At 40.1% G+C, this 72089-nt stretch overlaps 3 protein-coding genes across 3 annotated transcripts; 1 reads left to right on the top strand and 2 right to left on the bottom strand.

The window, feature by feature from the left end:
* The first annotated feature begins 15419 nt into the window (after positions 1-15419).
* Positions 15420-16839, top strand: LOC133815387 (uncharacterized). Its single transcript, XM_062248235.1, has 3 exons — positions 15420-15640; positions 15801-16315; positions 16556-16839. Exons 1-3 carry the CDS (start codon positions 15420-15422, stop codon positions 16837-16839), a joined length of 1020 nt encoding a protein of 339 aa, XP_062104219.1.
* Positions 16840-18052: 1213 nt separating this feature from the next.
* Positions 18053-19504, bottom strand: LOC133819225 (2-hydroxyisoflavanone dehydratase-like). Its single transcript, XM_062252416.1, has one exon. The coding sequence runs from the start codon at positions 19424-19426 to the stop codon at positions 18416-18418; it is 1011 nt and encodes a 336-aa protein (XP_062108400.1). The 5' UTR covers positions 19427-19504; the 3' UTR covers positions 18053-18415.
* A 10887-nt stretch (positions 19505-30391) lies between these two features.
* LOC133815388 (uncharacterized) lies at positions 30392-59095 on the bottom strand. The gene is made up of 6 exons (XM_062248236.1): positions 58838-59095; positions 52870-52953; positions 31875-32120; positions 31390-31754; positions 30952-31076; positions 30392-30624 (listed from the first exon to the last, which is right to left on the bottom strand). The coding sequence occupies exons 1-6, from the start codon at positions 59093-59095 to the stop codon at positions 30392-30394; spliced, it is 1311 nt and encodes a 436-aa protein (XP_062104220.1).
* Positions 59096-72089: the final 12994 nt, after the last annotated feature.

The following is a 72089-nucleotide window of genomic DNA, read 5'->3' on the forward strand; positions in this document are numbered from 1 at the left end:
TAAGCACTTGTCTGCATTATTGTGTCTAAACCCATCCGAAATTATGGCATATCAAATTTCTCATGCCATTTTCTTGGTGCTTGCTTTAAACCATATAATTATCTAACAAGCCTACACATTTTATGTTCATTCCCCCTTAGAACAAAACCCTCCAGTTTTTCCATATAAATCTCCTCATCGAGATCTCCATTTAGGAATGTTATTTTGACTTCCATTTGATGAACATAAATGTTATATATTGATGATAAGGCAAATAGTACTCTTATAGTGGTTGTCCTGGCAACCGGTGGATACGTGTCAAATTAATTGACTCCTTCCTTTTCTTTAAACCCTTTGGCTACTAGTCTTGCCTTGAAGGTTTGTAATGTGCCATCGGTGTGATATTTCTTCTGAAATACCCACTTGCACCCAACCGGTGCATACGTGTCAAATCAATTGACTCCTTCCTTTTGTTTAAACCCTTTGGCTATGAGTCTTGCCTTGAAGGTTTGTAATGTGCCATCGGTGTGATATTTCCTTTGAATTACCCACTTACACCCAATTGATTTTGAACCTTGTGGAAGGTCTACCAATTCCCATGTGTAGTTTGAAATAATCGAATCAATCTCATCATTTATTGCCTACTTCCAAAAAGCGGAGTCTCTCGAAGACATTGCTTCTTGGATTGTTTTGGGATCATCCTCAACTTGAAGAGCCATAAGTAATTTCCATGTGACTTCTTCAAGGTTTCCATCTACTAGATAGAGTGTCTCCACTTGAGAACATGTCTCATTTGATCCCAATTCTTTAAGCCTTTGGCTTCTCCAAGGCAATATAGGTTGCTCATCAACCTTTGGATCTTTCTCTTTAAGAGATTCTCCAACACTTGTGGGTTCTTGAGAATTGCTATCACAATATAACATATTATCAAAGAACTCCACTTCTCTTGATTCAATTATCACATTAGACTCCAAGTATAATAGCCTATAGGCCTTGCTATTTAAGGCATAGCCAACAAATGCACACTTTACAACCCTTGGACCCAACTTGGTACTTTTAGGCTCTGTGTTCTTGCAATAAGCAAGGCACCCCCACACTTTAAGATAGCCCAAGTTAGGCTTCTTTCCACTCCATAACTCATATGGAGACACTTTTTTCTTTTTCATGGGAATTCGATTCAATATATGACAAGCAGCAAGCAAGGCTTCACCCCACAAATTATAACACAATTTAGCATATAAAAGCATAGAGTTAATCATCTCAAGATAAGTCTTATTCTTTCTTCCAGCTATTCCATTTTGTTGTGGAGAGTATGGTGTAGTGCATTCATGTATAATGTCATGTTGTTCATAAAACACACTGAAATCATTTGAAAAGTATTCACCACCTCTATCACTTCTAAGAGTCTTTATTTTCCTTTCCAAATGATTTTCTACTTCAGCTTTATTGATTTTAAATGCATTAAAAAGGATCATCCTTACTCTTAAGTAAATACACATAAGTATACCTAGAGCAATAATCTATAAAAGTTATGAAGTATCTATTTCCTCCTCTAGTCAACATGACATTCAATTCACATAAATCACTATGTATTAAATCTAGAAAGTTTGAACATCTATCAACACTTGGAAAATGTTTCTTTACCATTTTATATTTAACACATAATTCACATTTATCATGCTCATTCACATCACAATTAATTAATCCACATTTAACAACTCTTTTAATTGTGCTATTACCTATATGAGCAAGTCTATTATGCCACAAAGTAATATAATTATAATTAATCACATTGCAAGATTTAGATGCCCTATCTTTATTGTCACTATCAACAACACAAAGTTTGATCATTCCATCACATGTATAACCCTTTCCCACAAAAGCTCTCAATTTAGTCAAAGTGAGTTTAGTGAATTCAAACTCCATTTTAATACTGGATTTACTCAATAGACTTCCATTCATAATGTTTCTAGTCATATCGGGAACACATAAAACATTAATTAAGGTCACTTTCTTTCAATTAGTGAAGAACACATCAATGTAGCCCATTCCAAGTGCCTTAGATCTCTTTTTTATTTCTCAATTGGACTTCAAGTCCCACCTTTGCACTTTCAAAGTTATTGAAAAGAGCTTTATCATAGGTTTCATGAATGGTGGCACAAGTATCATACCACCATCATTGCACCTTTCCTTGGGTTGCATTAACTTCACTCAAGGTTGCAATGAACTCTACATCAAATACATTGGCATTGGTATCTTTACTTAGGTTTGCAATGATCTCAACATCAAATGCATTGACCTTAGCATCTTCACTTTCTTTTGCAATGATCTCATCATCAATTGCATTGACATGTTCACCTTCTCTTAAGGTTGCATTAGTCTCGTCACTACATGCATGAGTCATATCAATTTTCTTTAGGGTTATCATACATTCCTCATAAAATGCATTAAATTTAATTAAGGTCACAAAGATCTCATCATCAATTGTATTGACCCCAATCTCATTATGGTTAATTTTACAATTACTATATCTCATATGATGATCAATAACTTTACAAACAAAACAAGTACAACAATAACCCTTGAATTGTTTATTAACATTCACCATTGTACTCTTAATATAAACAATGATCTTAAACTCACAAAAATATGGTAGCAAACACATTTAATTCAAATTCTTGAAATCTACACATTTAGAAATAAGGAACTTGATGATCCTAATCTCCTTAAGCATGTAATCCCATTGAGTTGTCTCGTCCTTCGTTGATGAAGACTTTGAATCCATATCCAAATTCATGTAGAGCATTTCCAAATAGAACTTTCTTTGATCTTTCATGGTTATGTGTCCAACACAAACTAAATCTTGAAACAAGGATTTGAAGGTTGTAGAAGATGAACCAATTTCCCTCATTGTTGATAATACAAAACACAAAATTGAAAGTATTTAGGATAGAGATTTTGATTCTTCAGAATATATGGCTTTACTCTTTGAAAATCAACAATGAATAATGATAATAATGCAATATTCCAAACCCTAGATGTTAATCAAAATTCAAATTTAAAGTATGAGTGCAATTCATGATAATCAAATAAACATGTTCATGATATGAATGTTAATCATGAATATAAGAAACTAAAAGATTAAATGATTATAAGATAAACTTAGATGCATTTAATCGTCTATACCCATAATGAAAAACATAATAGAATGACAAAATACAATATTAGGGTTAGAGAGATACAACCTTTGTATTAAGCAACTTAAATCTTCAAATTTGGAGAACTTCTAAGGCTTATACGCAATATAATTATTGTTGTCCAAAATCTCTATTCCAAGACTTCCCAATTGCTTGAAGCTTCAACTAAGTAGAATGAGATTTTGGATTGAACAAGTCTTGAACTCATGCAAGTCAAGCAAGCTTGATGAGTTTATCGGAGAAAACTTTGGTATTAGAAAGCTAGAGAGAGAATGAGGTTAGAGAGAGATTTGGAAAGTGTGATCAGCACTTTTCAACTCTAATAACCCATATATATAGTGTAGGCATTATCATTAGTCTAACTAATACGATTATAACATTTAAAACACATCATTTGGAGCATTTTACGTAAACTGTACTACCCTAAAAGACCGCCCAAGCGATACGTCGCCTACAAGCAGGCGATGCATCACCTACTAGGGCTTTTGAAGCCCTTCACATTTCGTCAATGCTACGCCACTTAGGGGGCGATGTATCGCCACCGTCTCTAAATTTGGACACCTCCAATGGCCCTAAAATTGATCCAAATGCTACCAAACTTTTTGGGAATGTTTGGATACCTGATTGTATCACTTTAGACCCATAAAAGTCACTTTTAGATGTATTCTATAGAATCTCATGCTTTCACTTCTCTTTTAGTGAAAATCGTTAAGTATTTTGCACCTCAATGTGTAAACATCTTAACCATTATATTTAACCAATCTCAACAATCCCCCACTTGGTTAAATATAATCCCATCTTCTTAGCTTAACAGTTTTGGTGCATAAAATTATGTATCTTTCGATTTGAACTTTATCTTAGTGAAAGTATTACAAAGCCTTATCGAAGTCATTTTTGTCTTAAAGATTGAACCAAGGACTCCTTAATGATAAAACTAGTAACAACACACACACCTCCACTTGACCATTAATTTTCCCACTTTTCTTGCTTAGCACTCATATGGCCATATGCTCATCCATTTCATTAACTTTTGGGGGGGGGGGGGGGGGGGGGGACTCCAACTCCCATGAGAGGCTGCACCACCTCTAATTTCACATAGGTGAAGTTCTTATGGCATCTTTGCTACCTTTAGAGATTCTTGTTCACACGACTGAACTTCATTAAAATCCTTAGGCTTAACCCTCACTCGACATCAGCCAACACTAACCATCCTTGGATAGGTTCTCCCAAAATTTTAGAATTATTGAAGATATCAATTTACCAAACGGGGAGATGGGTGAAAGAGTACACCAATTAGTAAATAATCTCAGGGAAGGATTTCTTAGTAATTTTCCTTTCACTTCAAGATTTATCTACACCCAAGATGATTATGAAGACTTTGCTCAGGACATGTTAGAAGAGGGGTTCAATGTGGAAGATTAGGAAAAAAAAAATAAGTGCATGATCATTAGTTTATTATTATTATTTTTAACTCTACTAGTTTGTAAATAATTTTTATATTCAATAAAGTTTGTTAATTATTTTATTTTATTATTTGAATGATATTGTTTAGTAAATATTAAGATATTTTGGGTTTAATTGAAAGTGTACAGTTTAAATTCCTCTCTTATGAGTTAGCCCATTTGTGAAGATCCATTTGCTTTGCATTATTAAATTGAACCTAATTAAATGAATAACAATTAAAAAAAAATCAAGGGTTTAAATTCCTGTCTTTTTGGTTCAAGTGGATTAGGGGGCCTAAGTCGTGGGTACAACATACTGAACCTAGCCCTCCTCCGTGGAAAATTCGATTGTTAAGGCTCATTTACCCGAGTTGGACTTAATTGTATTAGGGTAAAGTAACGCCCTGGTAAGCCAAGACTGTTACACTGTGTGTTTAAAATAGTGCTTAACTTGCAAAGCGAATCATTTGGACATAAATGTGTAATTAAAGACTAAATAAATGTTAGGTATTAAAAAAATTTGATCAACGAAGTAATTATTTTTCATTAAAATATTAAGTTTATACACGGGATCCCAAAAAGTTGTTACATGCTGATAAAAGACAAATTGAATACAAATTAGCCATCCTAAGTGGCAAAATAAGGTTCAACCCTAGTTCTTCCTAGGCTATCTTGACTGTGGTGGTCGAGTAGGCTGCATATGTACACACACCTCCCATGAAGCTCTCCAACTCATGGTTGGTCCGGCTTTCCCTTTCCCTTAACTGCACCACATAGCACTCGTGAGCCAAGGCTCAACAAGAAAGCTTAAATCAACACGTATAAATGAGCAATAGTATATAAATAATAGACTTAAAACAATCAACTCAATCAACAACATGATATAACCAATAAGCTTAGCAGTAATACTCTACTCAATCAAACACATAATCCAATATCAACAATCAATATAGCTAGTTAAGTGCAATCATCACTTTTGTTTATTTGTATAATGTTTAGGCTCGGCGCCCTTAGGCCGAGTCCTTTGGTTTTATAGACGACCCCGACACACTTAGGCTGGGCTGCGTTCTGCACGCTTGCTATCGACCCCGGCGCCTTTAGGCCGACCTTCAGAATAGATATAATTACATATATATTGCACAACACGCAATTAGATGCATCATATACAAGAATACACTACTGGATATTCTCAAATACAGTTATAGCATATTCTCACATATAGTCATAGTCATACTCATATTTATTAACAGGTTTTCGATCCCCGATCACAACCCAGGTGCAGTTTTCTTACCTTGAGTCCTGAGCTGAAAGTAAGCGATCTCAAGCACGATCCCTAAACTCGAGCCTTAGCGGTGTAACCTAGTCAATACGCAATAACGAATAACCATCAAAACATAAACCAATTAAAAGCTTTGGAATAATATACTAGCTCCCAGGACATAGAATTCTACTAAACCGGGTAGTAGAATCCTTCCCGATCCCTTAGGTTTGAGTTCTCGAGCTAAAAAAATGTTTAGGCTATTTTTCTCAATTAGAGTCGCAGCTCAGGCCTAGGGGTCGCGACACACTATAAGTTAGAGAGCTCGGGGCTCTCTCTCTCTCCTGGGAGACACAGACCGTGGCGCACCCCAATCAACACCATGGCGCTTAGGCGATTTCAGAGAACTGCCAAGCCATAACATGTACACGGGCCACGATACTTAAAGAACAGCCCCGCGGCTCGAATCCGAAACCCAGATTTTCCAGTATTTTCCCTGCATTTTCCCCGAGCCAAACTTATCAAAATCCATCCTAAACAAGAACCCAAGCTACAATTGAGTCCCAAAACCTCAGTAATACTCTTATGACAACACAAATAAAGCAAGAGCTATGCTACTCTACTCCAATCCATAACTCAATCACAAACCTAAATACTCAAGAAATGCTTAACTCATCAAAAATTCAGCAAAACAAAGTAAGTAAATCTTACCTTAGCTGGACAAATTCGAACCTCTAGCTGTACTCCTTTAGTTACTAGCTTTAAGAACACTTCCAAGCCCTCAACTCCAAGATTTCTTCTTCAAAATCTCAAAGAAACTCCAAAGTGCCTCAAGGGAGAGGGAGAGATTCGAAAATAGAGAGAGAGAGAGAGAGAGAAAGAGAGATGACTGAGTGTTTATTTTGTTCTTCTTAGTTCTGAAAGTTTCCTAAAGTCTCTAAGTAGCTAAGTTACTCCAAGGTTGAGTCTATCCCTTGGCATAAAAGACCAAAATGTCCCTTGATCAAAACTTACTCCCTAATGCTCCCAAGGGCAAAATCCTCTTCAAACCACATTTCCCGCTAATCCTCTAGTAGCCCTATAAATTCCCGAATAATACCAACATACCCAAATAATCATCAAATACATTTCCATTACCCAATAGACCCCGTAAATGTACTAAATTACAAAAATACCCCTAGGCTCACCTTGAGCCGAGTATTTAACTCCGTTGTGACTATTCCGCTAATCCGCTCACTAGAATCGCCTTGGATCACACGTATCAAATATATCCCCAAAACACTGGGGTCTCACTCATAACGCATACATAATACAAATATACCCTCAACGGGTCAAAAATTACAATTATGCCCAAATTTACAAGAACGGACCCACATGCATATTTAATACACATAAACATGCATAAATATTCACATTACCATATAAACCATTTATATCGCATAATCACACATACATCCAATTAATTCTACATATAAATTCGATTATGCCCTCCTGGCACAGTAATCAAGGCACTCAGCCTTAATAGCAAATTCAGGACGTTACAACTATCCCCTCCTTATCAAAATTTCATCCTCGAAATTTATTCAAACGTCTCAGGATACTAATCCCACAAATTCAACTATAAATTTAGAGTCAAGTCCTTTACCTTGATATCTCTTGTAACACCTTCACTAGAGTGATAATCTTATTATGTAAGACTTTATCTCTTTTATCTAGGATTTCCACTGGCTTTTCCTTACTCAATAAGTTCCACTGAAATTTCAGGGTCGCTTCATCCAATCAGGGGTAGTACTCGACACCTCTTTCTATGACATTGGCACCAGTAACACCTTATGAGCCTCTACCCATGCTGGGGTAAGGATAATCTATAGGCCCCTGGCCTAATCCTTACTAGGATCTCATAAGTCTAGTCATTCTAGAGTGAAAACTCCTCCTTCTTTCCCAAACTATCTTATTCTTTTTAGTCCACAATACTCGGAGAAGAACTAAGGGTCCAATCCTGGAACTCCACGTTCCCATATTTAAATTTGCGAACTCTTATGTCTTTTCAATAAAGCAGACACTCCTTCTCTAACAATCCTAAATAACTTCATTGATCCTCCAAACTAATTCTGAACCAGAATACTTCTTGTCTTTCATCTCATTTCCCCATAATAAATAATTCTTACTTCCTATCTCACAATGTCTTATTCAGAGTCACTCTAGCCATCGACCGTCATTCATCATCGTGACAATCCAATCCAGGGACCGTACTTGCCTCAATGTCCCAAAAATTTACATATTTGAATTGAAATACTTAGAGTCTGAGTTGTTCCTTCAGGTTGTCAGTCAGTCTGAAGGTAACCAATAATTCTATATCCCAATCTTATACTCATCGCCCTCTATGACCCTTTTCAGGATTTGGGAAATAAAAGATCTCAATTTGACATTATCGACTTCGGTGTCCCACGGAGATGTACAGTCTCCCTTTGCATATACTTATTCCTATGATAACTCGCTCACACAAACCAGAGTGTGCTAATCTATTATGTCAAGTCGCCACTTCTCATATCCACTCATCCCACTTGCAATCTTAGGTGATCTACCCTTACAATCCATAAATGTAACACCCTGGATAACCAAGACTGTTAAACTGTGTATTTTAAAAATAGTGCAAGACTTGCTAATCAAGTTGTTTGAACATAAATGTGATTCTAAAGTCAACTAATAAGGTAGGGCTAAAAGATTTTGATCATAAATGGTAAATTTTCATTCAAACAAATGTTTGATACATGAGATCCCAAAAACAGGGTTTATGTGTGATTAATGTTCAAAAGTATCATTTTATTAGTCTTAAAAGTTTAAAATTAATTGAGTTTTAATTAATATTTTCATGGATTTATTTCCATATGTTTTATATTTGAAAATATTAATTTTGATTTAATTTGTGCTTAATTTTCAGGAAATAAAATGTACTTTTGACACAAACAAAAAGAAAGAAGAAAGAAAGAAATATAATTGAAAAGAATGATGATAAAGTGGTATTTTTGACAAGACTAGGCCCAAAATGGAGCCCAAACCCAAGTTTCAGCTGAGGCCACGTGTCCTTCCAGCCTCCAGCCGAGCCGCGCCGAAGCCGAGCCGCACGGAGCCAAGCCGAGCTGCCTAACAGCCGCCTGACGCGCTGCCGCCTGTCAGCCTGCCGCACTTGACGAGCCAACCAAGAGACGCCACGTGTCCCACCTCCTGGCGGCTGTCCCCCATGTTCCTGCCGTGCCAGCTGCCGAGCCAATCAGCCTCTGCCACGTGGCCTCATTGTCCCCCACGACCCAACACCATTTGCTCTACTTCCATCAGTTTTTGTAGCCATTTTCCCACTCTTTTGTACACGATTTACACATTTTTGAGTCCTATTTACACTATAAATAGAGGACCAAATGGAGTAAAAACGTATCAGATTGTGGAAGGAAGTGTAGGGAGTATTGTTGGAGAGAAAAATACTTATTTCTTAATTTTCCTATTTTTCTTTTACATTTCTTTGAGTGAAAACAATGCCTATTTTAGGCTAAATTCTCTTGTGGAAATGCTAGAATGAAGTTCATGTTTTACATTATATTTTTAATATATTGATTCTTTATTTTGTTCTTCATTTCTATATCTTTGTTACAATTAAATTTATTTTCTTCTAATTTTTATTCTAAATTTATTAGTGTCTTTTACATAAGTCTAGTCATGCTCTTCTTATGTAATTTAGGCTTTTAATTTAATTTAGGATAATTGTTATATTATATACTTTTTACTGCATTCTGCCATTGATATTTTGTCGCTCTAAGGTATATAATATGATAAGTTTTTAAAATTAGAAGTTAGTATAATTTAATTAAAGAACATATTTTAAGGTGAGCTTTATTATATATATTTTCCAACTATAACTAATGGTGTAGAATTATAGTTGAGTAGAATAAATCAATTTTATTAAAATATATATATGTTTGCATGAATGAAACTTATGCCTTCCATATTTTCTTTCTGATTCTAATTCCTCGATTTTGTTTATTTAATATTAAAAACATATATATTCTTTTTCAAAGTTACATTATTTCTAATTTACTAATCTTTCTTTTTATTTGTATTTTACCTCTCTGTGGATACGACATAGCCTGATTACTACTGCGACCGCTTAGGAGTTATTGGGCGATATCAATGTGGTAAATACAACTCTCAAAAGATGATACAACAAAAGCCAGTCTAACAGCAAAACACAATTTAGAGCTTTATTCTTGTAACTTTCCCTCGGCCGTGGTAGTCGAGCAGCTGACAATGTACACCCCGCCCCCAGAGCTCTCCAACTCACGGTTGGTTCAGTTTCCCTTTGCATTTACTTGCACCACGTAGCACCCGTGAGCCAAGGCCCGACAAGAAAACCATAAACAACAAACACATATAACAGTTGCAGCATTCAATCAACTTTAATCCAATTAATTCAATTATTTAGCAGAGTACATGCATTAAGCTATACAATGGTAAACATGTATTTTCAAGCATACATCTCAATCAGTAATACAATTGTTCAGGTGTCGACGCCCTTAGGCCGAGCTGCATTTAGTACGCTTATCATCAGCCCCGACACCCTTAGGCCGTACTTTCATATAACACATAACAACCATATAATCACAGAATACATATGTTCAATTACAGGGAAACTCAGTCCTTTTCACAACCACATGGGTGCAGTATTCTTACCTGGAATCCCGAGCGATAAATAAAGAGTGGTCCCATGCACGATCCTCAGTCCTGAGCCTTAACGATAATCCTAGTCATTAATAACCATGGATAATTATCAATCTCTAATTCAAATAAATGTTTTGAAAACAAATACTAGTTTCTGGGACCTTGAATTCTACTAAACCGGGTAGTAGAATTTTTCCTGAGCGCTTAGGTTTGAATCCCCGAGCCTAAAACCTTGGTTGCTCTTTATTTTCCATTTAGGGTCTCGATTTGCCCCTAAGGGTCGTGGCCTGCCCCTTAGACAGAGACCCAACCCTCCCTACTAGAGGACACGGGTCGCGACTAGCAACCCCTGGGCCGCGACGCGCCTGGCGATACAGAGGAACCCCAGCCTCTTCAAGCACGCAGGTCGTGGTGCCTGAAGAACAGGGTCGTGGCCCAAGCCCCCAAACCTAGAAAATCCTTCCTTTCCAGCATTTTTCCTTGAGCCTAACCTCAAATTCATACCCCAAATCAGTAGCCAAACTCAGATTGAAGCCCAGAATTCCCATCCTTATAGCCTAAACATCATATGTAGCCTATAAATAATTCTTTACTCTCCTTAAACACCCAAAAACAGATTTGATAACCATGTTCATGCAAGCTCTAAGTCTCAACATTATTCCAACAGAAATCAGTAATCAAAGTGTAGATTTTTACCTTAATTGATAGCCTAGTCTCCCCAGAACTCTTGTATGACCTTAGCTTTGATTTTCCCCAGCTCCAACCAGCCTAAATCCTTCAGTTCTTTCCTTCAAATTTCCTTAGCTCCAAGCCTAAGAGAGGGAGTGAGAGTGAACGTGATTGAGAGAGTGAGAAGGCTGAGGGGTTCCTCTAGTTTCCTATTAGTTCTTGTATAATCCTAAAGTGTCTAAGGTAAACATAATCCCAAAAGACAGAAAGAACCCTCTAAAAACTCAATCTTCTTTAATTGTTCCAAGGGTAAAATGGTATTTTCTCGAAATCTCGCTAATTCCTCAAGTCATATTATCAATTCTCAATTAATCCTGACATGTCCAAATAATTACCAAATACTTACTCATTACTCAATAAACCCCAAATTATATTCCAAGTTCCCAAAATACCCCTAAGCTCACCACGAGCCGGGTATTATTCCCTGCTGTGACTATTCCGCTAATTCGCTCACTAGGATCACCTCAAGCCATATACTACAAAAATATCCACATAATAATGTGGTCTCAGCCATTTATCACATATAATCACATTTATGCCCTTAACGAGCCATAATTACAAATATGCCCTTATAAGTAGTAAAAGGCCTACATACATATTTAATACTCATAAACATGCATATAATATATTCACATAATCATATAAATCATGCATGCCACATAGTCACGTATTTAACTAATTAAAGACGCATATATCCAATTATGCCCTCCTGGCACACTAATCAAGGCACTAAACCCTATTAGCATTTTTGGGTTGTTACAATAACTATATCCCTCTATACTAACTCTAGGATGCCTTAGAGTCGCAATAGCCTTTCTGGCTTCTGATTATCTTCGTTCACTTGCTAAAAGGTTAGGCAGTGCGCCTCTTGGTACACAAATTTTAGGTCTTAACACCCATTCAAACTTTCTGGGTACAACAATTATAAGGGGTAGTATAAAACTCATCCAGAAACCCCATCTCGATGCTATCATCCATCAGATCACTCGTCTGATCCTCATATCTTAACCTATCCATGCTAAAATGGTAGGATTCTTAGCCATTTCTACAAGATTTTCTTTCTATATTTCATTGTTCGTAGAGGTATATCTGCCAATTATCAATCATAAGTTCTATAGTTATCCAGGTCATTACCTCCTATGACTTTACTGTAATCCATCGTGAATCATACCACTGGCACAGACCTTTCTAACTCAAGATGTCCACCTCCACGTTGGTTTTCTCTAAGCAATAAAGGGTTTCAATGTGAGTCCTTCACTAGTTCCCCCTAGTGCCTTTGTCTCATGGTCAACCCCCTTTGATTGAAAAAACGCTTTAACTTTCATGCTAGTGTGCGTACTTCTTTTCCATAAGTGTTGTCACCTTAACCTAACCGTGGCTATCCGACATTACTATCAACTCTAGGTTCCCTGTAAAGCATCTTTGTTCTTATTCCTTTATCCATCTTGAAGCATGAACAATCACCTTTTCAGTCTACAGACGAGCGCATCCTAGTCCTTGACGCACCGCACTATTAACTCTTCATTTTAAGCAAGGAAAGTGTCCACCGTACCGTCCCCCTGTATCAATCCATCACCAGTATATTCTAACATCATGGCGTGCTAATTAACCTTTAATTAAACTTCTAAAATTCCCGTACGCGACTATCCATTCAGACAAACTTTAGGTTCTTATGTTACTTCAGTCAAGGGTATGACAATCCTCGAAGATGCTTCAAGTAAAAGCCAATGTGTCTTACCGGTTCCACAGTGCTTCTAACCTCTAAAACGTTCTTTTATCTAATTATTTATTGTTTCTATCTTAATTAAATCATACTCAATCACATCACTTCCCATAATGTGACCTTGAGTATCATCTGGAGAAATCGAAACCTATCTCTTCTGGAACCTTACCTGTACTCCCCGCTTCCTTAGCCTCGGTAGTATTAGCAAAAATGTTACTTGTGCTCTGTTTCTAACCTGAAGTAGTCCAAAACATTCTCGATCGATCTAGATATGACTTGTCCAAATCATCCATGTACTCTACTTATTGAATTTACGTGGGCCGTTGGAGCATTGGTCAGTTCAAGAGCCTTCACTAAAAACCCATCATATCATAATTGGTGCGAGAGGTAATTCTTGAAATGTCTCTTTTCTTGATCCTCAGCTGGTAATAACCAGATCAAGGGTCAATTATTGAGAGCAATGTCCTACCCTACAACTAGACAAATAAATCATCCATCCTTGGCAATGGACACCTATTCCTGGCAATTACTTTATTTGGCTATCCATATGCGGTACGCATTCTCCCAGACTTGGCCTTCTTCTTAACAAATGGTGTTGACATGTTCCATGATAAGATGCTCTGTCTGATCAACCGTCAAGTCAAATAACCCCTTCAACTGAACCTTTAATTCTTTCTGCTCAGCTAGTGCCATTCTTCATGATGTCTCTGATGTCGGTTCTATCCCTGCCTTAATCCCATAGCACACTCAATTCCTTGATGAGATAACGATCCCAGCGAATCCTTATAAACCCATATGAAACCTCACTGGCCGATCCAATTTTCATCTGGTCTAACTGATATAACCTTAGTGGTACCTACCACAATAGATAGACATCCTGTAAATGCAACTGGGTCATATCCTTTCAAACTCAAAAGTCACCATCCTTTCTTACAGTCCATGGTTGTCCCTTATTTGGCAAACTAATCCATACTCAGGATCATACCAAAATTCTCATATAACCAGCTCAATCAATTATTACTGCTAACTTTCTACTAGTAATACTCTAACCCATCTCTTGGAAATTACCAATTTCCCCCAGCAGACGCTAAAATCTCAAGCCTCTTAACGTAACAATCATATAGCATGTGCCACATATCTATGTCTCCTCTAAGAGATACGTAGTACTAGACTCATTCAGCATACTATAAAAGAACGAGAACTAGAAAGCTGAACTACCGCCTCCGAGGAAGCAGCCTCAGGATCTGACTGTGTCGAGACGGACACTCGCGTTGGGATCGATCCATCTTCACTCCTTGGTTCTCCCTTCTTTGATCTCGAGCAATCCTTCTTGAAGTGCCTAACCATTCCACATGGAAAACATGCCTTTGCTCAGCATTCTCCCAGATGGCATCTCCTGCATCTGGTACATACTGGATAGCTTCTCCAGACCTCGGTGACGCCCTGGCGGCTATCCTGAATACTATGACCCCTCTTGTCAGGACCGCGAGTAGTAGAACTGCCAGGGGACTTTCTTTTCTGATTACTAGGGCCTCTACCCCTACTTGATCCCGCACATGGGGGTACCATTGTCTGAGCTTCATGCCCTACAACACTCTCACTCCATATCTCATCTCCTGCGTTCTCTATAGAAAGGGCCCTCCCTACCGCCTGAGCGTAGGTAGAAATCTCATGTACTGGAGAGATCCTAACTCTTTGGGGTACCCCAGAGTTCAACCCTTGAATGAAACGTTCCTTCCGGGCTACATCCGTTGGTACCAAATCAAAAGCGAATTTGGCCCACCCATCAAATTCATTGACATACTCTTCCACTGTCTTACTACCTTGAACCAAGTTCATAAACTCATTGGTCTTCGTAATTCGAACTGTGTCATAGTAGTACCTCTCGTTGAACAATTGTCTGAATTTCTCCTAACCCATCATGACAACATTCCGGGTCTGGGATACCACTTCCCACCATGTTCGGGCATCCTCCCACAGCATATATATGGTGCAAGCCACTCTATCATTGCCTACCACTCCCATATAGTAAATGATGGAGCTAATCATGGCCATCCACTATTCAGGTCTGAACGGATCCAAGCCTCCTTCGAAAACTGGAGGATAATGCTTCTAGAATCTTTCATACAATAATTCCCATATGTTTCCACCCTTTGGTTGAACTGAAACTGGTGCCATTGTTGTCAAAACCTGTTATTGCTAGAGCAATTGTGCTCATGCTCTCAACCGCTACTTTGGATCACAACTTGTTATTGCTAGACACGTTGGGGGATTGTCTCTGTCAAAAGAAGTTATTTTGGTATGAAAAAATGTGGATTTGGGACCCAAATTGTGTATAAGTAGTTAAGAGATCTTGGGATTACTGCCATCATACCAACCCAATGAACAACTTTAGGAGAAAGCAGGAGGAAACAAAAATAGCTCTAGCAAAGTGGAACCAATTACACTTTAAAGCTCTTCAAGTTAAGATTTCTCTAGCGAAGGAGAAATTAACCAAGGCGGATACATCCCAAGCAAATGACTATGACAAGGAATGTACTGCTAGAAGGAAGCTAAATGAGGCACTCCAAAGAGAGGAAATTCACCGAAACAGAAATCAAGGGTGAGTTGGCTTAGGGAGGGAGACTGAAGCACCAAGTTTTTTCATGCCTCCACCATCATTCACAAAACAAGGAATAATATTCAAGCTCTAAGAAATGAGACATGAGAATGGTTATATGATAGAGACCATATTGGAAAGTGTCTCATGGATAAATTCAAAGATTTACTAGCCCATTCGACAGCCTTTCCCCTGGCTTGGAAGGGGTACTACAAAACATCATTACGGAAGAGCAAAATGAGATTCTTGCTAGTATACCCGATGAAGAGGAAATAAAGGCAGTGCTAGAACAAATCAACCCGGATAAGGCTCCGGGCCCAGATGGACTTCTGGGTTCTTTCTATCGTCATCATTGGAAAGTGGTCAGGAACGGTGTTTTGAAGATGGTGAAGTCTTTCTTTGAAGAGTCACTCATGCCGCCGTTCCTGAACATAGCAAACTTAGTGCTCATTCTGAAGAAAGAGAATGCTTCCTCTGCTATTGAGCTCAGAGCGATAGCTCTTTGCAACGTGGCGTATAAGATCATATCTAAGATACTGGCCAACGGACTAAGACCTATCCTCCCGGACATTGTCTCTCAATTGCAATTTGTATTCGTCAAAGGGGGAGTGATCCAAGACAACACGATGATTGTAAACGAGGTTATCCACACAATGAACAAGAGTCAAGGGAAACAAGGTTTTATGCTCCTAAAAATCGATATGGAAAAGGCATATGATAGACTGGATTGGGGCTTCCTGGGAGTGGTACTTCAATGCCTCGTATTCAATACAACTTTCCTCACCTAGATAATGCAATGTGTAACCACTTCTCGGATGCCTCTTTTACTCAACGGCGCCTCTTTTGCATCCTTCCATCCAACTAGATGTCTTAGGCAGGGGGACACTCTATCACTTGCTCTGTTTATCATTGTTGCAGATGTTTTATCTCGCTTACTCTCTATCAGTGAGAATCAGGGGATGTTGAAAGGAATCAAAGTAGCGAGGGAGGCTCCTGCCATTTCCCACTTGGTCTTCGCAGATGACATCATCCTATTTGGTAAGGCTACACAAAGGGAGGCTAAGGGTCTAATGGACTGCCTCAATAAATATTGTGATTGGTTAGGGGAGAAGATAAACATGAACAAGTTAGAGTTCCATTTTTCCAACAAAGTTAATGGGTCTAATGCTATCAAGCTGGCTGATTACCTTCGAATGAACTGAATGAAAAGCGATGTGAAACATTTGGGCTTATCCTTGATCTGCTCACAGGTCGAGACAAGAGACTTTTCGTATATCCTCGACAAAGTGGCCTCCAGAATTCAAGGGTGGAAGGCCAAACTCTTATCCAAAACGGGAAGGGCAACGCTTGTCCAAACAGTTGGCTCATCCATTGTCTCGTACGCGGTAGCTGCTGGCCCCTTTCCTAGGACCACGGCTGATAAAGTTGACAAAATGATGAGATCCTTTTGGTGGGGAGATTGGGAAGATAGGAAGACGTGGCACACAATGGCTTGGGAAAGACTGTGCAATCCTAAGTCATTATTAGGTGGTCTGGGATTCAGGCCTACTTCCAAGTTGAATGAAGCTTTCATGGCCAAGAGAGGTTGGATGCTCATCACTAGAAAACAAGGGCTCTGGCATAAGCTGGTAACTGTAAAGTATCTAAAGAGAGGTAACTTCCTCAACATCCATCCCAATGCCTCTGACTCCGCTCTTTGGAAGGTCATTCTTCGAGGAAGAGATCTCCTCAACAAGGGACTTTGCAAGAGGAGAAGAGATGGAAGAACGACATCCATCTGGTTTGGAGGGGCATTCTTCGAGGAATACATTTTAAAATTAGTCATTTGTTGTTATCTCTTCTATTTTAATCATTGTGTTTATATTGATGTTCTGATTAGTTTTTATGGCTTCAAGATTGTAAATTGTTAAAAATTTAGAAAAGAAAAGCTTGTTGGACGAATGAATCTACACATTTAAATATTGCTTTTTTTTATGTTGTTTTTGTTGTAATTATATTTAGAATATATGACATTTAATTTTTTTTTAAATATGTTTAATGATATATTTATGTTTAAAAACTTATATGTTTTTTTCTTATAATAAAAAGTCTCATTTTAAAGTTTGGCCCTAGGCCTCTCGTAAGCTTGAGACAACCCTGTATAAGTAGATTTTAACTACTAAACTACGTAAAAAATCTAAGTTCGTTTTCTTTTTTTCTTAATCTTTGAAATAAGCTTAATTGCTCTATTAATTTTTTGGTTAAGGAAAAACGTCATCAACAAATATTAATATTAAAAGTTATAAAAAAAATTGTCCACAAATATGATGGGACATCGTAGTTCATCACCAAAATGAGAAAGGAAATTTGGAATAATATATGTTGTGAAATTTGAACCATTTTGGATTTTTGTAGTCCATTATTGATGTAAGATGATTTTGCTGTAAAACAAATATAATAAAATACTTAACTATTGAAGTGCAACTTTTACAATTTTTTCCGTAAATATATCTAATTTAAATCTACAAGTAAAGATAAATTACATATTTCCTTAAACCATAAAGTTCATTATCCAACACTATTGTAGTTTGGGTTGTAAGTAAAACATGTTTATTTATTTTTTCTTAAAGTTTATTCATCGGCTGTCAATAATGATCGAGCAAATTATCTGAGTGGTGGACATGGGTCATTAACTCTGTTAATGTCCTTTTAAGTCTGAAAATTCCACCATGACTTGGTTCATGATAATACACACATATGTATACATATTATTTTTTTACTTACTATTATAGGATCGATTCATTTGAGTAGAAACCGAGCCAAACGTTTGACGAGATTCTTGGAGTTGTAAGTATCCCCATGCAAAATCTGAAACGCATGATCTTCACCCTCAACATCAACCAGCTCAATCTCTCCATTCCATCCACTCTCTCTCACAGCCTCATAATATCTTATCCCTCTTTCTCTCAGAACATCTTTCTCAGCCACACTAACAAGCAGCCTCGAACACCCTATTCCGGCCAAGCTCGGCGATTCCGGTCCCTCCGGATTCATCATCGGATTATCTATACCACACGGTGCAGAAGGGTACACAAAGTTCCAAACCACATTAATCAAACTCATCGTCTTCTCATCTCGGTCTTCTTCGGAGCTACCCCAGAAGAGAGGATGAGTAAGAAAAGCTCCTAACACCTTCACCCCATTTTGCAACCCTTCTTTGCCAACTCTCATAGCAATGTTATGAGCAATATTAGCTCCCGCACTGTCCCCTCCAAGAAAAATGCGTCCAAAGTCGCCATGATCAGTCAACCAAGGCTCCTCAAAGATATCATTATTCTTATGTTGTGTAGACGAAAGAGAAGCCACTCTTTGGAGGGCAATCCAGCAATCTTCATAGGCGATTGGAAGATGGTGTTCTGGTGCTAGCCGGTACTCGACCGAGACAGCGATGACTTTGGCTTCAGAGACTAAGCTGTTGAGAAACTGGTGGTGGTCAGCGGAGAAGGCTGACTCGAAGAAGAAGCCTCCGCCGTGAAAGTAGACCAAGATGGGGAGCTTCTCCTTCGTAGTTTGGTTGTGGTTTGGAGGGAGGTTTGGGAGGAACAAGCGAGCTCCAATGGTGGGTTCGCGAGAGATTAAAATGTCCTTCGAGGAGACTGGAACTCCGGTCTCTGGGTCGTGTTGATTGTAAGGCGACGGTGGCACGAACGGAGATTCAGTCAGGCGTTCTACGGTGCCGTCTTTGTAGACCCTAACGAATGGAAGGATCTCTGTGACTATTTCTTTATTAGAGGTAACAGTGGAAGCCATTAGAGATGTATTTGGTAGTACCAATTCAAAAGAAATCTATAAATGTATGGGCAGTTTAATGAGTCTGAAAAGCTATTGCGTAAACTCTATAATTGAAGTGCTACAATAATGATATATTTTTTTATTAAAATAAATTACACATACTAAATAAATTACATTGTATCTATTTAAATATATGTTAAAATTAAAATATACTTTTGAGAAGACACTATTAAAGTGATCATCAAAAAAAAAAAAGGTTATATTATATGAAATTCAGTATTTTAATATTACAAACTTTATATTAAATTAAATTAATTAATTAAATGCGGAATAAAATATTAGTACTGGAACAGATATTCTGTAGTTACAGACAGAAATTTTGTAACTACAAATACACAACAAAAGGATAAAACAGAAAAATAAAAACACAGGTTTTTTATGTGGTGTTACTAGTCCACGGGGCCACGCCCCGAGATAAGATACATTAATAAAGTTTCTCAAAAATACAAAGTATTTGACTTAAGCAAATATTAGACTCCCTCTAATTTTATGCCGCAAGCTTGATGTATTTTCCACTTGATGGATGAACCTTGCTGAAACTTCAAGAACTCGAACTCCCTTCAATTTGCTTGAGAGTGCTTGCTTCGTCCTGAGGCAAGACTAAGATGAACCTTCTCCCGAAGGTTTGCTCTTGTTTTTCTCTTTGTTGAATTGTTTCAATACACAAAACACATACAAAGACACAAAATAACAAATGTATAGTCGAACTACTAACCTCTACAAAATAAACACTCTTTTTCTAAAGATGTATACATAAAAAATAGACCAAAAAGAGTTAATCTAGACAAGGCTATTATGGTAAGTATTTATACACAAATATACTCACATAAGATAACATTTACTAGGTCTGAACACACATAGCTCACTAGGAAATGTTTCCTTAAATAATCAATCAATTATATTAAATAATTAGAGATGTGAGGAAACCGACAGACTGTCTATAGCTACAGATCAGTTCGTATCTAAGCTGACATTGCAAGATCCTATTTTCGGTTTTAATAAGGATTAATATGATCCTATCTGTTGAAATCTGGTCATAAGAATCAGATTGTCAAATGAAATCAGCCAGATATAAAATAAATCAGTATTTATTATTTGATTCATATGTTAAAAGCTAAGTATATTGTCAAACCTTCTATAAATAAAATAGATTGATATAATCATCTTTTTATATGATCAGAATATAAATGTGAACAGAATAAAAATGAAATAATCTTCAATTGAATGCCGAGATTACAATAAATAAATCAAAAAAGTATTTTGTCAAATATATTTTGCCAAAAATGAAATTTACCTTATATAATACACAAGTATATAATTGTATATATATATATTATAACTAGTCACTTTAGTGAAAATTCTAATTATAATAATCGTAATATAATAATCTAGTCATGATATAATCACAAATATGTAAAAATTAAGTTGTGCAAAACTCTCACTTTTTATATTTCTAATTATTTTTTGCTAAAGCATGAAATTAATATGGGTTTGATAAATTATAATTTAAAAATATTATAAGATACAAAAATAATATTATAGTGTATTATAATTTCTATATTAAACATTTTTTTTAAATCTTTATATTAGTGTGGCTTGTTAATATAAAATTACCAACATAAAAATGTTTTAAAATATCTAATAAATATAAAAATATTTTTAGAACAAAATAAAATTATTTAAGATTCAAATATTGTTTATGCTATTATCATATTAATTTATTTTCAATATTTTAATTTGGGTTAATATATAATAAATAAGTATATATATTTAGGGGAATTCTCCTATAGGAGCTTCACTTTAAGCTCTATCGGTGGGGCTCTCAGTGTTCTCGACCCGTGAACAGTTTTCAGCGCGATTTTTTTTATTATCGTGTATATTGTAGCTATTTAGAACATCTTGCAAATTTTCAAAAAATTCTAAATAGTTTACAGTACCGAAAACTAAGTTCATATATGTAGTTGCACGCATGACTAATTTTTTTATGAGTGTGGAAAACAATATGTTTGAACTAGTTTTCGGTACTGTAAACTATTCAGAATTTTCTGAAAATTTGCAGGATGCTCTAAATAGCTACAATTTACACGGTCATAAAAAAATCGCTCCGAAAACTGTTCACGGGTCGAGAAACACTGAGAGCCCCATCGATAGGGCTTAAAGTGAAGCCCCTATAGAAGAATTGTCCTATATATTTAAATGGAAAACATATTTATAGTAGAATTTTTTCAAAAAATAGCTTTTAAAAATGTTAAAAGTTAGGTTGTGCCAACTTTAACTTTTAGCTATAACTTCTGAATAAATTTTTGAATAAGTTGTTTTCTGAGTGTTAACCAAATACATTTATTGCACAATTTTTAAGTGGATAAACCCTATGTATGGTTGAGAATGTGTGTATTTATGTATATTTATTTTATGTCAAATATATTGGTGTTAGGTAGATATGGTCTTCAAAGGTGGCCTTATTTAACTCCATTAAAGGTGCAAGAATAAATGCTTAATAGTGAAGTCGCCAATTAGATTTATTGAAGAAAACATTGTCTTACGAATTATTACTAGTTGATGTATATCTTGACAAAAAAAAGTTGGTCCATGTATATATTTGGCAGATGGTGACATACATATTGTCTTATAGCTAGCCGACCAAGAGTAGATTAGAATTAATTAATATTTAATTATTCACGACTCTTCATAAAACTATAAACAGTATTTGTGATAGAATCAACAATATTTGGTCATAGTACTTATTTACCAATTAAAAAAAATTTGATAATAAAAATATCTTTAGTCAATAAAAGGGTACACAGCAAGGAAATCCCACGGGACCCGTCTGTAATGGGGTGAGGACCGGGTGATTTAGCATCAGGCACAAAGGCATAAACTTTTTTCGAGGGGAGCAAAGTATAAAAAAAATATTGAAGGAGGGGCCAAATATATAATTTTCTAAAAAACTAAGAATAATAATTAAAAAACAATATAGAAATTTATCTCCAATTTTGAGGGAGCATTGTGTGGCGTGCTGCTTCTTTGGCACACCCACATGGGGCCATTTTGTAAGTGAGCATGCTTTGGTGCTTGATTATAAGTCAAGTCTTACACTAAGCAATCTCATGGGATAGGGTAGTGACAGTTTTGTAATATTGCATATGTCTTTCAGACAAAAATCATATATGTTCCTAGGAAGACTTTATTTCCCTAGAAGGCTCCTTAGGGGGAGGTGACCTGGTGACTTAGGGAAGCACCATGGCCATCAGCAGATATGGGCCAAAACTGTGTACTCCCTTGTCCTATCAAGGCTATATATATTAATAAAATAACATTTATCCATACTTGCCCCTGTGTGCTTCCTTGTTGCTTATGTGTTACTTGTTTGTTATCTTCGTTGGGCCATTGCGTGCCACTTGCCTTGTTGTGTGCTTTGTGTTGTGTGGACGTTCCTAGGAATGACTTGCTTTGTGCTTGCTCATACTTCATTATTGCCCGTTGCATGTCCGAGATGTGTATGTGGTTAAATGCTGAGTTTGTTTGCCTGTAGGTGTGTGTTGTAGGCTGACTTGCTAGCTTGAAGAGTCTGCAAGTACCGCACGTTCCGTCTAGTTGGAGTACCCAAATAGCCGGCCCGTGACAGTTGGTATCAGAGCCAAGTTAGAAAGCGCTTGGTAAAACACACTATGGTGAGCAACACTCAGAGGATCGAAGCTCTTGAGAAGCGGTTAGGGGAACTAGATGGCCTGGACGAAAGGGTCAGGGATCTTTCCTCTGCGAGTCATGACTCGGGATCGTCTGATGCAAACAATCGCATAGCTGCGCTGGAAAAGGAGAATGATGTTCTCCTATCCAGAATAATCGCGTTGGAGAAAAGAAACACTCCAACAAGTATTTCGGTTCCCCCTCGGTGGGAAGAGCGCATCGCGGCAGTGGAGCACATGCTGAAGGAATAAGAAGTTTCCATAAATGACACTACGGAAGACTGCAGGGAGGCAGTTGGCATGCTCAGAGAAGAAATGGCTAAGCTATCTGCCAAGGTAAACCTGACCATGCGAGCGGTTGGGAATGCCCCTGCAACAGGGCCGATAGGTATGGAGTATGGCCGAGCTAAAGTACCCGAGCTGAGGCCCTATAACGGGGCCAGACATGCAAAGGATTTGGAGAATTTCCTCTTCGACATGGAACATTATTTTAGAGCCGTGCGGGCTGATTCGGAAGAAGGAAAGATCGCCATGGCTATCATGTATTTGTTTGGGGATGCCAAGGTGTGGTGGAGGACCACGTATGATGACATAGAGAATGGCAGGTGCACCATCACATCTTGGGCAGACCTGAAGAGAGAATTAAAGACGCAATTTCTGCCAGAAAATGTTGCTTACATAGCTCTTCGCCAGTTAAGAGAGCTCAAACAAGTCGGGACAGTCCGAGAATATGTAAAGAGATTTTCGGGACTGATGCTCGATATAAAGGACATGTTCGAAGTAGACAGGCTCTTCTTCTTCCTCGAGGGATTGGAACCGTGGGCCAAATAAGAACTTCAAAGACAGCGTGTGTCTGATCTTGCCACCGCTCAAGATGCTGCCGAACGCTTAACAGATTACACTCCGGAGAGCAGCCTGCCGAAAAGGGCTACTCCTTTAACCAGCTCAAGTAGCGCTGGGAGTAAGAAGTCTGGGAAGTCCTGGCAGGGCAAGAGTGGTGGAGAGAAGAGGATAGCTGAGTCCAATTCTTCCAGTGGGACAGATGTTGCTGCAGGGAGGAAGTCGCTAGCTTGTTGGCTTTGAAAAGGCCCACATAAGTCGGCAGTTTGCCCTTACAGGGGCAAGCTGAATGCCTTCATTGGCCAAGAACAACAGGGCGAAGGAGAAGAGGAAGACGAAGAGTACGTGCACATGGGCGCTGTTCGCCTGTTGAATGCTCTCAAGAAACATGGCGAGAAAGGGAAGAAGACCCTGGGGAAGGGGCTAATGTTCGTGGATGCCACTATCAATGACAAGCCCGCCAAAAGCGTGATGATTGATACTGGCGCCACCCACAAGTTCATTTATGAACTTGAAGCAAAGCGACTGGGACTGAAGCTGGAGAAAGATGCAGGCCACATGAAAGCGGTCAACTCCAAGGCCTTGGCCACAACTGGCATGGCTAAAGGGGTAAAAGTGAGAATCGACATGTGGGAGGGGCAGATTGACTTGGTGGTCGTCCATATGGACGACTTCGATGTAGTTTTGGGAATGGACTTTCTAACCGAGAAAGGTGCCATTCCAATTCCTGCCACTGGAAGCTTACTCATAATGGTAGAGACTCCTTCAATGGTGCCTGCAAAGGTGAAACCACCCCCTGGTGTGAAGCTTCTATCAGCTTTACAGTTCAAGAAGGGTGTGAAGAAGCAGGAGCCCACTTATGTAGCTGTACCCACCGTGTTCGAGGAAGTAGTGGAAGAAATTTTTCCACTAGAAATTACGAGGGTCTTAAGGATGTATGGGGACGTGATGCCAGATAAACTCCCCAAAGCCTTGCCACCAAAGAGGGGGATTGATCACCAGATGGAACTGGTGCTCGGAGCGAAACCTCCAACAAAAGCGCCATACAGAATGGCACCCCCTGAGCTAGAAGAATTGAGGAAACAATTAAAAGAGTTATTGGAGGCAGGCTTCATCAGACCGTCAAAGGCGCCATTTGGCGCCCCTGTGCTATTCCAGAAGAAGCACGATGGGAGCTTGAGACTGTGCATCGACTATAGGTCTCTCAACAAGGTGACAGTTCGCAACACCTACCCCATCTCTCTGATCGCTGATTTGTTCGACCAGCTAAGTGGAGCCAAATACTTCACAAAGTTGGACTTGAGATCGGGTTACTATCAGGTGAGGATTGTAAATGGGGATGAACCAAAGACAAAGTGTTACTCGATATGGAGCATTTGAGTTTCGAGTAATGCCGTTTGGGTTGTCAAATGCACCTGCTACTTTTTGTACACTGATGAACCAAGTATTCCACGAGTATCTAGATAAGTTCGTGGTGGTGTACTTGGATGATATCGTGGTTTATAGCGCCACGATTAAAGAGCATCAAGAACACTTGACTCAAGTATTTCAGAAGTTGAGAGAGAACCAGCTATATGTGAAGCGCGAGAAATGCTCGTTTGCACAGGAGAGCATCAAGTTCTTAGGCCACGTTGTGGAACGTGGCCAAATTCGTATGGATCTGGAGAAGGTGAGGGCAATCCAGGAATGGAAAGCCCCCACAAACGTGAAAGAACTCCGCTCCTTCTTGGGCCTAGCCAACTACTATAGACGATTTGTGGACGGCTACTCAAGAAGGGCGACACCCTTGACCGAGCTTCTGAAAAAGGGTATGACTTGGGCGTGGACTGACAAGTGTGCTGAAGCATTTAGGAGTTTGAAGGAAGCCATGATGAAGGATCATGTTCTTCCTTTGCCAACTAGCAAGCCCTTCGAAGTACAGACAGATGCCTCAGATTATGCTCTGGGAGGGGTACTAGTACAAGAAGACCACCCGGCCGCATATGAGAGCCGCAAGCTGTCTGAAGCTGAGAGGAGGTATACTGCCCAGGAGAAGGAGCTCCTCGCAGTTATACATTGCTTGCGAGTGTGGAGGCATTACTTGCTGGGGTCAAAGTTCATGGTGAAGACGGATAATGCAGCTGTTAGTCATTTCCTTACTCAGCCGAAACTGACCCCTAAGCAGGCTCGATGGTAGGAGTTCGTGGCGGAAATCGACTTCTGTTTTGAGCACAGGGCAGGACGCTTGAACCAGGAAGTTGATGCCTTGAGTCGCAAAGCGGAGTTGGCAACTCTAAAGATCTTGGCTAGTTTTTCGGCTAGCGTGGTGAACACCCCACTCAAGGAGCGCATCAAAGAAAACCTGGAGAAAGACCCGGTTGTCAGGACCGTCCTAAAGCTCGTAAAAGAAGGCAAGACTCGCCAGTTCTGGGTGGAGGATGCTCTTCTGTGGGCTAAAGGGGGTCGCTTGTATGTTCCGAAAGCTGAAGATTTGCGAAGGACATTACTAAGCGAGTGTCATGACACCTTGTGGGCAGGTCATCCAGGGTGGCAGAGAACCCATGCCCTCTTGAAGCAGGGATACTACTGGCCACAAATGCAAGATGATGTAGTGGAGTACACCAAGACCTGTCTCGTCTGCCAGCAAGACAAGGTAGATAGGAACAAGACACCTGGGTTGTTGGAGCCCTTGCGAGTCCCAAGACAAGGTCCCAAGCAGGGATACTACTGGCCACAAATGCAAGATGATGGGAGAGTGTGTCGCTTGACTTTATCACCAGTCTACCGAAGACAGGGGATCTAAGTGCGATCTTGGTAGTCGTGGACAGATTCTCGAAGTACGCAACATTCATCCTAGTGTCGAAGTACTGTTCGGCAGAAGAGACAGCTAGACAATTTTTCAAGCATATTGTCAAATATTGGGGAGTGCCCTAGAACATTGTTAGTGACCGAGATGGAAGATTCACTGGGACCTTTTGGTCCGAACTATTTAATCTCTTGGGGTCACAAATGAACATTTCCTCGAGCTACCATCCGTAGACAGATGGGCAGACAGAAAGATTCAACGGGATGTTGGAGGAGTACTTGCGCCACTTTGTCAATGCCAATAAGAAGAATTGGCCGCAACTACTCGATGTAGCTCAATTTTGCTTCAACTCTCAAAAGAGTTCTTCATCGAGTAAGAGCCCTTTTGAAGTTGTTAATGGACAGCAACCAATGTTGCCCCACACAGTGAATGAATATCGCGGTCGGAACCCACGAGCCTTTCACTTCAGAAAAGATTGGAAGAAAACGACAGAGATTGCCCGAGCTTATTTAGAAAAAGCATCAAGAATAATGAAGAAGTGGGCAGATCAGAAGCACAGACCACTGAAGTTCAAAGCAGGTGACTTAGTGTTAATCAAGCTGAGGCTCGAATAGTTGAGATTCTGAGGGGACAAAGACATCAGACTCGTTCGCAAGTATGAGGGTCCGGTCTCAATCATCTCAAAAGTTGGTCTAACTTCCTACAAAGTCGACCTACCAGCCTGGATGAAGATACACCCGGTCCTTCACGTCAGCAACTTGAAGTCGTATCATGAAGATCCACCAAATCCAGAGCGCAACCAGTCAACCAGAGGAGGAGCCATCGTTTAGCCAAGGAGTAAGCATCAACCTGAAGAAATCCTTGCAGAAAGGATGGTCATCATTGACCGTAAAAAGCATAAAGAGTATCTGGTAAAATGGAAGGGGCTCGTAGATGACGAGATCAGCTGGGAGAGGGCAGAAGACTTGAAGAAGCTCACGCAGAAGATTGAAGATCTACAAGTTACTTCGTCGAGGACGCCGAAGGATTGAGTGGGGGAGAGTGTGGCGTGCTACCCCTTTGGCACACCCACATGGGACCATTTTGTAAGTGAGCATGCCTTGGTGCTTGATCATTAGTCAAGTCTTGCACTAAGCAACCTCATGGGATAGGGTAGTGGCAGTTTTGTAATATTGCATATGTCTCCTAGACAAAAATCATATATGTTCATGGGAAGACTTTATTTCCCTAGAAGACTCCTTAGGGGGAGGTGACCTGGTGACTTAGGGAAGCACCATGGCCATCAGCAGATAGGAACCAAAGCTGTGTACTCCCTTGCCCTATCAATGCTATATATTAATAAAATAACATTTATCTATACTTGCCCCTGTGTACTTCCTTGTTGCTTATGTGTAACTTGTTTGTTATCTTCGTTGGGCCCTTGCGTGCCACTTACCTTGTTGTGTGCTTTGTGTTGTGTGGACGCTCCTAGGAATGACTTGCTTTGTACTTGCTCATACTTCGTTATTGCCCGTTGCATGTCTGAGATATGTATGTGGCTAACCGCTGAGTTTGTTTGCCTGTAGGTGTGTGTTGTAGGCTGACTTGCTAGCTTGAAGAGTCTGCAAGTGTCGCACGTTCCGTCTAGTTGGAGTACCCAAATAGCCGGCCCGCGACACCTTGGCCCCCTTACCATGTTAATAAATCCAACCATATTTAGCATTCTCTATCTAGAAACATAAGACGAGGACGAAGGTGGCACTCTCTATCCTGTTCATAATTTTTCATTTATGTATTTATTTTGTTTTTGTTTTCTTATAATGCATGTAATTGTACATATCATATTTTAAATTTGTGATTTTTTTTATTAAAACATATGTATTTATTGTGTTGTTTTAAATAATTCTTTTTGTTTTTTACACAAACAAGTCATTATCAAGGAGCCCAATTCCAGTGGGGATTCCACATCAACATCCCTATTGCGGACCAAGTAGGGTGGGGACGAGAGAGGCATTTCTTGCCCAATCCCCGTCTTGTCTTAATCTTTATAATCGTACATGAAATTATGTTTTTAGTAATTAACAAATTAATTAAACCATGCGAATTAATAAATCCGCGGAATGGTAATTAAATGTTCCACATCAACATCCCTATTGCAGACCAAGTAGGGTGGGGACGAGAGAGGCATTTCTTGCCCAATCCCCGTCTTGTTTTAATCTTTATAATCGTACATGAAATTATGTTTTTAGTAATTAACAAATTAATTAAACCATGCGAATTAATAAATCCGCGGAATGGTAATTAAATGTTGAAACAAATTTCAGCTCTGTCGGGACAGAATCCGAACTTGTCACGACAGAAACTGAACACAATAAAAAACAGTGCAAAAACAGTAAATAACACAACAGACTTTTACAAGGTTCAGAAACTCTGTCAGACAACCTACTTCTTGGGGCCACACCCAGAGAATAAAACCAATTAATAAAAAATCACAAGTACAAAATATTGACTTAAACAAAACAAGACTCCCTCTTGAGATTTGCCACAACTTTGTTGTACTTCTCTTCAGTAATCTGATCTTGATTTAAACGCCTATCCACTTGAACTCCCTTCAATGGCCAACGAGTGCTTGCATCCTCCTGACGCAAGGTTTGTAAAAATCCTCTCCCGAAGACTATAAAAGTTGTGTTCAAATTACATGTATTCACTCATGAAAGTGGTATAAACTCACCACAAAAACTAAACACTCATTTTACTACAAGATCACGTGAATACTATGATCTTGAATACAAACAAGGAACTCTCATAAATATTACAATTTACTCACAACCTATGCACCAAAGACTTCATTTTTTCTCAATGCCTTAGAAGCCTATTTATAAAGTCATTTTCGTGCTTAGAAAGGCTGAGAAAGAATCTCTTAATAAAAGCAAGAATATTTAAAGGTTCAGATTCGACATATATGAATTTGGTAGGGACAGCTAATACATGTGTCAGATCAAATTTCTCAAGATAGAAAAAACAATTAATTACTTCAAAGATTCAGTTTCCTGAAGTTTATTACCTTGAGCTGCATGAAAAATAAAAGGCAAATATTCGAGAAATGATTTTGAGTAAGTACAGAATATTTGTTTTATATAATGAAGATACAACTTCCATTTATAATCATATTGTGATAAAATCAAACTAAATAAGGAATTATATGAAAACCTTACAAACTAATTCCAGCCAATAATATTATGAAAATCACAATAATGGGAAAGTAAAATTATCTTTTAAATAAAAAGATATTTCTATAAAATTTTCCAATTTTAGGATTTACAATCCCCCCCTTTGGCAATTTTATAGACAAGGCATATCTATTTTTTAAAAGATCCTGCATAAAACAAGTGAGTGCTTAAATTCACAAGAGTCTCGAAATGACTCCCCCTGCCAAAAATAACCAAAGCACATGACTAAAACAATTAACAATTGCACGTCAAAGCACCAAAAGAAATGAGTACTCTCTTTCCCCCTCATTGTCTACGAAAAAAGCCAAAGAACAAAGGAAACGAAACCAAAACAAAGATACATTTAATGTTCTTTTACATTTATCAAAAGCAAATAAAATAAGATTGAAAGGAAGGGTAACCATCATGGAGCTGGAGTGGTAGATGCATTGATGATCGCCAAAGAATCCATGATTTGACGCTGAGTATCCTCCATGGCAGTGAACCGCTCGGAGAGACTTGCAATTCCTGTCTGGATAGAAGCAAGAGTAGTCGGGACAACAGAGGTGTCAGGCTCGACATCTCCAGACCCAGAACCAGCCAAATTAATGCCTTTGACCTTTCGAGCCGTGGTAGGAGCATTGTCATCTTTGATCTCTTTGACAGTGTATGTAGGTTCAACCAAAGGAGAAATCTAGGTCTCGTGTGACTTCTTCAAAGGACGTTGAGAGTCCAAAAGTTTTTTTATGACTTGCGAAAACATCAAGTGTTAACCCTTGCATTTGGCACCACTCAAGGATGTGATCTGATAAAAAAAAATAGCAGTAGCAAGATCGACAGTGACACCAGTCCTAATTTTGAACAAAAGAAATGCCATATCTTGAGTGATGGTCGAGGAGTGAGTGGTAGGCATCCAATGGAACGTGGCAAATTTGAAAAGTGCATCATAGTAGTGAGTAAGGTCCGAGACATGGAGAGATGCACTTGGTTCCCACACCATAGATTGGCCAACTAATTCAGACAAAACTTGATCCTTTGCAAACTCAATATAATCATCAATCTTAATAGGAACTAGATTGAGGGCCTTAGCAATTTTAGTAGGACTAAACCTATACCAATGACCCCTAACATAAACCTTATGAAACATAAAAGAAGTCTGATCTAATAACTCATCATTCAGATTTGCATAAAATTCCTTAACTACCCAAGACACAAACCCATCAAAGCCAGACAAAGATCGTAACCAACCCCATTCATCTAAAGTAAGTAAAACCCCAAAAACACGATGAAGAGCAAAAAGGAAATTATGTTCACTAATAAAGTGACGATGTTCATAAAATTGCATATTTTTCTCATTACCATTAAAACTAAAAGTAAGAGAATGAGCTTTGAAAGAGGAACTTGAAGTACAGATGGGGGTACCCTTTTTGTTTAGTGCTTTTGGTAGACAATTCTGGAAATGTCAATGGTGTTATGCCCTTTGGCTCAGATGCAACAGTAGTGGTCTCTGATGGGTTTGTTTCAGATTTAGTCTCCTCCTCAAAATCATCATGCGGTTCTTCAAGAATTGGCTCAATCAAGGAGGGGTCCAACTCAGGCAATGAGTCTTCCATTTCAGGAGAGACATCCTTTGAGGAGGTGCAAGGAGGTGGGTTGATTTTTTCCTTCAATTTGAATTTGGATAAAGGAGTCGAATCAGAGATGGAGCTAGTACATTTTGCTGAAGTCACTTTGGTCTTCTTGGTTTTCGTTGATCCAGCGGCTTTGGATTTATGTTTGCCCTTTGCCTTGGGTGTCAGCACATCAGGGAATAATGACTATTCAGAGTCATGTTTAGACAGATCGGACACGACTTTAGTGGAGACAGATTGTGTAGGGCTTGAAGTCAAGGTAGGTTTGGATTTTACATGACCTTCGGATGAGGAGAGTGGAACCGCCGAGGCTTGTTTTTGCTGCGCATCATGGTTGAGAAAGGTCACTCCTTTACTCGTAGCCCCAATCAAGGTAGATCCCTCAGGACCCGGAAGAGCAATGGCCTTCTTCCTTGTTGTGGTTTTGGGTCGATGACCTGTAAGAGGCGAGGCAGCTGGTATTGAAGCTGGAACAGGAGGAGAGGCAGGGGGAACCGTCTCAGGAACTGTCTCCTTTTGAGACTTCACAGGTTTGGAGGTATTGTTGGCATAACCAACAAAAGCACACTTTATGGCTTTTGAACCTAATTTTTTTCTATTAGGTTCGTTTTTCTTTCAATATGCAAGACACCCCCACACTTTGAAGTACCCTATGTTGGGTTTTCTCCCTTTCCATAATTCATATGGAGCTATCTCATTTTTCTTCATCGGTATTCGATTAAGAATGTGACAAGCGGTTAAAAGCGCTTCACCCCATAAGTTGAAGTTCAACTTAGAAAACACCAACATAGAATTTATCATCTCTAGATAAGTCCTATTTTTCCTTTTGGCAACACCATTGTGTTGTGGTGTATAAGGTGCAGCGCACTCATGAATTATACAATTTTCTTCACAAAATGTATTGAATTCATTAGAGAAGTACTCTCCTCCTCTATCATTTCTTAGCACCTTAGTCTTTTTATTTAGTTGATTTTCAACTTCTAATTTATACAATTTAAAAGCATCAAAAGTTTCATCTTTATACTTTAAAAGGAACATATAGGTATATCTACTAAAATCTTCTATAAAAGTAAGAAAATACATTTTACCAACTCTAGTTAAAACACCATTTAATTCACAATGATCGCCATAGATTAAATCTAGTAAATTAGATGATCTTTCTACACTAGGAAATGGTTTCTTATGTTAGGAACGAGTTTCCTAATACGCAGCGGAAAGGTGGTGTGGTTGGCCCAGTGTACAACAAAAATTTTGTAACATATTTAAACTACCTTTAAATATGCGGATCCATTAATATACATACATTAATCATAAACAAGATACTAATAGAAATCATACCTCTTGAAGCCTATCAAGTGTCCTTGCTATCTTTTCATATTTAGAATGATCTTCCTATCCAAGCCGCTCCCACGTACTCACACCAAGATCTTCCAAAGCGTTCTCTACACCTCAAGAAATGTGTGGGCACTTAGAGAATGAAGGATAGTTTATTTGTGATTCTTCTTGATGTACTCAACTCATGAGATCAAGAGAATAGGCCTGAGAATTGGTTCTTTATTTTCAGGGAGAGAGAAAACTATCGTTCTATTTCTCACAGAGCGAATAATCTGAGTTGTCTCACACTCACTTCTCTTATTTTGAATAATAATCTGATCAGTCTTACTTAACAGAAAATATTAAAAATTTAAAAAATAAATCTGTAACCATTTTACAATTTACTTTTTAATTAATTAATTATTCCATTAATGAAAAAATCCAAAAACCAATTTTTGAATTATCCATTAATTAATTAATTAAACAAATAAAATTGAAAATCCCATCCCTGAAAAAATACTGCTCTACACGCCACACACAGTCTATGGACTGTGTGTGAACGTGTAACTTCCTAATTTCTAGGGATATTAGTTTTTCAAATTTTATTTAATTATTTATTCAAATTTCTTTGTCAGATAAGATCTAACAACCTGATAGCTAATTCAAATTTGAATTCAAATTAACTATCTTTTTAATTAATTATCAAATATAATTAATTATTTGAATAAATATCAATCTTTTAAATTCAAATCCAATTTGAAATTATCAGATTATTTTCTCCCACTCAAATAAAGATATTTAATTAATTCTACCAATTAATTAAATCCAAAATTTTCGAAAATAAATATTTAATTAATCATAATTTCGAAAATTACAATTAATTATTTAATTAAATTTCAAATTTTAATTTAATTATTTAGTATAATTTCGAAAATTATACAATAATTAAATATTAATTAATTTTGTTAACTACCACTAATTTGTAATTAATTAATTAATCACTATTATCATATAATTGCATATTTGGCCTGAAGAAAAAGTTTCTTCTTAAATATGTCTTTAAACTATTTTCCCTTCATATCAACTCTTACCTTGAACAGTTTTGATAGAGCCGATATGGGGACCTATGAACCTATAATTGCAAGCTCCAATAAATTTGAGATTATTAATTATACTCTTTAATTAAATAATCTTAATTTATTAATCTCATGATTATTCCACTATAAATATGAGATTGCACTCTTGTAATTATAGACATTTCATTTACTGAGTACTTTATAGTCATAAAGCGTCCATTGATATAATCATTGCATACAACTTGACCCTCTAATAATGGTTCATAATTAATCGGGAATAAAATTACCGTTTTACCCTTTTAATTATCTCTTGTTTCCTTAAGTACCATTGACTCTTCTAGTGAAGGTTAATTCATAACTAAATTATGAATTTGAGCACAATAACCTTTCAATCCCAAAAGTCAACCCTTAAGAGAACCATCATTCAATCTCTTGCGAGAAGGTATAGATTCCATATCTGTATACTATGTCCCCAGCCATCTATATTAATGAGTTCCCAAAACAAAAGTTTTTAGCCTGATCATTCTGACAGACCCTAACAAGTGAATCAAAGAACTCATATAACATAAACAGGAGTTCATAGTAACCTCAGGATTAAGATCTATTTGTATATGATCATCAGTTGATATATTTAATTAATACTTCGAAACGGTATTTAACTAAGTATTAATAAACATATCTGGTCCGGTTCTATATATTCTCTAATATATAAAGCACCTCCACTAAAGTGTCCTACCACACTAGTGATTCGGATCTAGATCACATGTATTCATAATACTAGTGGACCGTACTTGCAGTAATTAATCTAAAGATTCCATATCTTTATTTTACTGCGAACTATTCAAGTTCATTTATCTCAAACACAATCCTCTCGTACTAATACATGTTTGAGATTACATACATGAACTTAGGAATTTTCCTGATATTTACATAATATTATCATAGAATAATATAGTCCATAAAATATATGCACAACAAATTCAATTTATTTATTTATTTCAAAAAACAATGTTTACTACATATGCTTTTAGGGCACATTTCCAACAATCTCCCACTTGCCCTAAAGCAAATGATGCGTCTCTCTCATTCCCATGTTTCTTACATGCTCCTTAAAAGATTTTATAGATAAAGTCTTTGTGAAAGGATCTGCAAGATTATGCTCTGAAGCTATCTTCATAACTGCAACATCTCCTCGATGAACTATCTCTCTTAGCAAGTGATACTTCCTCTCGATGTGCTTTCCCCTCTTGTGACTCCGTGGTTCCTTTGAGTTAGCTACTGCCCCACTGTTGTCACAGTACAGGACTAGTGGCTTATCCACATCTGGTACAACTTCCAGATCGGAATAGAACTTTTTGAGCCACACAGCCTCCTTAGCTGCTTCACAAGCCGCTATATACTCGGCTTCCATGGTGGAGTCTGCAATGCTGGTTTGTTTAATACTTCGCTAGACTACCGCTCCTCCTCCAAGAGTAAACACTGATCCAGAAGTCGATTTCCGACTATCTCTGTCTGATTGAAAATCAGAATCAGTGTAACCAGTGGGGTTCAGGTCTCCACCTGAATAAACAAGCATATAATCTCTAGTATTTCTAAGATACTTGAGAATATTCTTTACTGCAGTCCAATGACTCAATCCAGGATTGGATTGATAACGGCTGACTATCCCTACTGCATAACAAATGTCAGGTCTTGTACACAACATGGCGTACATTAGACTGCCTACTGCTGAGGCATAGGGATATTGTCTCATGTCTTCCTCTTCCTGAGGTGTTTTGGGACACTGCTCTTTGGAAAGGAATACTCCAGAACGGGTTGGCATATCACCCTTTTTGGAGTTTTGCATATTAAAGCGTTCTAGCACCTTATCAATATAAGTTGCTTGAGACAATGCCAAAGTTTTGTTCTGTCTATCTCTAAGAATCTTAATGCCCAGAACATACTTTGCTTCTCCCAAATCTTTCATTTGGAATTGTTCAGCTAACCAGTTCTTTACTTTTGACAATGTTGTTACGTCATTTCCAATCAGTAATATATCATCAACATAAAGAACGAGGAATACTACTACACCATCTTTGATTTGTTTATAGACACAAGGTTCGTCAACGTTTTGTTCAAAACCAAACGTTTTAATTGTGTCATCAAATTTAAGATTCCAAGATCTAGAAGCTTGTTTGAGTCCATAAATGGATCTAAGAAGCTTGCAAACTTTTTGCTCTTGACCTTTTAACTCGAACCCTTCTGGTTGAGACATGTAAATGGTTTCGTCAAGGTAGCCATTCAGAAAAGTTGTTTTGACATCCATTTGCCAAATCTCATAATCCATGCAAGCAGCTATGGATAAGAGTATACGAATGGATTTTAGCATGGCTACAGGAGAAAAGGTTTCTTCATAGTCAACCCCTTCTTTCTGTGTGTAACCTTTGGCTACAAGCCTTGCTTTGAAAGTCTCTACTTTCCCATCCGCTCCTCTTTTCTTCTTGAATATCCACTTGCAACCAATGGGTTTGATATTCTCAGGTGGATCTTCAAGAACCCAGACAGAATTGGAATACATCGATTCCATTTCTTGGTTCATGGCATCTTGCCATTTGTCTTTGTCAGAATCATTCATTGCATCTCTAAATGTCAATGGATCGTCTTTGTTTGTGTCAGACACAAGCATTTGAACTTCGTGTTCATAGCGTGTGGGTTGCTTGCTAACCCTCCCACTACGACGAGGTTCACTATTATTCTGACTAGAATTAGCAGTTTCCTCTTGCCGTTTTTCATTGGTTGTTGCTGGTGACTTTTCAACTTCATTTGAGACCATCTCCTCCAGAACAACTTTACTGCGAGGTTTGTGGTTGTTTACATAGTCATATTCAAGAAAAGTTGCATTTGTCGATACAAATGTTTTATTTTCTTTTGGACTATAGAAAATTCCACCTCTGGTCTCTTTGGAATAACCTACAAACATGCACACTTCAGAGCGTGATTCCAACTTCCCGGTCTTTCCTTTAAGCACGTGTGCAGGACACCCCCAAATTTGAAAAATGGTGTAGACTAGGTTTACAACCCTTCCATAATTCTATGGGTGTCTTTTGGACAGACTTAGATGGAACAACATTTAATATGTATAGTGCACATTGAATTGCATAGCCCCAGAATGACAGTGGTAATGATGAGAAACTCATCATTGATCTAACCATATCTAATAACGTCCTGTTCCGTCTTTCCGAAACACCATTTTGTTGTGGCGTTCCAGGTGCTGTGAGTTGGGATTGAATGCCATGCTCACACAAATGGTCATTGAATTAAAAATCCAAGTACTCTCCTCCTCGATCAGATCGAAGAGCTTTTAGTGACTTACCTAATTGCTTTTCAGCTTCTGCTCGAAATTCTTTGAACTTTCCAAAAGTTTCAGATTTTCTTTGCATTAAATATAGGTAACCATATCTTGAATAATCGTCAATAAAGGTGACGAAGTATTCATAACCTCCTCTTGCTTGTACATTAAGTGGACCGCAAACATCCGTATGTACTAGCTGAAGTGGTTCTGTGACTCTTGAACCTTTGGCAGAGAAAGGTCTCTTGGTCATTTTGCCTTCTAGACAGGATTCACAAACAGGGAGAGATCCAATAGATAGTTCTCTTAAAGGACCATCCTTTACAAGCCTATTTATTCTGTCTAGACCAATATGGCCCAATCTCAAGTGCCATAGATATGTATCACTATCGGAATCAGTCTTTTGGCGTTTAATAGATCTAGGATTGGCTGTTTTAAATAATTCAGAATTATTTACAGATTTCTCTTTAGCTTGCAGTTTATAAAGCTCATCGATAGATTTTGCAGAACATATCTTAAAACCATATCTTGAAATAACAATCGAATTATTATTAAAAGATATTTTAAAATTTTGTTCATGCAACATAGAAACAGAAATCAAGTTTCTAGAAAATCCAGGAATATAATAAACATTTTCTAAAACAAGAAATTTATTATTATCAAATTCCAAACGGGCTGTTCCAACTGCTGCTGCAGAGACAATCTGTCCACTGCCTACCCTCATAGTCACCTCTCCATCAGCAAGCTTCCTCGTTGAACTAAGAATCGAAAGAGAAAAGCAAACATGGTTAGTGGCTCCTGAATCTACTATCCAGGTTGAGGAATTATCTTCCACTAAACAAGCTTCTAACACAAGTAAATCAAATTTGCTTGTATTATTCTCTTTGAGGTCAGCGAGATACTTTGAACAGTTTCTTATCCAGTGACCATTTTCTCCACAATTAAAGCAAGTCCCTTTTGGGGTCTTCCTTTTTGAGGTTTTAGTGTTCTTGTTCTCTTTGCTTTTGGATGACTTTTTAGGCTTCTCACATATTAATGCAATGTTCAAGTTTGATTTCCATTTCATGTAGTTTTCACCGGTCAACTTTTCATTAGCAAGTAAAGAAGATACAGGATTTGAGCTAGACATTATTGCTGAAAATAAATAAATAAATAAAATGAATTTATACATATAATAAATATCAGTTATTTTCGGAATAGTAAATGTGATGCATGAATGCAACAAAAAACACATAAAAAATAATTACTTATTCCACGATTAATTAATTTGAACATTAATGGACCAGCCTTAGGGTAGGTCAGATTAATTCCAAATTAATTTTGAGACAAGCTCTCAAATTTATAAGTTAAAACTTAAATCAATATTTCTCTTTTGACTTATAAACAACCGCTTGTTTGGTCAAGAATACACTAGTCCGCTCAAAAGCCTAATGTACCTTGTGAGTGTAACCCATTATTTTAGATCAATGACTTAACTCAAGAGTGTGCCTTAGGGTTAGTCAAACTTGAAATACATCATTAAATCTTATTCTTGAAAAAGAAGTTTGCCTTCAGAATAACACAGTCGGAAGCCTTCCTTAGGGGGACACAAGCAATGGTGCCGTGAGGCCCTCTCCATGTTACCTCGGTGCTAACTAATAGTGGAGACCATGGGATTTATTGTCATAACTCCCTCTCCCACTCACTATTTTAGAACATGTGTTTTCTCAAAACATCCTATGCTTTTTAATTGGTTGTAAAAATAAAGTGATCTATTTTTACCAAATGATATTCTAATAATTACTAATAAAATTAAGCAAAATTAAAATTATAGAACTATGCCCTAATTAGTTCAATTTTATTTTGCTATAATTACTAAGAATATCATTTATAATTTAATAAAACAATTTTATTAAATACTAGAAATTAAACCACTTTTAAAATCTGTTTCCGCTCTTGAACTAGTTAAAAAACTAGATTTATTATTATATGGACCAGCATATAATCACATAGGACAATCCTAAAGCATGTTTCTACTCATATGAGATGCATGCACAATTTTAAATACTGTGTGGGTTATATGTATGTCATGTCAAAGAAAAATGCATGATAAAGTATTAAACAATTTAATCACATTCACACATTTAAATAAATAAATACTAGTTAAATAAATAAATGCGGGCCGGGTGTCTTGGGTATTTCTAGAAAAATTACAACACTTGCAAAAATATACACAAAAATGTAAGAAACTAAATAAGACCTAAATAGATCTCTATCTATTACTCAGGGCCTTCACACGTAGTTTTGATCCATTGAGCCACTTATCCATTTAATTTTGAATTAAAATAACTTTTAATTATCTTAAACAAATTTTAAGAATAATTAACTTGGGTTTGATGCCCAATAAGTTATTAGGCCCAGATTTGAATTTGGGCTCATACAATTAATTCAAAATAAAACAATTTTTAATTATGGGTTAACTTAATTAAGCCCATAATTTAAATGGACAATTTTTGGATGCAAGCCCTAGGGTTTAGAAAACCCTAGGGGCGGCTGCATGAGGTGGATCGGCATGGGGTGCATGCGGCTGGGGTGCAGCAGCACCAGGCGCGCAGGCTGGGTTGGGCGAGGCTGCTGGGCAGGTGCGCATGGGCGCCTGGGCAGTGGCGCACGGGCAGGAGGGGCGCCTGGGCAGGGACGCACGGCCTGGGCAGGTGCGCGCTGGGCATGGCGCAGGGGTGCCTGGGCTGGCAACATGCAGCAGCGGATGGGCACGCTGCTGGGGCTGGGCACGCAGCAAGGCAGCTGGGTGAGGCTCGGGCTTCGGGGCTCGGAACCCGAGGCTCGGGCCTTACAGAATTTTTCAAATAATTTTAACACAGAAAATTAAAATTGCAAAAATTCCTATGCCCCAAAATGGCTTACATTTTTCATCTAGAATTTTAAGAACATTTCCTAAACCCAAAACACCATATAATTAACGACCCTTAAGAATCAACTATCATCATACATACATCCATCCATTCACATATATTACAATAACATAAGAATGCATATTATGCCCACACAGTAATTAATGTATGCAGATATTAATGACCGCTCTGGTACCAATTGTTAGGAACAGGTTTCCTAATACGCAGCGGAAAGGTGGTGTGGTTGGCCCAGTGTACAACAAAAATTTTGTAACATATTTAAACTACCTTTAAATATGCGGATCCATTAATATACATACATTAATCATAAACAAGATACTAATAGAAATCATACCTCTTGAAGCCTATCAAGTGTCCTTGCTATCTTTTCGTATTTAGAACGATCTTCCTATCCAAGCCGCTCCCACGTACTCACACCAAGATCTTCCAAAGCGTTCTCTACACCTCAAGAAATGTGTGGGCACTTAGAGAATGAAGGATAGTTTATTTGTGATTCTTCTTGATGTACTCAACTCATGAGATCAAGAGAATAGGCCTGAGCATTGGTTCTTTATTTTCAGGGAGAGAGAAAACTATCGTTCTATTTCTCACAGAGCAAATAATCTGAGTTGTCTCACACTCACTTCTCTTATTTTGAATAATAATCTGATCAGTCTTACTTAAAAGAAAATATTCAAAATTTAAAAAATAAATCTGTAACCATTTTACAATTTAATTTTTAATTAATTAATTATTCCATTAATGAAAAAATCCAAAAACCAATTTTTGAATTATCCATTAATTAATTAATTAAACAAATAAAATTGAAAATCCCATCCCTGAAAAAATACTGCTCTACACGCCACACACAGTCTATGGACTGTGTGTGAACGTGTAACTTCCTAATTTCTAGGGATATTAGTTTTTCAAATTTTATTTAATTATTTATTCAAATTTCTTTGTCAGATAAGATCTAACAACTTGATAGCTAATTCAAATTTGAATTCAAATTAACTATCTTTTTAATTAATTATCAAATATAATTAATTATTTGAATAAATATCAATCTTTTAAATTCAAATCCAATTTGAAATTATCAGATTATTTTCTCCCACTCAAATAAAGATATTTAATTAATTCTACCAATTAATTAAATCCAAAATTTTCGAAAATAAATATTTAATTAATCATAATTTCGAAAATTACAATTAATTAATTATTTAATTAAATTTCAAAATTTAATTTAATTATTTAGTATAATTTCGAAAATTATACAATAATTAAATATTAATTAATTTTGTTAACTACAACTAATTTGTAATTAATTAATTAATCACTATTATCATATAATTGCATATTTGGCCTGAAGAAAAAGTTTCTTCTTAAATATGTCTTTAAACTATTTTCCCTTCATATCAACTCTTACCTTGAACAGTGTTGATAGAACCGCTATGGGGACCTATGGACCTATAATTGCAAGCTCCAATAAATTTGAGATTATTAATTAAACTCTTTAATTAAATAATCTTAATTTATTAATCTCATGATTATTCCACTATAAATATGAGATTGCACTCTTGTAATTATAGACATTTCATTTACTGAGTACTTTATAGTCATAAAGCGTCCATTGATATAATCATTGCATACAACTTGACCCTCTAATAATGGTTCATAATTAATCGGGAATAAAATTACCGTTTTACCCTTTTAATTATCTCTTGTTTCCTTAAGTACCATTGACTCTTCTAGTGAAGGTTAATTCATAACTAAATTATGAATTTGAGCTCAATAACCTTTCAATCCCAAAAGTGAACCCTTAAGAGAACCATCATTCAATCTCTTTCGAGAAGGTATAGATTCCATATCTGTATACTATGTCCCCAGCCATCTATATTAATGAGTTCCCAAAACAAAAGTTTTTAGCCTGATCATTCTGACAGACCCTAACAAGTGAATCAAAGAACTCATATAACATAAACAGGAGTTCATAGTAACCTCAGGATTAAGATCTATTTGTATATGATCATCAGTTGATATATTTAATTAATACTTCGAAACGGTATTTAACTAAGTATTAATAAACATATCTGGTCCGGTTCTATATATTCTCTAATATATAAAGCACCTCCACTAAAGTGTCCTACCACACTAGTGATTCGGATCTAGATCACATGTATTCATAATACTAGTGGACCGTACTTGCAGTAATTAATCTAAAGATTCCATATCTTTATTTTACTGCGAACTATTCAAGTTCATTTATCTCAAACACAATCCTCTCGTACTAATACGTGTTTGAGATTACATACATGAACTTAGGAATTTTCCTGATATTTACATATTATTATCATAGAATAATATAGTTCATAAAATATATGCACAACAAATTCAATTTATTTATTTATTTCAAAAAACAATGTCTACTACATATGCTTTCAGGGCACATTTCCAACATCTTAATCATTTTCGCCTTAACACATGTTTCACATTTGCCATAGTTTTTAATATTGCATGCAATCATACCACATTTTACTACTCTTTTCATGGTAGAAAAACCTATATGCGATAGTCTAAGATGCCACAAAAATAAAGAATCATACTCAATAATATAGGCGGAATTAGCATTTTTATTGATAACATTGAAAGTTATATCATTGGTGCACAATTTAATCATACCCTCACAAGAGTACCCCTTTCCCAAAAATACATTTGATTTGGTAAGTATAAGTTTACCGGACTCAAAAACGGCTTTAATGCCGGGCTTGCCAAGCAAATCACCACTTACCAAGTTTCTACTCATTTCGGGAACATAAAGTACATTCGCTAATGTAACTTTCTTGCCGAAGGTGAAAAAGACTTCAATGGTACCATTGCCAAGTACCTTGGATTTGCCCTCATTGCCCATTTGAATCTCATGGTTGCCCTTTGACTCTTCAAAGGTCTTGAACATTGATTTGTCATAGGTGACATGGACGACGGCACATGTATCATACCACCATCCTTTCACCTTGCCTTGGACCGCATTCACCTCACTAAGGGTAGCAACTATGTTTTCCTCTTGAGTTGCGTTCACCTTAGGTCCTTGTTGGTCTTTTCTATGCCTACACTCTCTAGCATAGTGACCCTTTTTCCCACACACAAATCATGGACCTTTCTCGCCCTTAAACTTGTTTGGGTTGGTTTTTGGACCCAAAGGTTTCTCATTACCCTTTTTCCCTTTGTTTTTGGGATGTTTTGGTTATGACATCGCATTTTATTTGGAAGTCTCTCCATTAGACCCCTCCACAAGTTTATCTCTATATATCGATTCCTCTTCTATTCGAATATGTTTTTGGATCTCCTCCAAAGAACAATCCTCATTTTTATGAAGGATTCTTTTCCTATAGCTCTTCCAAGTTGGTGGTAATTTAGCCACTATAGCACCAACTTGAAAGGCCTCGGGAAGCTCAATCTTTAACACTTTCAATTTATTAACAATAATTTGCAATTAATGAATTTGAAGAAGAATAGGTTTATCACCAAAAAATTTGAAATCGAAGTATTGCGATATCAAAAACTTTTTGGTACCTTCCTCTTCCGCCTTAAACTTTTTCTCAAGTGCATCCCATATCTCCTTGACCGATTTGGTCTCGGTGTAGATGTCATAGAGCCTATCGGATAGGGCATTAAGGATATGACCCCTACAAAGAAGGTTGTCCTCCTCCCTCTTCCTTCTTTTCTCCACCTCCTTAGGAGTGTCTTTGTTGGATGGCTCAGCTAGAGGTGCCAAGGATGACTCAAGGATGTAGGCGATTTTGAGAGTGGTTAAAAGAAACCTCACCTTGTCTTGCCACCTAGTAAAATTGGACCCATCAAACTTATCCAACCTCACTAGGTCTTGGTTCATGAACTTGATGGTCTCCCCTTCCATTGAAACAAAAAGGGATAAGCTTTTGAATGTTAGGAAAATATGTATTGCCTCAATGGAAATGGTAAGAAAATATTACAACTCTATGTAAATATTACAATAGACAAGGATTGATTAAATAAAGTTGTCGAGGCTCAAAATTCCACGCCCTAGAAGGATCAAAGGCACGCACTAAGGTCCCATAAGCACTTAATTACGTGATGGGGCCGTGATGACCTCGGGCTCCCATTGTCCCGCACCAACCACGTACCTAGCGAAGCCACGCCTTAGTTGCACCTGATGGCCTCGCTGGTGGAGCGCCTCACTGGAGGTGGTGGCCTCGCTGGTGATGGCCTCGCTGGTGGTGGCCTCGCTGCACATGGTGGCCTCGCTGGTGGTGGCCTCGCCGCACATGGTGGCCACGCTGGTGGAGCGTCTCGCTGGGCGTAGTGGCCTCGCTGGTGGTGGCCTCGCTGGTGGTGGCCTTGCTGGTGGTGGCCTCGCTACACATGGTGGCCTCGCTGGTGGTGGCCTCGCTAGTAAGGCAACTCGCGAAATGGTGCCCCAACCATGCCTCGGCTGCGCGCATGAGGCCCAGCACCAGGTGGCCTCGCGAGATGGCGTCACGCGCACGCCTATTCTTCGCCCCTAACACTTCAAGTGGACGTCTCCTCTGAGGGTCAACCATGACTTTGACATTTAGAGGGAAAGGCCTAAGAATAATTCAAAAGGATCATATTGGTACAATCTTGTACGGGGTACGACCGTTAAGACCGTACGCATGATCCCGACACCCATGATAGACGAGTAGTTGGAGCATTAGGAAAGAGGACATAATCGACACCACTACCTCCTGCGCCACTACACCTGCCACTACTCATCAGACACGGGTACAGACAAGTAGTGGAGACATCCTCCTGACATCTGCTCCTGTACGGGATGTACGACCACAACCTCTGAAGCCACTCCCCTGACACAGTACATATGTACCACTTGGTCTCCTGGACCACCATGTATCTAAGGCCATTAGAGCCTACTATAAAATGAACTCTAAGACCACCTGAAAGGGGGTTGGAAATTTTACTGTAGCAGAGGTTTGAGTGTGAATGAAAGACTGAATTCTCCATTATTGTTCTATCATTGTTCTTGGGTTATTGTTCAAGTTTTTACAGCTTTCCGATCAGTGATCTTGATTTGATAATTTTTCCAACTTAACTTCGTTGACGAGTTCTCACCGTCAACAGTTTGGCGCCGTCTGTGGGAACGTTAGTTTCAAGCTACTGTTCCACCATTGTTTCTGATAAGAAGAAGATGCCAACACGCTCGAAGCGATTGAGGGAGACGCGGGAGGTAGAAGTTCACCTGAACGGAGTCCAGCTGAAGGCCTCCATGAAGGACGCTCCTCCACCCAGGGACGTGGAGCCCCCGAAAGACCCTGAGGTTCACGGAGGTGATAGGGTGGCCTCATCGCCGGCCGCTCCACCTGGAGGGAGTCCTCCAAGAGCACCACCGGTAAACGCTGAGGAGTTCCCTCCTCCAAAATCGCCGCAGGCACCGAACTCTGGCCGGCAAGACCCGGGGCCTTCTGCCCGTAGGCCTGACAAGCACCCCCAGGTCCACTCCGTGAGCTCGAGTTCGAAATCCCAGTTTTACGAAGAGGAGATACGTGAGCTCCACCGCAAGAACCAAAGATTAGAAACCACCTTAGAAAACATGCAAGAGGTCCTTAACGGCCTGCTGCAGGGTAAGTCCAGCGTCACCTTGCCTAAGAGGAAGGAGAAGGGAAAGGATGGGGTGGAGACCACGGTATCGGTAGATGATGGGAGAACCCAACATTCAACTAGTAACACCCCCCGCGTGAAGCAACACGATCACCCCGAACCGCCTAAGCAGGCCCCGAAGCCAGCGCCGAGGACCAACGCTGCCCCTCGCCATGAGGATGAGGTCACCTCCAAAAGAACACCCTCAGACTTGCGGGAGGAGCTCAATAAGAAGAGGGCGGGCAAAGGGACCACGCCCCCTGTGGCGCCTCGAGAAGGCAAGGGAAAGGCGGATCTTAGCCCGTCCGCTTTAAGGGACACTCTCAGCAAGAGGAGGCAGGACCTAGACACGGAGATGAGGAGCTTGCGGAGCAAGATCATCACCGCGTCAGGCGGCCAGGCCTTTGAGGAGGACTTCAACCATGAGTCGCCCTTTGTGAGAGAAATTCAGGCAATCCGACTCCCTGCCAATTTTAAGGAGCCCAATATGACCCCTTACGAAGGGAACACGGATCCAAAATACCACCTGGATGCGTTTAATGATCTGATGAAACTGAGAGGGATCGGAAGTGGTGCCAGGTGCCATTGCTTCGCTGTTACTCTGAAAGGACCCGCCTACAAATGGTTCAAAAGACTAAGGCCGGGGTCCATTAGGTCCTGGCAGCAGTTTTCTGACGAATTCCTCCAGCAACACCATGCCGTGCGAGACTACACGATGCCTGGTACCAGCCTGGTTAACGTGAAGCAAGGGGAGAACGAAAGCCTGAAGAGCTACATTCATCGGCTCAATATGGAGGTCGCAAAAGTGGGAAGCCTAACGCGCCGAGAGTTAAAAATGGCCATTACCGCAGGAGTGCTCCCAGGAAGCAAGTTGTGGGACAACATGTTGAAGAGGGAAGTCACCGACTTAGATGACTTCTATGAGAGAGCGCAGAAGTACATCCGTGTGGAGGATGGCCATGCAAACCTAAAGGCGGGGAAGGAGGAGCCCCACGCAAAGTGCTCAACTAACAACGGATCGAATGTAGCAAAGAAGAAAAGGACGTACGATGGGCCAAGAGATGACCAGCAGAGGAAAACCAAACGAGGGGGTGACCATAGGCCAACGGCTTATACTTACTATACGAACCTCACGGACACCAGGGAGCATATTTACATCACCAACGAAGATCGAGTGCCCTTCAAGAAGCCCCCACCAATGAGGAAGGATCAGTCCAAAAGGGACCCCAGTAGATACTGCCAATACCACAAGGACATCGGACACACCACAGCAGAGTGTATCCATCTGAAGGAGGAAATTGAGGAGCTTATCCGCCGGGGGCACTTGGGCCGCTATGTCAGGAGAGAAAGGCAAAGGTCGGAGGGCGAGCCCACAGCACCCCTGGCACAAGAGCGAGCCCTAGAAATACAGGGGGAGGTCCAAACCATTTTTGGAGGTCCAGGATTTGGGGGAGACTCTAGGAAGGGGCGAGATAGATATGCAAGAGAGGCTCGGCGAAGTCCGCCTCCCTGCGTCATGAGTTTAGAACAACGACCCCCGAAGAGTTTCAAGGGGGAAAACGACTCGATAACGTTCACTGAGGAGGATGCACGGGGGGTACACTTTCCCCACAATGATCCGCTGGTGTTGACAGATCAATTGGAAAATATGCGTGTGCATCAAGTCCTAGTGGACAACGGGAGCTCGGTGGACATCCTATATCGCCCTGCTTTGGAAAAGATGGGACTGGGCATTCGTCACCTGAAGCCCTGCCAGTCGTCCCTATACGGATTCACAGGGGACTCAGTGCAACCCCTTGGAATGATCGAATTGACACTTACCATGGGGGAGCAACCCCGGCAGACTACAGTCATGTCTAACTTTGTTGTAGTAGATTGTGCATCAGCTTTCAACGCGGTATTGGGGAGACCCTCCCTGAGAGAATTGAAAGCCATAACTTCAATATATCACTTGGTTGTCAAGTTCCCGACTCCAGGAGGGGTCCCAAGTATGAAGGGAGAACAGAAGAAGGCGAGGGAGTGTTACAACACCTCACTCCGCACGCCTGTAAAACCGCGTGAGCTAATGGCCATGGTGGTACATGAGGCGCTATGTATGCCCACGGGGGGTCCGCAGGAGCTGGACCCTCGGGTCGTGGATGAGTCAAGAGCAGAACCAGTGGAAGAAGTAGAGGAGGTTACGGTGACGGAGGAACCCTTAAGGAAATTGAAGATAGGGAGAAGCCTGCAAGGTGACGTGAAGGAGGAGTTGACGAAATTTTTGAAAGATAATCTAGACGTGTTTGCATTGAGTCATGAGGACATGGTGGGAATAGACCCCAGTGTGATGTGTCACCACTTGAACATCTCCCCAGAAGCAAGGCCCATCCAGCAAAAGAGACGGGCGCTAGACCCAACAAGATACGCAGCGTTAAAGGAGGAGGTTGACAAGTTGAAGGCCAACGGTTTCATCCGTGAGTCTTTCTACCCTGTGTGGGTATCGAACCCAGTACTCGTGCCGAAGCCAAATGGGAAGTGGAGAACTTGCGTCGATTTCACGAACTTGAATAAAGCTTGTCCTAAGGACAGCTTCCTACTTCCTAGGATAGATCAGCTAGTAAATGCGACAGCAGGACATGAGTTACTAAGTTTTATGGACGCCTACTCAGGATACAACCAAATCCCAATGAACCCGGCAGATGAAGAGCACACGTCATTCATTACAGACAAAGGGCTATACTGTTACAAGGTGATGCCAACGCGGGAGCCACCTATCAAAGGCTGGTGAATAAAATGTTCGCCAATCAGATAGGAAGGAATATGGAGGTGTATGTGGATGACATGTTAGTGAAGACCAAAGTAGCAGCAGAGCTCAACAAAGACCTTGGTGAGATGTTTGACACGCTCAGGAAATACCGGATGAAGTTGAATCCAGTCAAGTGCACCTTCGGGGTATCCTCAGGAAAATTCTTGGGCTTCATGGTCAATTCCAGAGGCATCGAGGCCAATCCTGACAAGATAAAGGCACTCATAGAGATGAGCCCGCCAAAGAATAAGAAGGAGGTGCAGTGCCTAACAGGAAGGGTGGCGGCCCTTAATAGGTTTATCTCAAGGTCCACCGACAAGTGCCTCCCATTCTTTGACATCCTCAAAGGGAGCAAAAAGTTCGCTTGGGATGAAAGATGTGAGGAAGCTTTTGTTAAGATGAAAGAGCACCTGGGGAAGCCACCCCTGTTAGCAAAGCCAGAGAAGGGCGAGAAGCTGTACCTGTACTTGGCAGTGTCTGAGCATGCCATCAGCGCAACCCTGATTAAGGGAGAGAAGAAGCAGCAACAACCCGTATACTATATCAGCAAACGTTTGGTGGACGCGGAGAACCGGTATCCAGAGATCGAAAAACTGGCCTATGCGCTAGTGGTGGCTTCGAGGAAGTTGAAGCCTTACTTCCATGCACATACAATTGAAGTCTTAACAGATAGTCCTTTGAGACAGGTCTTACATAAGCTAGAGACTTCAGGGAGACTAATGAAATGGTCGATTGTGCTAAGTCAGTTTGATATTGTATACACTCCGAGGGCTTCCATCAATGGACATGTGCTGGCAGATTTTATAGTAGAACTCACCCATCAGCCGAATGAAGGAAGGAATGAAGAAGGAAGGAATGAAGAAGGAGAGCAGCCTGTTACGGAGGAGGAGCTAGGAGGTTCAGAGGAGTGGAGTTTGCACGTTGATGGGGCGTCAAATGAAGGAGGATCAGGAGCGGGCATCATGATGACTGGGCCCGAGGGACATAGAATGTATTGCGCAATCCGATTTGGGTTTGAGGCCTCCAATAATGAAGTAGAGTACGAGGCACTCTTAGCTGGCCTGCGTTTGGCCCAGGAACTGAGAGTGACGCGCCTTCAAATCTTCAGCGACTCTCAATTGGTAGTATGCCAAGTAAAGGGAGAGTACCAGGCGAGGGGACCCAAGATGGCAGCATACTTGGAGAAGGTGAAGGGCTATCTGGGACGGTTGGTGGCATATACTATAGAGCAAATCCCCAGAGAAAAGAACACCCATGCCGATGCACTCGCAAAGCTGGCATCTACCAAGGATAGTGATGTCTTGGAATCAATACCAGTGGAGTACTTACCAAAACCCAGCATCGAAGGCGCGGACGTGCACATGATTAGTGTCCCGAGGGAATCATGGACTGAGCCAATCAAGAGGTACCTGGAAGAAGGAACCTTGCCTGCGGATAAAAATGAATCCCGGAGGTTGGTGTACAAGGCCGCAAGATACACCCTGGTAGATGGGGTCCTTTACAAAAGAGGATTCTCAATGCCACTCCTGCGGTGTGTAGAAGAAGAGGAGGCGTTGAAAGTGTTACAGGAGATACATGAGGGAGAGTGTGGCAACCACGAGAGCGGACCCTCCACGGCCAGGAAGGCCATGAGACAAGGATACTACTGGCCTTCCATGGATAAAGATGCGCATGACTTTGCCACGAAATGCGACAAATGCCAGAGGCACGCCAACTACCCTCAGAAACCCCCAAGCGAACTGACCAGCATGACCAGCCCCTGGCCCTTCGCTATCTGGGGGATAGACTTGATCGGCGCTCTTCCTACAGGCAGGGGTGGAGCGAAGTACGCGATGGTGGTAGTGGATTATTTCACTAAGTGGGTAGAAGCGGAACCCCTTGTGAAGATAACCGCCAAGCACATCACCTCTTTCGTCAACAAATTCATTGTGTGTCGATATGGAGTACCCTACAAGATTATTTCCGACAATGGTACCCAGTTCGAGGGAGGAGCCTTCGATGAATATTGTAAGGAAAGAGGCATAAGGAGGAGTTTCTCTGCGGTTGTGCATCCCCAGGCCAATGGGAAAGTGGAGGCCATAAACAGGGTCCTTAAGAAGAACTTGAAGATAAAGCTGGAAAAGATGAAGGGAGCCTGGGTAGATGAGCTACCAAATGTGTTGTGGGCTTACAGAACCACCCCACGCACGACTGCTGGGGAATCCCCATTCTCCTTGGCCTATGGGTGCGAGGCCATGCTCCCAGTCGAGATGCGAGTCGAGTCCCACAGGGTACAGGCATATGGAGACGAAGCCAACCGCGTAGCCCTGGCCGAAAGCTTAGACATGCTGGAAGAGAAGAGAGAAAAATCCCAAATGAGGGTGGCGGTATACCAGCAGCGCGCCGCAAGGTGCTACAATTCGAGGGTGCGAGAGAGAACTTTCAGAGTTGGTGACCTGGTGCTAAGGAAGGTACTCCCAAACACACGAGACCCAAGCGCAGGAGTGCTGGGGGCGAATTGGGAGGGGCCCTACCAGGTTGCTCAGTGCATCCCCCCGAACACTTACAAGCTGGCTCGCATGGACGACACCCTCATACCCCGAGCATGGAACGCGGAGCACCTGAGGAAGTACTACCAGTAAGGCGCCCATGTTCGATGGAAAAAGAACAAGTGTTGCACACTGCCTTAATATGATAGGGAGAAATCAAAGAGGTTACTTAGATAGCCTCCTAAGTAGGTGTGAGTCTTTTATTTTTGTTTTATATAAAAACTTCATATGTACCATTGCAACTATTTGTATGAGACCGTTTATTATGAATGTGATGAATGGAACTGCATGTTGTGGGTAAAATTGTTCAACCTCGTGTATTATTTTCCTTCGCTACGTGGGCATCAGCCAAAGTGCCTGCCAAAATAAATTTCAACAGACACTTAGGGGGCAGGATAGGAGGCGACAGCAGGCAGCTAGCAAAGGGAACCGAAAAAGGGCCCTATAACGAAGGATCCTAAAAAGGGACCCCTTGCCGTCCTAGAAACAAGACCCCTAAAAGGGACCCTCTACCAAGAGGACCCCTAGCCCTCCTAAAAAGGAGGCCCCTAAAAAAAAAAAAAAAGAAGAGGACCCTCTACCAAGAGTATCCTAAAAAGGGCCCTCTATCAAGAGGAAGTAACCCAAAACCAAAGAGACCCCCTATACTAGGGCCTTAAACGAAGTCCCTACAAGGCATCCCTTGGGATCACAAGGATTAGCTACCCTTATGAACACCAAGGGAGGCCATAGGGACTTACAAAAAATGCATGGGGACGACAATAATAATAAGTCTAGAGCGGCCACCAAGCCGCCTAGCCAAAAAGGGTCCCAAAGGAGACCCTTGCAAAAATAGTACTATGAATAACGACGAGAAGGACGCTTCTCGCAAAGAAATAATAAGCGGGCGCAAGAAAAATATAAAAGGATAACTAAGACCCAAGGGGTCAAAATATCCTTATAAAAGCAACCAAGAGGCACCAAAAGAGGTCCCAGCGAACCCTTTCACATGGGCTCCAAAGGACCTCTAGCCTGATAGATAAAAGAGGGGAACCAACTAAACCCCATCACACGGGCTTAAAAGGGCCTCGAATGCAATAGAACAAGAAATAAACAGCAACATATGTATTTATACATTAGAAAAAAAAAGAGTTCTCGGGATAGTACAAGAGTTTCCAACAGAAAAGTAGCACTGATAATGATGTTACAAAATAAAAAGAAAACAAAAAAGGAGCGAGACTATTTCAAGGTCTCCCGTAGTGGGCACTCCACCAGGCCGCTCGGGCAACGGCCTGTTCGCCAAAAGAGGAGAATTCGAAGTTGGGATCCTGCCTCCACACATTGTAAAGAGCACAATCTATAGGCTTGCGCTCGGTTATGACCCTCTCCGCCTCCAAAGAAGCCCTCGCCGCCTCCCAGGAAGCCCTCGCCGCCTCCCATGAAGCCCTCTCCGCCTCCAAGGAAGCGTTCTTCTCCTGAGCCGACTGTAGTTCAGCCCTAAGGGCCTCAACTTTAGTCTCCAGTTGAGTAACCCTCTCCTGCGACGCGGTCGCAGCGGCCTTGGCCCCCCGGTGCTCGCGCTCCAAGCATCTAGCCTTGCCCTTTAGCTCCTTGATCTTGGCCTTCAGCTTCTCCCTCTTCGAGTCCAAGTTGGCAGACTTAGTCCGGGCCTTTGACAATTGGACCTTGGTTGCGCTAAGCTCATTTTTGAGCTCCTGGACCTGGGCCATGAGGCTGTCCCTCTCGGCAGTAGATGCGGAGAGAATGCCGGACGTGTCAGCATGCCGAAGAGACACGATGTAAACCTGCACAAGAAAGTCAATGGCGTCAGCAATAAGTAGCAAAAATAAAAACACATGTACACCTATACATAATACTAATCAACGCAAGGCGCAAAACCTCACCCAGGCCGCGACACGCCTTAGGGTCTCCCCAAGGTCTGGTTGAGTCACATTCCCTAGACCCCTCCAGTCGGAGGCAGGGAGGCCCGAGGCTATTTGAACGAAACGCTGCCCATAAGCTGAAGCCATCCTAGTCACCCAAGGCTCTGCCTCCGCGCTAGGAACATCTGGTTGGACAGGAACGGATGACCCACTCGCCGAAGCAGGAGGAGGCGCAGGGAAAGGGAAAAACTGGGACCCTGGTGCATTAGAAGGGGGCTCCGCGAGGTCGACATAATCAGCATCCGGTAAGCCAATATCATGAGGGACTTGAGGGAAGGCGTCATTGCCATCAAGGCCAGGAGGAGCGTAACATCCCGCTGCGGCCTGCGAGTCAGGAGATTGACTAGCCATGTCCTGGTCATGGGAACCGTAAGGAGGGCATCCTCCGAGGGACAGAGGGCGCTGATGAGACCCCCCACATTCGAGGGGAACATCCACCATCTCCTCCTCAGCCTCACCATCGTGCAGGGACAGCCCAGCCAGCATAGCCATAGTCTTCTTAGACCCAGTAACTGACCACAGGAACTTGGGGTCAGAGACCGGGGACAGTTGGTAGCGGTTGAGGTTCGCCACAGTAAATAGGACCGCCGCCTTCTTCAGGGCGGAGTCTGCACTAATGAGCTTGTTGATGGCCTCCGCCTCCGGCCCAATGACCGAAGGATCAGCAAATTGCCCTGCATGATCCACGCCAATGTCAGTACAAGCAAGAGTACGAAACAGTAAGTTCTATTAAGAAGAAGAGAAAAACCAGGATACTTACTAGGGCCGGCGCGAAAGTCTTCACGAACCGAAAGAGGGCCCTCTAACGAGAAAAAGTCTTGTTTCCAAGGCCCTGTGTTGGACACTGAGCCCTCTATCAACGGGAGCTCATTGGCCTTCTGCAGGTAGTAAAAGCCCTTGGACTTGTGCACTCCCATGAGGTTATACAGGGAATGCACCTCCTGCGCCGTCGGGGCCCGTTGGGCGTTTTCCTTAAACCAAATGAAGAGGCAACTTAAAGTCAACCAACTGTTGGGTGACAGTTGAAGAGGGGCCAAGTCGAAGTAATTAAGAACTGCCACGAAAAACGGGTGCAAAGGAATGGTGCCACCCGCCTTCAGAATCTGCTCACTCAAAGCCACAAAACCCTTCGCAGGGCGGTCAGCCCGGCATGCCTCCTTAGGAGCATATAGGGCGTATTCTGGTGCAATGAGGTAGTGCTTCACGATCCCCTTCAATTTGTTCGGAGACACATGGGACACTAGGGTGGATGCCAGTAGAGGGGCCGCGTCCTCTTCCTGGACGGACACCTGCCTGCGTGCTTTCGGCATATCTGCAAAATCAAAAGAAATATGTGAGGAAGAGACAGAACACTTAACCCTCCATTTTTTCTTCCTAGCAAGAGTTTTCCATCGAGGGAGCGATGGCGGAAGCACTAAGCTAGGATAAACTAAGACTAGGGGCTGGGGAGAGGAGCTAGCAGCCCCATGACCGTCATCAGGCGAGGAGGGAGTGGGAGGTTCTGGCAGAATGTGTCCCTCCATAAATTCTAACTCCCACCGCAATTCAAAAAGGGTCGTCCTAAGACGCGCTATATGGTCACTAAAGCCCAGGGGTGAAGGTCCTCCATCTCCTCTCGACACTGAGTCAATTTCGCTCTCCACCACCCAAATTTTACGCCTAAGATCGGTCATGCACTCGAGGTGGCGGATGTGGGCTTTCCTTAAAGAGTCATAGTCCTGGTGAGGGTTGCCCTCAGGGGACTCTGAGTCTGAGGACAGGTCAATAAACTCAGCCTTTGGGGGTATGTCGGACGGGCCGTCACTGGCCATGAAACCACGTCCCAACAGCAAAAAGGGGCTCACGTATAAACGAGGGGAAGGCTACAAAACACAAAGGAATATGCTTAATACCTCTAGATGAAAACGCCCTAAATGGCCTACTACAGGGTATATATATATAAAAAAAATAAAAATAAAACAAGGAGGAGGGGCGTGCATATGGTCAAACTCACTACAAGCTCAGACTAATGTACCCCATCCCGAGTACTGCTAGTTTGGACCCGACAAAATAAAAAAAAATAAATAAAAGGGAGAAGGAAAGAAAATATACCTCAAGCGATTAAGAAAGCGAAGGCGGGATCCAAAGAAGGTCAGGGAGCAAAAAGCACCACAGAGTCGAAAGTGCGCGTCTGCAAGAATGAACCAGAAAGATGTGTTAGTCATAAAGTAGACAGAGCAAGAAATTAGCTCATATAAAAAAAAATGATGAAACTATGGAAAAAGTGTGGTTGTGGGGGATTGAACCCTTTACCTCTTGAAAGGAGCAAGGGTCTAAATGCCACTAAGCTAAGGAGATGAAGTGTAAATATTAGGCCATGCATGAGGGCCTATTTATAGGAATCATGGTGAATAGTCTACAAGAGCACCTAAAGGTACTCTACTAGACTGGGGGGCAAGTGTTGAGGCTCAAAATTCCACGCCCTCGAAGGATCAAAGGCACACACTAAGGTCCCATAAGCACTTAATTACGTGATGGGGCCGCGATGACCTCGGGCTCCCATTGTCCCGCACCAACCACGTACCTATCGAAGCCACGCCTTAGTTGCACCTGATGGCCTCGCTGGTGGTGTCTTCGCTGCACATGGTGGCCTCGCTGGTGGTGGCCTCGCCGCACATGGTGGCCACGTTGGTGGAGCGTCTCGCTGGGTGTAGTGGCCTCGCTGGTGGTGGCCTCGCTGCACATGGTGGCCTCGCTGGTGGTGGCCTCGCTAGTAAGGCACCTCGCGAAATGGTGCCCCAACCATGCCTCGGCCGCGCGCATGAGGCCCAGCACCAGGTGGCCTCGCGAGATGGCGTCACGCGCACGCCTATTCTTCGCCCCTAACACTTCAAGTGGACGTCTCCTCTGAGGGTCGACCATGACTTCGACATTTAGAGGGAAAGGCCTAAGAATAATTCAAAAGGATCATATTGGTACAATCTTGTACGGGGTACGACCGTTAAGACCGTACGCATGATCCCGACACCCATGATAGACGAGTAGTTGGAGCATTGGGAAAGAGGACAGAATCGACACCACTACCTCCTGCGCCACTACACCTGCCACTACTCATCAGACACGGGTACAGACAAGTAGTGGAGACATCCTCCTGACATCTGCTCCTGTACGGGATGTACGACCACAACCTCTGAAGCCACTCCCCTGACACAGTACATATGTACCACTTGGTCTCCTGGACCACCATGTATCTAAGGCCATTAGAGCCTACTATAAAATGAACTCTAAGACCACCTGAAAGGGGGTTGGAAATTTTACTGTAGCAGAGGTTTGAGTGTGAATGAAAGACTGAATTCTCCATTATTGTTCTATCGTTGTTCTTGAGTTATTGTTCAAGTTTTTACAGCTTTCCGATCAGTGATCTTGATTTGATAATTTTTCCAACTTAACTTCGTTGACGAGTTCTCACCGTCAACAAAAGTGTTACAACTCTATAACTGAAAATACAAATAAAAGGAGAAGGAGACGTAAGATGATAGAAATAGAAAGTACAACTCTATTACAAAAAGATATAAGTAAACTAGAGGTGTTTGAACAAATGAAATAAAAGGATTACAACTCTTAAACAAAAGTACAAGTAAATAGAATAAGAAGAAAAGAAGAAAATAAGAACAAGAACCAAAACAATAAACTCTCACTCACACAACCAAAGTGAAGAGTGTTGGGGATCACCAACTTGAAACAGGTTTGAAACCTTTGTCCAAAAGCTTATTTCCCCCTAACTCAAGCACTAAGGGATCTCTCATAGATCATAGGAAATGCTTTCTGGAATAATCAAGCCTCAAGGTGTTTCTAGCCAAGTGCTCTAGTGGATAGAAAAGTTGTGTCTTACAAGTGAACTATAGGCTCCTATTTATAGAGTTTAGAGACACCGTTTGAATTTCAAATTCCACAAACCCCCATGGCTGTTACCAATGTTTAATTGGATTAATATGGAATTAAAAATGAGATTTGGGAGTTATTTGGGTTTTTTGAGCCGTTCAACAAAGATTGAAAAAACTGAAAAAATGGTCAGTTTTTGGCCTGTGGCTGCGGCCAGAGACATTAGTGGACACTCTCTCTTATAGGAGTCATTGCATTAGTGCATAAAGCAAAGTGTTTTTCAACTTGAACTTTACTATAGTGTAATTATCACAAAATTTGTCAAAAATTTGGTTGCACTAGGCATTGAACCATCTTTTCATGATAACAAATCGGTGATAACACACACACCTTTGCGATGTTCACTTGAGACCTCTATGTCTCGCTTTGCACCGTTAATGGCCATGTGCACTTTCCATTCATGGATGTTCTTGAGAATACTCCCAATTCTCATGAGAGGCGGCACCACCCCTAGGTCCATATAGGTAGAATTCTTACAGTATTTTGTTACCAAAAAATACTTGTCTTTACAAGACTAAATTCTATTAAAATACCTTTCGGTTTTAACCCTCCACTTGGTAACACACAAGTACTCAATATCTCAGATGGGACTTGTTTTGAGTACAACTAATATTCACTTGATTGACTTGTTATTACCTATTGAACCTAATACTAGTTGAATAACTAGTGTTAAGATAGGTTACCATCAATTGTGAATCTCTTTAGAGAGTTTAAGTCCCATCCTTCGAGATGATGCAGCCACTAAATCCCTCGTTAGTGGCTTAGTGAAAGGATCCACCATATTTTTACTTGTTCTCACATAGGATATTGAGATGACTTCTCGTTGAATCAATTCTCTTACATATCCATGTCTTAGACTAATATGTCTAGACTTCCCATTATACACTCCGCTGTATGCTCTAGCCAATGTCGCTTGGCTATCACAATGTATCGATATAGTAGATACATTATCTTTGATTAGGGGAATCTCTATCAACAGATCCCTTAACCATTCGGCCTCTTTGTCGGTAGCAGCTAGAGCTATGAACTCTGCTTCCATAGTGGAATGAGATATACATGTTTGTTTCTTGGAACTCCAAGAAATTGCACCTCCACCAAGTGTAAATACCCAACCAGTTGTGGACAAGTTGTCCCCAAGATTGGATATCCAACTTGCATCTGTATATCCTTTTAATATCGAAGGAAATTTGGAGTAGTGAAGGCTTAGTCCTTTGGTTTTCTTGAGATAACCTACGACTCTTCCAATTTCCTTCCAGTGTTCCACACTTGGATTACTTGTAAACCTACTAAGTTTACTTACCGCAAATGCTATATCAGGTCTAGTACACTGGGCAGCGTACATTAGACTCCCTATAGCATTAGCAAAAAATTAACAAGAAAACCTTGGTCACAGATTTGGCTTATGCTAATTAAGTTAGCTTTTATCCCATTAACAAGAAGAACATTTTTTCAGTTTTGGTAACCCTTCAATGTTTAGAGTACATTTACCAAAAATATTTCTTGTCATTCCATCCCCGAATGTTACTACTCTACACTTAAAAGTTTTGAAGTTGGTAAGTATGCTAGCATTACCAGTCATATGTCTTGAACACCCACTATCAAAGTACCATGAACTAGATGCATGTATTTTATGACATGTAAAGGTAGCCAAGCAAACATAATTATTTTTCTTGACCCACATTGTTTTTTATTTGGAATTTCTTTTGGTCAAGAATTGATTCATGCTAGCAAAGTGTTTAACATAATTCTTTTTAAATAAATTCTACAGAGAAAAACACTTAGGTCTTATGTGTCATTTCATACCATAAAAATGAAAAAATAGTACAAATTGTCGAATGTTTCTCTTCAAAGAAATTTTCTTTCGTTGTAGATCTGTGGGAATAGATGACAACTGTGTGGTCTTCGAAAAGTCACTTGTTCCTGCAAAATGGTTAGTTGTCACAACAGACACCGAATTCACAGATTTGACAAAAATCGTGTTCTTAGAAGATTCAGATCTATTAGATCCTAATCCACTGTAATCACCAGCCTTTTTTCGTGCATAGAGAATTTTATCCAACATTCCAGATCTTGGATTAATCATTTTGACACCTTTTTGCATAAGATCAATTTCTTTACTCAAAGAATTAATTTCATCATTTTTGGAAGCAATAATCATCTCAAGTTCTTTAATTTTTTCAACTGATTTTTTTATTATTGCTAGTCATTAATCGATTCTCAGAGCAAACTTTCAGCCATTGATCATACATTATTTTATAAGAATCTTTCAATGACTCCTTATCTAAGTCAAAATCATCAAAGTCAGTATTATATTTTTCATTATCCTGAATAGAATTGTTAAGGGAAACCAAATCCTTGGAATCAACTGAAGAAAAAACCATACCTTTGTCAACAGAGGTTAAGGAAACATTATTGTCTTCCTCATCACTATGTTCAGAGTCTTGATCACTCCAAGTGGCTGCCATGACTTTCTTTTTCTTTAAGGTATTTGCACACTCAGATTGAATGTATCCAAATCATTCACATTCCTTGCACTGAATACCTTTTTTATTAGTTTTAAAGGTTTTAGTAAAATTACCTTTTGGGTTCTTGGATATGGCATTTTTGTTTCCCAATTTCTTTATGTACTTTTGAAATTTTTTTGTTAACAAAGTCATCTCATCATCCAAACTTTCTTTCTTTTCTCTGGAAGATTTCAAGGCAATAGATTTCTCCTTGATTTCTTCTACTTTACCTTTTTGTCTGATTTGTTGGTTTAGTTCAAAAGTTCGAAGTGAACCCATAAATTCTTCTACTTTTATTTTTTCCAGATCTTTTGATTCTTCAATTGCAGTGAGCTTAGTCTGAAACCTGTCAGGGAGAACTCTAACAATTTTTGAACCAAAATATTCTCTTCAAGTTTCTCACCAAGAGAAAAATATTCGTTAGCAATATCCGACAATTTCTCATAAAATTCAGCGAGGATTTCATTTTTTTGTGAGTATAACAAGCCTAGAACACTGACATCAGCAGTTCCTTCAAATTGGGATTGAAGGATTTGCCAAGCATCTTTTGCCGACACACATGAAGAAATCAATTTAATGTAACCTTCACAAACACCATTGAAAATAGCATGTAATGCTTTATTATTGTAACTAGACAGTTTATCTTCAACATCAGTCCAATCGAGTTCAGATTTTACCTTAGTTACATCATTGCTTTCTGTTGGAGGAGTCCAACCACTCAAAACAGCTCTCCAAGCCTTTTCATCTTGAGATTTGATGAAGGCTCTCATTCGAACTTTCCAATAATGGATATTTAGAATCATTGAGTAAAGGGGGGGGGGGTGAGTTATGGAGCCTCCTTCTGTGAAAAAAGACATTGCAAGAACACAACAAATGGAATAAACCAAGATCACACTCAGATTTGAATGACCCGCTCTGATACCAATTGAAATTTCATTTTTAGTAATTACCAAATAAATTAAACCATGTGAATTAATTAAGCTGCGGAATGGTAATTAAATGTTGAAATAGATTTCAGCTCTGTCGGGACAGAATCCGAACTTGTCACGATAGAAATTGAACACAATAAAGAGACAGTGCAAAAACAATAAAGAACACAATTGATTTTTACAAGGTTCAGAAACCCTTTCGGATAACCTACTCCTTGGGGCCACGCACAGAGAATAAAATCAATTAATAAAGAATCACAAGTACAAAATATTGACTTAAACAAAACAAGACTCCCTCTTGAGATTTGCCGCAACTTTGTTGTACTTCTCTTCACTAATCTGATCTTGATTGAAACGCCTAACCACTTGAACTCCCTTCAATGGCCAGCGAGTGCTTGTATCCTCCCTTCAAGGCGTGTAAAAACCATCTCCCGAAGAACATAAAAGTTGTGTTCAAATTACAACATGTATTCACTCATGAAAGTGGTATAAACTCACCACAAAAACTAAACACTCATTTTAGTACAAGATCACTTGAATACAAACAAGGAACTCTCACAAATATTACAATTCACTCACAACCTATGCACCAAAGTGTTCACTTTTTCTCAAGGCCTTAGAAGCCTATTTATAGAGTCATTTTCGTGCTTAGAAAGGCTGAGAAAGAATATTTGATGATATTCTTGATTAATGAAGAATTTCCTTTTTTAGAAGATTCAGATTCGACAGATACGAATTTGGTAGGGACAGCTAATACCTGTGTCAGATCAAATTTCTCAAGATAGAAATAACAATTAATTACTTCAAACATTCAGTTTCCTGAAGTTCATTACCTTGAGCTGCAAGAAAAATAAAAGACAAATATTCCAGAAATGATTTTAAGTAAGTACAGAGTATTTGCTTTATATAACAAAGATACAACTTCCCTTTATAATCATATTGTGATAAAATCAAACTAAATAAGGAATTATATGAAAACCTTACAAACTAATTCCAGTCATTAATATTATGAAAATCACAATAATGGGGAAGTAAAATTATCTTTCAAATAAAAATATATTTCTATAAAATTTGTTAATTTTAGGATTTATAGTACCATTTTATTAAATGTACACATGACATCATTTAATTGATTCTCACTAAAATTAAGTAAGAGAAAAATAAAACATTTAATTTGGTTTGTTACATTTAAAAAAAATCTATTAAAACTCAGCTCCAATGTCCATTCAATGAGTCGTTTATATCGTTGAACTCAGCTCATAAAGGTCAACAAAGCTTAGCTACCCAATTCTACCATATTGTCTCCATTGTTGATGCATCAATGGACCAAACTATGACTTTTTAGCGACTTTTTAGCAATTCCATGCACCATTTGGACCAATGATCGGCATGAGTGTGTTCTACTCATCAAGGCGGTCATTTTGATATATATCACACCAACCTTCAACATTGGTGCTAGTACACTGCTCGCTGCAACCACCAACCACCATCGTGCACCACTTAGGTGAGGTTTCATAACTTAAAATTTCAAATATGGTCATGTTATATGATATTGGACACATATTTTTAATATGGAATGCAACAATGATAATCATTTTATCATTTGAATCTCGTAGGGAAAACGTGGTATTCTAAGTGGACTAATCACTATGGGATCATACTTAAGCTTGGGAACGCTTTAGGGAATCATCGATAAATTGTATTTAGAGGCGGGGGTTCTTACTACTCTTTTGAACCTATGTTTTGATGACATAAAATTTTTGGTTTATAAAACGTTTACAGATTATAAATGATTTGTATAGGATTGTTTTGAGGTTACATTACTTTAGTCACATGCCTGGTATTTTTGTATATATTAATTATCCAAGTTCAGATTTTAGGTTTTAAAAACGGGGGCCATTAGGCTGCACAAAATTTTAAAAATAAAATGGAATATGGTTTTGTAGTTGTTTTGCCTTCTTTCGTAGGATAAATGAGAACCATACTTGAGCATGCTTGTACATATTACTTATATGCACCTAGTTTTTGTGGCATCGTATTTGGTAGGTTAGGTGGGGAGTTGTTGCACCTATATGTGTAAAGATTTAGAACATGTACAAGGTTCTATATTAGACCAACATACTGGACCAGGCAATCAGAGCCTATGTGATGATAGATATGCTAGGGATTAATAGGATGGGTTATATGTACTTAGTAGCCATTAGTTACATACATGATCATTCATTGGTTCTCAATGTTTTATTCGATGATTGTATTTTTATTTTAAAAAGTTAACAGTTCAGGGTTTTAATAATAAAAACAAAGGCTTTTGAGTTTAGAATTTTTTTCTACCAGACTGTGTAAGCTCACTCTCATTTCTTCCTTCTAGGAAATGCTCAATTTGGGATTGGTATGTATAGAAACGGATGAGAATATGAAGTTTGGATTTTCCTCAGTCTAGTCCAACCTAGTTTTTTGTAAAGGTTTCATGTTCAAGGTGAAGTGTATAACTTAAGAGTTATTTCGACTCTATTAAGGTTTGTGAAATGGATTTCAGTTAGTTATATAATTTTGATGAATTATAAATGTTAAATATATTTTTAACGATTTATCACTTATAAATTTAACTAATCGGTGATCACATAACTTTGAGAATAATATTTTTGCATTTACATATGATGAGAATGATCTCAATCTATTTTCTATCATGTTTATATAAATTATAGAAATTATTCAATGGAATATAAAATGTATATTTGATATAAACGATAAGGATCATTTTTTAATATTAATTTTAAACGAGGGTCAAAGGTTCTTCAATTACTCAAGTAATGGTCATTATACATCTGCCAAAGTCTAGCTAGGACTGGGGTGTGACCACTTGAATTGCCATTCTAATGGTACCAAGGATGTATTGGTGGTTGGAAAACCAATATCATGACATAGTTAATTTTTTTGACGTTGATTGGACAAGAATTATGGATGATAAAAGTCCACTTCTAAGCATTTGTGATGGTAGGAAAAGCTATTTTGTGATAAGTGTTAGATGAATGCCTAGAGCTTCCTTGCACATACAGACAGAGGATGGTGGTAGGATGAGTTGTTTTGTGATGAAGTGTTGTATGTACACTTATAAAACATCCTCACCTATAGAGGTAAAGTATACGGTGTGTTATGGGGACAATGAATATACAATGGCTTTATTATGGCATTATTACTGAATAAATGTGATATAAATATCTTAGTTATATCTTTCTCTTGACACTTTAGGAGACTTTTTTACTCCATTAGTGTTAATAATATTTCCATTTATCAGCGCATAACACGTGTCTATAGATGACATGTTAACAACTAGGCTAATAAGACTTACCTAAATATGTGTACTCAAAACATGTATCCTATGTGAGTTGTTAGGTGTTTGAGATATATTTGATTAGTGAAAATTACCAGTTTTCATGTATAATGAACATGTCGATTGGTAAGAATTGTTATTGTTGTTGAATACATGCATATTGTGGATCACTATTTGATATTATATGTGCACACTTGTTTGTCTAAAAAGGACATGATGATGTGAGACAAAGGTTTTGGCCTCAATATTGTGTTTTGAGTGGATCCATATTAGGAATTATCACCATGTTTTGTGAATCTCTGGCGTCTAGTTATGTATTTTATTTGTATCATGTCGATGCCATCACTGTGGAAGCACACGATGTTCAAAGTTTGACTAGGAGAATAGCCACTTTAAGCCGCTTCGTGTAAAAGTTCACAGACAAATGTGTCCCGTTCTTCAACATACTTCGCGGAAAAAAGAAGTTCGAATGGACATGAGAGTGTGAAGAGGCTTTCCAACAACTAAAGGAACACTTGGCACAAGCACCAATCTTGTCGAAGTCGGTAGATGGGGAACCATTGTACCTATACTTGGTCGTGTCAGAACATGCCATAAGCGCCGCCTTAGTTCGAGACGAGGGAAAAGTCCAACTCTCGGTCTGTTATGTAAGCAAAAGGTTGTTGGGCGCGGAGTCCAGATACCCACTGATCGAGAAGCTGACATTTTTTTTGCTAACCACTTCTAGGAAGTTGAGACCTTACTTTCAGGCACATGCCATAAAGGTACTAACGAACCATCCCTGTAACATCCCAAATTCCCTAATATGGCTTAGTGCCTGGATTAGGGGGCCGGGAGGCAATAATTGTGTTAAATGTATGCTAATGTATTATGAGCATGTCATTATGTGAATTATATTATGATATAATTATGATTGCATGTTTAGAAATATTAAATATGCGTGTGTGTGATTGAGACCACATTATTATGTGGATATATTTGGGTTACTCGATGCGAGGCAATCCTGGTGAGCAAGTTAGCGGAAGAGTCACAATGGGGTAAAATACCTAACTCGGAGTGAGCTTAGGGGTATTTTAGTAATTTAGTACATTGTCGGGATTTATCGGGTAATGAGAGATTAAACGATTATTATTTTGAGATAGTTAGGGATTTAGAGGAACACTCAGGGAGTCACGGGAAGTGGAAATTGACAAAACTGCCCTTCAAGGGCTTTGGGGAGATTGAATTGGCCTAGGGGCATTTAGGTCATTTGTGCCTAATTAGAGATTAACTAGATGTTTCTTCAGTTGAAGGGAACATAAAAACAGAGTAAACAAAACATAATCTCTTTCTCTCTCCCGTAGCTTTCTTTCCCTCTCCTGAGAAGCTTTAAAATTTTGAGAAAATTGAAGGGCAAAGCTTAGGAAATTGAAGGTTTGAGCTTGGGAAACTTGGGGACTAGCTCAAGGGAATTATCATATCAAAGGTAAGGGCTTAAATTCGAGTTTGTTCATGATAATTCTGAGGTTTTGTTTGAAGCTTAAGTATTTTCATGCTTGATAGTTTTGAGGGTGAATTTTGAAGTGTTGATGAGTTTTTAATATAGTAATTACTAGGCTTTGTTGCTGGAAAGGAGTTATACTGATTATGGGGATTGAATTAAAGAATTGAGGGTAATTGGGTTGTGTTTAGTTGAGTTTGGCTAAGGGAAAAACCCAGAAATTCTGGGTTCGAAGGGCTGGGTCGCGACTTTGTTCTTGGTGTGTCGCGACCCTCTAGAGAAAATGGGAGCCAGGGTGGGCTTTGTGGCAAGGGTGGGCCGCGGCAGCACAACGGCTGGGCTGCGACATGTGTCTGAAGTTTGGGGAGGCTGAGCCTCTGGTTGAGGTGGGTTGCGGTATAGGAGAATGGGGTCACGACTCTTAAGGGGATTTTTGGCCCCGAGAAGGCTTTGAGTGCGGGAACTCAACCTTTTGTGCTCGAGATCGATTCTACTTCCGTGTTGGGTGGAATTCGACGTCCCGGAGGCTAGGACTCGGTACGGAAGCCTTTATTCACTTGTTGTTGATGGAATTATTTATCATGATTGTGACTAGATCAACGCTAAGGGCTCGTATCAGGGATCGTACTCAAGGGTCGTCTTTAGTAACTTGCACTTGGACTGAAGGTAAGAAAACTCCACCCAATATGTGATGTACATGATTAGGGCTTGGCCCGAATGTTGAATGTAATCTTGATTTAGGCATTAGGCATGTGAATGTGCATGATTATGATTATGCCTATTTATGTGTTGATTAAATGTGTTATAATACATTGTATCTGTTTAAATGTATGATAAATGGAATATGTGATTGTCTGCTGAGACTAGGGAGCTCGGTTTATAAACTAGGAAGTTGTTGTGATATCTAGTTAGAGATCGACTTATTAGTCAAGGGAATATTCGATTTGAGGGACTCGACTTATAAGTCGAGGGTCTATGAAGCGCGGCTTATTAGTCGAGGGTCTTAAAGCTTCGACTTATAAGTCAGAGGCATGTGAGGCTCGACTTATAAGTCAAGGACCTGTAGGACTCGACTTATGAGCTGAGATTGGCATTACGCAAGTGGAGTGCATGCCACTATGGCTGGGCCACCTTGGGGTTGCGCCAAGCACGTGGCTGGCTCAGATGCCATATGAATAGAAGGGAGTGCACTAAGCACTTGATTGGCTCGGATGCCATATGAACAAAAGGGAGTGCACTAAGCACTTGACTGGCTCGGATGCCATATGAACAAAAGGGAGTGCAATAAGCACTTGACTGGATCAGATGCCATATGAATAAAAGGGAGTGCAACACACACTTGTGCAACTCTATGGTTGTTGATCTGTATATTTGATCGGGGAAGTGCAGCTTATAAGCTGAAGATTTGTCTGTGTTTTTTGATGAAGCGCTTGACTTAATGGTCAAGGTTATAACATGTTCTATAGACTCGACTTATCAGTCAAAGGATAAAGGACTCGACTTATCAGTCGCAGATTAAGAGACTTGACTTATCAGTCAAAGATTGAAAGGACTCGACTCATCAGTCGTAGATTACAGACTCGACTTATTAGTCAAAGACTACAGACTTGACTTATCAGTCAAAGGTTAAAGGACTCGACTTATTAGTCGAAGACTACAGACTCGACTTACCAGTCGAAGGTTAAAGGACTTGACTTATCAGTCAAAGACTATAGACTCGACTCATCAGTTGAAGGTTTCGAATTCGACTTATCAATCAAAAAACAAAGATTTGACTTAGTGGTTGAAGGTAAAGTACTCGACTTATCAGTTGAGAGTTAAAAGACTTAGTCGAACTCTAAAGGACCTCACTTACCAGTCAAAGGTTGATGGACTTGGCTTATTAGTCGAGGGGTTAAAGGCTCGACTCAGGAGTCGAGGGTAGAGGTAACATGCCCAAACATTGATCGCTAGGGTTAAGCCAATCTAGAAGTGAGATATATGCTTGAATGCTCCTGGGGTCGCCCGAAATGTTAAGCATCAGACCCTTTTGGCCAGCTCTAGGGTCGGTTGTATGAAAGATGGAAATAGGCTCTAGTGTAACTCTATAGCCACTCAACGAGGTTAATTGCATGCATGAGTATGATTATTATTACTAGGGGGTTAATTATAAATCTGTGATACGGTAATGTACTGTTTATAAGTATGATTATGTTTTCTTGCTAAGCCTCGACTCACGGGTGCTAGTTAGTGCAGGTAAAGGAAAGGAAAGGTTAGACCAGGCATGAGTTGGAGAGCTTTAGAGGTGGAGTGTACATATGCGGCCTGCTCATCTGCCACGACCAAGGTTGTCAGCTGGAACTAGGGTTGGACCCTAATCTTGCCGCCTAGGTCGGCTATTGTATTCGCTTTGGGGTTTGTAACCATTTTAAATTACAATAAAATTCCATGCATGGAAATTAAACGCTTTTAATAAATTGTTGACTTTTGACCGAAATTTTTAGTACCTAAACCTGTGGTTAGTGTAATTACATGATTTAAACTCAAATGACTCGTTTAGCGAGTTAAGCACTATTTAAACTAGACAGTGTAACGTTCCTTATTAGGAGGGTGTTACAATCCCTTATGACAAGTATTACAGAAACCAGAATCATCAGGGAGACTTTTGAAATGGGCTATGGAGTTGAGCTAGTTTGACATCGCCTATGTTCCGAGAATCTCCATCAAGGGACAGGCCCTGGGCGACTTCATCATGGAATGTACCAGGATCACGCAGGATGAAGAGTAAGTCGATCCCGTGATGCCCCTATGGAAAAAATTTGTTGATGGAGTTTCGAACGAGAATAGGTTCGGGACCGGGATTATCCTAGTCTCTCCCTAAGGACACCAATTACTAAGAGCCCTACACTTTGGGTTTGAAGCATCAAACAATGAAGTTGAGCATGAAGTTATGCTAGCTGGACTACACCTGGTCCGGGAAGTGGGGGAAGATAACATCGAAGTTCATAGTGATTCCCAGGTGAAATAAATATCTAGAGATTACCAAACGAGAGGAGAAAAGATGGCGGCCTACGTGGCACGAACACGAGAGTTTCTTCAGTTATACAAAAGGTATATCATCCACGAGATCCTCAGGGAACAAAATGTGTTTGCAAACAATCTGGCAAAGCTAGCCACTGATGTCAAAGCTAAACTATTCAGAGTAGTACTGATCAACCACCCAGTATCCAGATCCATATAACTTTGAATACCATTGATTACACCACCTCATGGATGAGGCCTATCATCAAGTACCTAACCACTAGGGAATTGCCCATGGAAAGATCTGCTGTAAGGAAGCTTCAGTACCAGGCCCCCCGATATGTCATAATGGATGGAAAGTTATATCGCAGGGGGTTGTCTATGCCCTACATTAGTTCTGTATCCGGAACCAAAATGAGCGCGATCATGCACAAAGTATACGAAGGGTTTTGCGGAGATCACACAGCCGGACTCAACCTATCCAAGAAGATCCTAAGGCAAGGATACTTTTGGCCAACGATGAAGAATGACTGTGTGGACTACGTCTGCAAACGTGAACAATGCTAAAGATACACAAAGGTCTCACGAGCTCCTCACAAGGATATTTCCCTGATGACCATTCCCTGACCTTTTGTTATTTGGGGAATTGATTTGGTAGGATCCCTCCCGACCGGGAAGGGCGGGTTAAAATATGCCCTTGTAGTCGTCGACTATTACACTAAGTTGGTCGAGGCAGAACCAATGAACACTATTACCTCCAAAAAGGCCTTAGATTTTGTCATCAACAACATTGTGTGCCGATATGGCCTCCCGCATAAAATTGTGTCCGACAACGAGAAGCAATTTGATAGCATCCACTTCACCGACTTCTATGGAAGACATGGAATCATCAAGAGCTTCTTTGCAGTCACAAGGCCTCAAGCTAACAAACAGAGTGAGGCCATAAACAAAATTCTAAAAGGGACACTGAAGAAAAAGTTCCAAGCTTGCAAGAGTAAGTGGCCAGAAGAGTTGCCCCGTGTACTATGGGCATACCAAACCACAGAAAGAACCTCAACCAGACATACTCCATACTCAGTGGTTTATGGATGTGAAGTTGTCATCCCAATGGAAACCACAGTCCCATCTCACAGGCGAGACACATAAGATCCAATCCCAAACCACACTTTTCTCCAAGAATCCCTGGATCTCGGTTAAGAGGCCCGGGAAGCGTCACAAGTCCAACTAAAAATGTATCAAAGAACGATCGTAAGGAATTTTAACACTAAAGTCAAAAGCCGGAGGTTCGGGATTGGTGATCTGGTCCTAAGAAGAGTTTTCCCTGCATCACAAGATCTGGGAGTGGGGGTTCTGGGACCCAATTAGGAAGGACCTTACGAGATCCAAAATGAAGTATCTTCGGGAACATATCGACTGAGGCAGCTAGATGGAACAGAGGTCCCAAAGGCGTGGAACGCTAAACACCTCCATCGATACTACCAGTATTCGAGAAGGTTTATTCCTATCTTTTCTTTTTAATGTATTCATTTTCAGTTAATGTACACCTCATGGGAATTTTTTGATCAAATGGAAAATGGTGTGAACAAAACACCATAAGAAGTATTTTAGAAAAGAAACAGTTTAATGTCCATCTTTAATTTATTCCCAAACAAGTGACCAAACACCATTCTCTTCAATCACTTGGGGGTACGTCCATCAATGGATGCTATCAATAGATCCGTCTGTGCAATCTGGAAAAAAAAAAGGATGCAAGGCCCAAGGCTCAGTCCTAGTCCAGATTCATACGGACCGGGGATCCAGAACCCCCAAAAAAACTGAAAATTGGTTCAAATCTAACATATTTCGCGATAAACTAATTTGTTTGTATCTAATGTTTCCCTTAATAGTCCTGGACGTTGGAACCAAGATCCTAGGTCTTGGATAAGTTAATCAATTCTTATTTAATACTTCCCCTAATGGTCCTGGACATTGGAACCAAGATCCCACAAATAAAAAATTCATGAATGGTGGTAATACATTTGATGAATTTATAAAGGGACAAATAAAGATAAAATGGGAAGTAAAAGATTGAAAAGATGGAGGTTAATATAAAAATAGTATAACAAAAAATTTCTTAAGCGCATCCGCGCTCATTAAAGATATTACAAAAATATCAACAAAATAGAGTTATAGGTAAAATAACTAATAAAGCCCTTAAGCATGGGCCTCATCCTAGTCTGAGATAAGGGGGGCGACATCATCCTCATTGCCATCAACTTCAAGGGCCTTCGTGACCTCTTTCTCCTTGGCCATAAACTCGGCCCTCTTAGCAGCTGGATCGGGAGAAAGCTGGAGGTTCATATTCTTGTCTTGGAGCTAGGCCATGTAAATGGCTTCATTGTAGGTGGCCATAAGCAAAGCATCCACATGCTCATTCTCCTTTTAGGCATTCTCGCATCGTTCCCGCTCCAGTTGAGCTTGAGCCTCCAATGCTTGGACCCGACCCCCAAGGAACTCCACCTTCTCCCGCTCTTGTCCCGGATGGGTCTTGACTGTCTCTAGAAGAGCCTTAAGAGAGGCCTCTGTGTAACGGGCACCAGAAACCTCAACCCGCAACTTTTCCAGCTCCCTAGTCAAATCGTCCACCACCTTTATGCGGTCCGCATCTTTCCGAGACAAGGTCTCCTGGTGTTCCGTTTGAATCTGCATAATTTATTTAGCAAGAGCTTCCTTGGCGGATTCTCGATGGTTGATGGTCGCCTCCAACTCCATTTGGGCCATCTCCAGCTTCATGGCCAATTCAGCCACTAAGTTTGCATTCCGGTGAGCCAACAATGCATCCTAGACCAAAGCAGAGTTAGAAACACACAAGAAAACAATAAAACCATAATAAACAAACAATGCTTATCGATATGGCTTGGTGCTGGGTGGCCTGAGAGATGAAGATGGCATCATTGCTGTCCAAGGTGGCATGACGTTTGAGCTAGAGGTGAGATGTGGAGGTCCCCATCAAAGCCAGAAGGTCCGCGAAAAATGGAGCCAAGTCCTTCCCCAACTTGGGACGGAATCCTGTCTCAGCTCTCAATCGGTCCACAATTTGTTGTGGAGAGTTGAATATTTTGGGGCGGCCAGAGAACTCCACATTGCGTCAGGTGTTCAGGGCTTGGGCCACGTCATCCTGACGATTTCTACATTTATCATAGGCCCTCGCCACCATCATTTTCCTCTCTTCCATTATTACTGACTTAACCTATCCCAGAAGGGCGGGGTTGATGGGAAGCATGGGGGCATCCGGGAGCGCTGATAAAATGAAGAGACCGCCCTGGAGAGAATGTGTATCGCTAATAGCGAAAATCCCCCACTATCTTGGCCTTCTTCGCATGCTCCCCTTAAGTTCTCCCAGCAATGTCTGCCTTCCTCTTCTGAGCTAAACCCTCCATCAGCAGATCTGCTCTAGGATAATGATCTACAAGGGAGCAGCTAGGAGTAGTCGCAGCTCCGTCAATGTCGTGTTGTCTGAGACAGTGGATGATGACCCCTCCGGGGCTTGGGTAGCCAGAACTGTGGATTAGGCTAGCAGGATTACTATCTTGGTCGGGGCTGAGGTTTTGGTAGCCTTCTTCGAAGTTGCCTTGGCCTTGGCAACGCTGGCCTCGATGAGCTCTTTCATTTTTTCCACCTGATCTGCCATGCCTTGCTCACCTGATACAAAAATGATGTGGGATTAGTATCAGAGATGGAAAGATGAAGTATATGAAATAAAATACGATGAAAACGGAGAAAAGGGAACATGCAAATATGCAAGTCTAAGTTCCTCTAGGATGGACCCTTAGTAGTAGATCTTGCGCAACTTA

Source organism: Humulus lupulus, chromosome 2, assembly GCF_963169125.1.
Source record: "Humulus lupulus chromosome 2, drHumLupu1.1, whole genome shotgun sequence".
Lineage (NCBI taxonomy): Eukaryota > Viridiplantae > Streptophyta > Magnoliopsida > Rosales > Cannabaceae > Humulus > Humulus lupulus.

Excerpts from the sequence above, each read along its gene's own strand:
- LOC133815387 (XM_062248235.1), top strand. The coding sequence starts at position 15,420 with ATGAACAACTTTAGGAGAAAGCAGGAGGAAACAAAAATAGCTCTAGCA. Across the intron at positions 15,641-15,800 it reads CACCGAAACAGAAATCAAGG|ATTTACTAGCCCATTCGACA; the intron begins GTGAGTTGGCTT and ends ATAAATTCAAAG. Across the intron at positions 16,316-16,555 it reads CAAGAGTCAAGGGAAACAAG|ATGTTTTATCTCGCTTACTC; the intron begins GTTTTATGCTCC and ends TCATTGTTGCAG.
- LOC133819225 (XM_062252416.1), bottom strand. The coding sequence starts at position 19,426 with ATGGCTTCCACTGTTACCTCTAATAAAGAAATAGTCACAGAGATCCTT.
- LOC133815388 (XM_062248236.1), bottom strand. The coding sequence starts at position 59,095 with ATGATTAATCCAAGATCTGGAATGTTGGATAAAATTCTCTATGCACGA. Across the intron at positions 52,954-58,837 it reads AGAGAAACATTCGACAATTT|GTTTACATCGTGTCTCTTCG; the intron begins GTACTATTTTTT and ends TTTCTTGTGCAG. Across the intron at positions 31,755-31,874 it reads TCTCCTCATCCGAAGGTCAT|GCAAAGGGCAAACATAAATC; the intron begins GTAAAATCCAAA and ends CTGACACCCAAG.